Source organism: Morus notabilis, unplaced genomic scaffold (assembly GCF_000414095.1).
Source record: "Morus notabilis unplaced genomic scaffold, ASM41409v2 Scaffold922, whole genome shotgun sequence".
Taxonomy (NCBI): domain Eukaryota; kingdom Viridiplantae; phylum Streptophyta; class Magnoliopsida; order Rosales; family Moraceae; genus Morus; species Morus notabilis.
Window position 1 is genome coordinate 109,059 of NW_010358078.1, and position 70,148 is coordinate 179,206.

The 70,148-nt window shown below is 33.6% G+C and overlaps 7 protein-coding genes across 11 annotated transcripts in view; all 7 read left to right on the forward strand.

Annotated features, from left to right (window-relative positions):
- LOC21391430 overlaps window positions 1-3,664 on the forward strand; it is a 6,293-nt gene extending 2,629 nt beyond the window's left edge. Inside the window, exons 3-4 of the mRNA XM_024161341.1 lie at window positions 1-615; window positions 2,469-3,664. The exon at window positions 1-615 is cut by the window's left edge and continues 56 nt beyond it. Of these exons, the coding sequence (XP_024017109.1) occupies window positions 1-615; window positions 2,469-3,490 (1,637 nt within the window). The 3' untranslated portion in view covers window positions 3,491-3,664. The remainder of the gene's footprint in view (window positions 616-2,468) is intronic.
- A 5,132-nt stretch (window positions 3,665-8,796) lies between these two features.
- On the forward strand, window positions 8,797-14,919 carry LOC21391431. Of its 3 annotated transcripts, none has more exons than XM_024161327.1 (15): window positions 8,797-8,834; window positions 9,680-9,876; window positions 10,012-10,123; window positions 10,202-10,312; window positions 11,017-11,121; window positions 11,681-11,764; window positions 11,859-11,974; window positions 12,125-12,226; window positions 12,308-12,421; window positions 12,522-12,578; window positions 13,025-13,091; window positions 13,361-13,414; window positions 13,603-13,677; window positions 14,426-14,461; window positions 14,585-14,919. In XM_024161327.1, exons 2-15 carry the CDS (start codon window positions 9,857-9,859, stop codon window positions 14,675-14,677), a joined length of 1,146 nt encoding a protein of 381 aa, XP_024017095.1. In that variant the 5' UTR covers window positions 8,797-8,834; window positions 9,680-9,856; the 3' UTR covers window positions 14,678-14,919. The 3 variants fall into 3 exon arrangements, with proteins under 3 accessions (XP_024017095.1, XP_024017096.1, XP_024017097.1); XM_024161328.1 differs by lacking the exon at window positions 8,797-8,834 and adding an exon at window positions 8,883-8,902; XM_024161329.1 differs by lacking the exon at window positions 8,797-8,834 and adding an exon at window positions 9,544-9,556.
- A 3,248-nt stretch (window positions 14,920-18,167) lies between these two features.
- On the forward strand, window positions 18,168-21,369 carry LOC21391432 (UDP-xylose transporter 1). Its single transcript, XM_010091667.2, has 9 exons — window positions 18,168-18,208; window positions 18,306-18,348; window positions 18,494-18,626; window positions 19,099-19,283; window positions 19,602-19,669; window positions 19,753-19,885; window positions 20,043-20,204; window positions 20,582-20,851; window positions 21,165-21,369. Exons 3-9 carry the CDS (start codon window positions 18,500-18,502, stop codon window positions 21,267-21,269), a joined length of 1,050 nt encoding a protein of 349 aa, XP_010089969.1. The 5' UTR covers window positions 18,168-18,208; window positions 18,306-18,348; window positions 18,494-18,499; the 3' UTR covers window positions 21,270-21,369.
- Window positions 21,370-29,859: 8,490 nt separating this feature from the next.
- LOC21391433 (protein ENHANCED DISEASE RESISTANCE 2) lies at window positions 29,860-38,482 on the forward strand. Of its 2 annotated transcripts, XM_024161331.1 has the most exons (21): window positions 29,860-30,235; window positions 31,450-31,524; window positions 31,644-31,697; window positions 31,853-31,918; window positions 32,000-32,061; window positions 32,271-32,401; window positions 32,518-32,564; window positions 32,644-32,741; window positions 33,424-33,519; window positions 33,608-33,672; window positions 33,771-33,842; window positions 34,067-34,213; window positions 34,335-34,642; window positions 35,718-35,781; window positions 35,897-36,072; window positions 36,404-36,505; window positions 36,678-36,728; window positions 36,809-36,952; window positions 37,220-37,315; window positions 37,781-37,882; window positions 38,134-38,482. In XM_024161331.1, the coding sequence occupies exons 1-21, from the start codon at window positions 30,083-30,085 to the stop codon at window positions 38,224-38,226; spliced, it is 2,202 nt and encodes a 733-aa protein (XP_024017099.1). In that variant the 5' UTR covers window positions 29,860-30,082; the 3' UTR covers window positions 38,227-38,482. The 2 variants fall into 2 exon arrangements, with proteins under 2 accessions (XP_024017099.1, XP_024017100.1); XM_024161332.1 differs by lacking the exons at window positions 37,220-37,315; window positions 37,781-37,882; window positions 38,134-38,482 and having other exon boundaries at window positions 36,816-36,898.
- Window positions 38,483-39,659: 1,177 nt separating this feature from the next.
- On the forward strand, window positions 39,660-46,069 carry LOC21391434 (protein-tyrosine sulfotransferase). 2 transcript variants are annotated; one of them, XM_024161340.1, is made up of 13 exons: window positions 39,660-40,184; window positions 40,568-40,623; window positions 40,884-41,061; window positions 41,156-41,227; window positions 41,623-41,911; window positions 42,252-42,392; window positions 42,514-42,618; window positions 42,795-42,942; window positions 43,370-43,398; window positions 43,515-43,583; window positions 43,687-43,806; window positions 44,432-44,566; window positions 45,409-46,069. In XM_024161340.1, exons 2-13 carry the CDS (start codon window positions 40,575-40,577, stop codon window positions 45,547-45,549), a joined length of 1,476 nt encoding a protein of 491 aa, XP_024017108.1. In that variant the 5' UTR covers window positions 39,660-40,184; window positions 40,568-40,574; the 3' UTR covers window positions 45,550-46,069. The 2 variants fall into 2 exon arrangements, with proteins under 2 accessions (XP_024017108.1, XP_024017107.1); XM_024161339.1 differs by having other exon boundaries at window positions 39,662-40,184; window positions 43,349-43,398; window positions 45,409-46,068.
- A 2,303-nt stretch (window positions 46,070-48,372) lies between these two features.
- On the forward strand, window positions 48,373-51,555 carry LOC112090320 (GATA transcription factor 11-like). Its single transcript, XM_024161333.1, has 3 exons — window positions 48,373-48,649; window positions 49,437-49,667; window positions 50,674-51,555. The coding sequence occupies exons 2-3, from the start codon at window positions 49,452-49,454 to the stop codon at window positions 51,412-51,414; spliced, it is 957 nt and encodes a 318-aa protein (XP_024017101.1). The 5' UTR covers window positions 48,373-48,649; window positions 49,437-49,451; the 3' UTR covers window positions 51,415-51,555.
- A 17,218-nt stretch (window positions 51,556-68,773) lies between these two features.
- The window catches only part of LOC21391437 (auxin response factor 18), a 3,853-nt gene continuing 2,478 nt past the window's right edge, over window positions 68,774-70,148 (forward strand). The window contains exons 1-2 of the mRNA XM_024161330.1: window positions 68,774-69,103; window positions 69,209-70,148. The exon at window positions 69,209-70,148 is cut by the window's right edge and continues 315 nt beyond it. Coding sequence (XP_024017098.1) covers window positions 69,428-70,148 — 721 coding nt within the window. The 5' untranslated portion in view covers window positions 68,774-69,103; window positions 69,209-69,427. The remainder of the gene's footprint in view (window positions 69,104-69,208) is intronic.

The window sequence follows — 70,148 nt, forward strand, 5'->3', positions numbered from 1 at the left end:
ACGACAAGGAAACATGGGGTGACAGTGAACACAGGCTTGCATATGTTTCCGAAACGACGGTGATCTTCAAAGACGTTGTCCAAGTCCGGGACGACCAATGGTGGAAGGCGCTGTCCACCGGTTATATCACACAGTGGGCCGCAATGTACCCTCAGAAGATTGATGCGCTCTTCTATGCCCACTCAGTTGATGAAGTCAAGGCCCTCTCACCGCTTCTTGACAAGTTCCGAGCGACTGCCGGCAAGAAGGCCTACATCGCGGTCGCGGGGGGCAAGTTCTGCCCTTGTGAAGAGGCCGCAGCCGCTCTCAAGTGGCCTAAGGTGGTTTGCAAGGAGAGGAGGTTTAAGATATTTGATCTTGACGTGGGGGCTCTCTCGGGGATATCGAATTCTGAGGTTCCGGTTGTACAGGCAGTTTATGCGAGCGTGAAAGGTTTGATCAAGATTCACAACCCAAGTGTGGTGATTACTGTGGCTGACATCGATCCCAATGTGAAGAAAGCTCTGAAAATGGCTTCAGAGACTGACTCTAATGGTACTACATTGGTTCTTTTGCCACGGCCTTCTGTGTCAAAGGTACTTTGGATGGCCGACCTGCGATCCACAGCCTTGCCAAGTAAGAAAACTTTACATTTCTCTTGCTCAATTTTATTTAAGATGGGGTAACATAATTGTAGAGTATGGAAAACTCACTGATTGTCATCATCCAGAATTAGATATCGTTTATTTTACTGATTTAAGTTTATAATTCGAGTTTTACAATAGTAACAAATTTTAAAAAATAATCACATTTAATTTTTTTTATTATAATAAAAAATTCTCATATAAAATCACATTTTAATTCGAACTAAAATGGACCGTAAAATAATGTAAAATGCTTGTTTTGTGGTGGTTGGTTACTTGGTTCGGTATACTTTCATTTCAGCAGAGTCTGTAGTTTAGTCTATTCAGATACTAGGCAACCGTAGACGGAGTGACGTTGGGACCAGTGGGGGCACTGAGAAAGCAAAAAAAAAAAAAGAAAAAAAGAAAGAAAAAAACTCTCTTATAACTTCTATGATTATACTTAGTCCCGTTCACTTTATCGATTCGAGTTTAAAATTTAAGTTTTATTACAGTAAAAAATTCTCAAAAAAGTTACATCTAATTTTTTTACTACAGTAAAAAACTCTCACATAAAATTACATCTCAACTCAAATTACAAATTCGAATCAGGGAAGTGATCGCCTTTATTTTCGTATTTGTGCTCCATTGATATACTCATGACACTTTTTTTTTTTTAGAGAAAGAGGAAAATAAGTTAAGACTTAGGATGAATTAAAATTAATAGGTCAATAGTTTACATAAATTAATAAATAGGTCAAATTACTATTTTCGTCCATAACTTGTATGGTTATGAACCATAACTTGACAAGTTATTGTCCATAATTGTCCATAACTTGTCCGGCTATGAATCATAACTTGATAAATTTATCCATAACTTATCTGGTTATGAACCATAACTTGACAAGTTATGACCTATTAATTTTTATAACTAAAAATTGACCTATATACTTTCTTAAGCTTTTCATATTGGCCTATTTTATACTATTTTCTTTTTTTTTTTCTCTCTTTTTTCTGAAAGCCTGCTCTTTTACTTTTGGGCTTTCTTTGAATTTTTTTTTATTGGGCTCTAATTTTTCTTTTTGCTGGTTTTTTATTAGGCTCTAATTGATAATTTGCTTCCCAATTCACACGGTAGAATTACAAGCTGAAAATATATTTATAATATTAATGAAAGACATTTTTGATAACATTGATAATGAAGTTATAATGCAATCGTACTAAAAAATGAGAACTCGTGGAGAACAATTATAATGTGAACCTTACATAATAAAATTTTATTGTGAAAAAATATTAGAAAAACTATTTTATTTTTATGTTGTGTTAATTTATAAATTTTATGCTTATTTATGCTCCACTGAATTAAAAGTATGGCTACGTTCCTGTAGGTAACTCTTAGTGAGTAAACAAAAATATTTCAACCATTTTACGTGCGGATTTCTAATGCCAAAGTGTAGGAGTGGAATTGGTAAATCTGACAACGCAACAAGGTGTCAGATTTAGCAGATCCATAAGGCAAAATATCATGGGCTATATTCTATAATTGAGTGGTCCTTGTACTATGCTTAATATTGTTTATAAATGCATTAAGGGATTTTAAGTCAATTTCCTAATTCAGTGAACTTTTCAGGCCCCCTTATCTTTCATGGTGTTGATCTATTAAGGCTCCGTTTATTTCACTGATTTGAGTTTAAAATTTGAGTTTTGTTACAGTAAAAAACTCTCAGAAACAATCATATGTAATTTTTTTATTACAGTAAAAAATTCTCACGTAAAGTTATATTTTTAACTCGAATTAAAAACTCAAATTAGCGAACTAAACAAGTCCTTATAATTCATCTAATAAGCCAATTTGGTCACGTGCAGATTGGAGCCGCATGCGGGTTTCGGTCAACATCATTACTCAAAACCGAGCTGAGTCACTGACGAGACTTCTCAACTCTCTAAAGAACGCCTACTATGTTGGTGATGAGATTGGAATTAGCTTCAACATGGACAGCAAAGTGGATGAGGCAACTATTAGAGTAGTGAGCTCATTTGAGTGGCCTCATGGAGCCAAAACTCTGAGAAGGAGAATCGTCCAAGGAGGCCTAATTCGAGCGGTGAGTGAGAGTTGGTACCCCTCATCTGACGACGATTTCGGTCTCTTACTGGAGGATGATATCGAAGTCTCTCCTTATTACTATCTATGGATCAAATATGCCCTCTTAGCCTACCACTATGACCCCCAAGTTTCCCTCCCTGAGCTCTCATCAATCTCCCTTTACACGCCTAGAATCGTTGAAGTTGTCAAAGAGAGGCCTAAATGGAACCCAACCGAATTCTTCAAGAAAATCCACCCAAACACACCTTATCTCCACCAGTTACCCTGCAGTTGGGGGGCAGTTTTCTTCCCAAAACAGTGGAGAGAGTTCTATGTGTACATGAACATGAGGTTCACCGAAGACGCCAAGGCAAACCCGGTTCAGATTCCCAAGTCAAGAACGAATGGCTGGCAGGCCTCATGGAAAAAGTTCCTCATTGACATGATGTACCTCAGAGGCTATGTCAGCCTCTACCCCAACTTCCCAAGCCAGGCAAGCTTCTCAACCAACCACATGGAGCCGGGGGCTCATATCAGCGCGAAAGACAACGTTGTGAGGCACGACAAAGCTGATTTCGAGGTGCCGCTGTTGAAGGAGGACTTCAGAGCTTTTTTGCCAAATGGGAAATTGCCTCCGGCCTCAAGGCTTCCATCGTTGAACCTCTTTAACCAGCCACTTTCTCTTAAGGGAATCAAGGCTGCCGGGGCTAAATTGGGCCAGGATGTGCTTGGATGCAACAATGCCACTGAGATTGTGGCTGTTGATCACCAAACGGGCCTTCCAACAAACTGTGCCAGTTTCTGATCAGTTCCTCATGTTAATGTTTGTGTAATTCATTATATTCATTTCTTCTTTTAAAGGGAAAGAAAGGAAATTGTTTTTGTTTTATTGTTGTTATTATTCTTAGGAGGTTGGTGTTTAGGCTTGTTTTACATATATAGGCAGGTCAATGTGGGGATAAGTGGTCTGGGATGAGAGGAAAAGATTTGATTGGATTAAGATTAGAAAAGTTCAGTTATTATTATTATTATTATTTCAATGGTATCTCACTCACACTCATGGTTGAGTTGTAAAAGTGTATAATTCTCAGTTTTCTCACTTTATGACTTAAGGGTTCTCAGTTAAGAGAGATATTGGACTAAGTAGGCTCATTTCTTAATCCATAATCAATAGCTAAAAACTAATCAGACAACACTAATAACTCGACAGTACTATGCCGTATGACATGATCTCCACAACGAATAAGTTATTATATGCATATCTTTTTTTTTTTTTTTTTTCTCTTGTAAAAAACAGGATCAGCCATGCACATGACATACCCATCCCACTAAACAGAAAGTTCAGGTCTACCAACAGAACAAAAGGAATTTTAACTCAATTCTACTTTAAAAAAAAAGGGGAGGTTTAATTTCACTCATATCATCATGAGTCCGACGCCGCACAATTCGATCAGACATGACCGCTATCCAGTATGAGCTTGGGCGCATTTCTTAAACACGTGTTCTAAATTATATATGTACATGATGCAACGGCTATGCAGAACAAAACCAATCGTTTAACGGATTGCCTGCGTCTGGTTAACCGGACAGCAGAAACCATTTCCAAAGAAGATTTACTTTACAGCATTTGAAGTTTCCTTTTTGGTAGGCTCCGGGTTAGATATTATTATCTCAGAATGTTGAGATATGATTAGATTCTTTATTTTAAATTTCATCTTTTGATAGGGCAGTTTCTTTATTTTTAATTTTTGAATTGCTGAATTGTCTATTTAAACAAGCGCTTTTTCTGTGGTTGCTCACCATTTTTATGGGTGAAATTTCTCTCATCATGAAAGGTTAAAAAGATTAGCGTAACCGTTTAAATGATTAGCATAATTTTTTTGTATTAAGTCGTAACAGTTTTTATTTTGAAAACCAGAAGTCAGTTTTAAGCATACGGTAAATAAAACACTGTCATGTACTGCTCCAAACAAATATTCATGCATGACTGGAGATGTCTATCAAAAAAAGAACATGACAGATGTAATTTTTTACGACAATATTATTCAAGTTTAAAACAACAGTCGGTTATGATAAAATAACCGATATTAACAATAAAAACGACAGTCATTTATTGATATATTTTTTAATATTTTTCATATAATTATTCATGACAGATGTACATGACAATCGTTTATTGCTATATGTTTAAAAACAATTTATGATTTTTAAAATAGTAACTGTTACGACTCAATATAAGAGAATTACGTTAGGTTTTCGGCAGGTTACGATTGGCACATAGGCCCGTAACGATGGCACATAGGAGACTTATCCCCATTTACAAACTGGGGGAGTATTGACAATTCCTTAAACAAGAATATTGTTACTTTCAGGTTTGAAGATCAACAAAAAAATCTGAGAACTTACTCTCAATCACTTGTTTTTCGAATTTCTTTTGGATTTCAATTAACTAGCAGCAGCTTTTTTCCGGAGATCCGCCTCATTAATATAACTTCTAATTAGTAATCTTTAGCTTCTCAACAGATACACTTTGTATAAAATCAAGTATATATATAAACCATAATTGCCAGAATCTTATTATTGAGATCGAGATCGATATTTTGTAACTTGTAACATATCCGATTTATTTGTATTGGTCTATGAGAAAACATGGGACGTGTTTTTAGTCCCTCATGGATTGGAACAGAATCTGTGTTCTGCTTTTCCCAAAAGTGCAAGCTCGATTGAAACCTTCACATGTCCTCCAAAGTATAGGGTGCATTTAGAATTCATTCTAAAATGATTTTATTTTTTGTATGAAAATAAAAATGAAAATATTTTTAATCTCAGATTGAAATTATTTTTAAAAATACGTTTGGTAATTTTATCAATAAATTATTTTCGGTATAAAAAAATTCATTAATATCTCTCTCTCTCACTGCTCGAGAGAGGAGAAAACGGAAATAAAAAATGAAAAATGACTAAAAGTCGTTTTTCATTTCTCTCTCATTTTACACTAAACTAAAAAATTATTTTCATTTCTGTTTTTGTCTTTAATTATGTCAAACGGTGTTTATCTCTTGTTTTCATTTTGTTTTCTCAAAAAATGTAAAAAACAAAAATAATTTCAAACACAGAGTCCTTACCAAAATTTAAGCAACAAAAAGTCCATCAAGGCAGTTAAATATGATGCAACTTTTGAGCATATTCTATTATGGTTATACAGTTGGGCTGCCTGATGAATATGATAGTTTTTCATGTGATTGATTACCAATTAGCAACACAGAAAACGATTGATCACCAAAAACACCCATCTGAAAAAGTGTCAAAAATTAGGATTTCACTACTGAAAAAGTGGTAGGTAAAACACACATGTATAGATGGGACTTAGGAAAGCAAAATGTTCAGTTAGTTTTTTTTGTTGTTGTTGTTGTTGTTGTTGTTGTTTCTTTCAGAGATCCAAATTAACCCAGTGACCCTCAAAATTGTTCTAGGAAAAACTGTTTCACCAATTTGTTTGCATTAGCTAAGATCTTTTGTACTTCAAAAGCGTTTCTGGTAGGTGTAGCTAAAACTAAAAAGATGTTGATTTATTAGTGAGCTTGACTTTGAAGAATGTGGGTTCTAAAGCCGCTTTCTTGGGGGTCGCACTTGCATTTGCGAAACAACAGACTAATGATTTTAAGTTGAAGTACTGCAAGTATTGCATTATAATGCACTAATAAGTAATGGGTTTTTAGTATAATTGTCTCTGAACTTATTTAAATTATCCCTTAAATTTTTAATTTTGACAATCAATTCTTGAACTTGTAAAATCATTTCAATGTGTCCAATTTTATTAAATTTGCTCAAATTTTTTATTAAATTTAGGGAACTAAAAGTTAAGGAATTGCAATAATCATCGTTAAAATTTGGATGTCGATAATTTTTCATCGAACATGTTTTTCGATATTAATTTAACACAAACACCATTAAAATGAGATGTATTGCAATAATTTTATAAATTAAGAGGACAACTTGTCAAAATTTATGAGGCAAATTACTAAAGCCATATAAGTTTAAAGAACAAATTACTAAAGTTATACAAGTTCAGAGGATAAATGGTAATCATACACAAACTACCATGGGATTGGGACATAAGATAATTATTAGTTAGTCATAGATTAATTACCAATTTTTCCTAATAAAAAAGATTAATATTACTGAGTATGTGTTAACGAATAGCTGTACATGACGATGTGGATAGTAGATACATATCTCTATGAGGAAAATTTATTAATTAGGAAATAAAAACCAATAACTTGCTTATTAAATTCCTTTTGAAAAATTTTAATCGAATCTAAAAACTAAAGATTCCTTAATATTAATTTGGATTGACAAGTTATTGGATATGTGAGTGTGTGTGTTCACCAAGATTCAAATCCTGATAATTTCATTTCTTGAAGTCCGAATGTCGTATTAAAAAAAATAATAAAATAATTGGGTTGACAAGTTTAAAAGGAAAAGGTTCAAACAACGCATTTAAGGATATATATTTTTCCCAGAAAAATGGAGAAATTTGTATTCACTCAAAAAGTAAGAAAAGGGAAAAAATATAATAAAATCCTCATCTTTCAGTTTTCACCCGTTTCTTTTGCGTATTGCAAGAGTCAAAATATTTCTTTTCTGTTTTGGTTTATGCTTTGTTTTAAGACCAATAATGTTGATACTTGGTGGTGTTTTATATAATTTTGGTGCTATACTTCTCTATTGATCATATTTTTCCATTTCGATTATGGAGGTTTTGCTAAGTAGGTATATGTATTTGAACATTGGTAAGGGCTCGTTCGTTTCGCTGATTCGAGTTTAGAATTTGAGTTGATATTTGATTTTATATGAGAGTTTTTTACTGTAACAAAAAAGTTAGATGTGACTGTTTGTGAGAGCTTTTTACTGTAGCAAAACTCAAATTCTAAACTCGAATCAGCGAAATGAACGATGCCTTAGTTGTCCAATTTTAGAATCTAGTATACATTTATTTATTCTCCTTAAACTTTATTGGTGGAACAGATTGTCATTTTTCTATAGTTAGAGACCATACAAGTTGATATTAGAATATATTCCCATTTTAAAAGAAAATATATAGCGTGTTTAGTTTGTTGATTTGAATTTTTAATTCGAGTTGAAATGTAATTTTATGTGAGAGCTTTTTACTGTAGCAAAAAAGTTAAATGTGACTGTTTACGAGAGTTTTTTACTGTAATAAAATTCAAATCAGTGAAATAAACGAGATCATAGTGTAAACAAAAAAAATTAAGAGAGTTCAAATATCAAATGAAAAAAAAGAACCGAAAAATTGGTAAGTAAATCAAATCTCTATTTGTTGTTTTGATAGAAAATCAAATCTCATATCGTTTAATTCGCTTATTCGAGTTGAAATGTGACTTTATGTGAGAGTTTCTTAGGTCTCGTTTACTTTACAGATTCGAGTTTTCAATTCGAACTGAGATGTGACATTTTATGAGAGCTTTTCATTGTAGTAAAAAAAGTTAGATGTGACATTTTCTGAGAGCTTTTTACTGTAGAAACTTAAAATTGAAAACTTGAATCGGTGAAATGAATGAGGCCTTACTGTAGTAAAAGAGTTAGAAGTGACTATTTATGAAAGTTTTTATTGTAACAAAACTCAAATTCTAAACTCAAATCGGTGAAATAAACGGGACAAAAAAGAGTTTTGTGTAATTTTCATTTGTAGAATTTGGAATTCAACTTTTTTTTTATTTAATACGGAAGCGGCAAGCGGCAGTTTCGTCAAAAAGATCAGAACGTGGCTTCCGATGAGTGGCAGCTTCAATAGGGTACCCAATGAGAGGAAACCTCAAAAAACGACCGGCATAAAAGTACAAACACTTGCAAACTGGTACGATGTCGATTTCACGTTGCAACCGTCTGATGCCATGCCACCTCACCAAATGTAAACACCCTCAAAAAAAAAAAAAAAAAAAAAAAAAAGAGTTAAAAAGCACTCTCGACACGTGTCACTCCATACTACGTTTAAACGGCCGAAATTCAAAACCAAAAGGCAGGGCAATTTGGTCAACCTAAGAAATTACACCCCCAAAGCACCTACTTATTTTCACCACCTGAATCAGGCCCTTCCTCTCTTCATCTCCGTTGATGGTAAAATCCAGGTCTGTTATTCTCTCTCTACCTACATTCTCTTCCTTTCTCTCTCTATCCGATACGATCGGAAAAGCGCGTAAGCTCCGAACCCGAACTGTTCCTTATGATTTTGTTTTACGTAATTTATTTGTATCGTGTTTTTCGCTCCAAATTTTCTGGTTTAGAGTCTAGAAGAACAGTTTTTTTTTTTTTTTTTTTGTGGGATTTCATCGGATACTCGTGAGAAAATAGCGTGATTTTGTCTCTTCTGAATTCAATTGTGACTGTCATTGTTTTGCATTCCGTGTATATGGTGGGAATTTCGACTCTTCGAGGTGCTCGCTTTGTTTTTATTTATTCAATTGGTTAAATGCTTGATTTTGCATTTGTTTTGTCGCCATTGTAATGGGCTGATTGGGATCGTACTTTTTTTTGGTCGTTTTCTTATTGCTAGTTTTTTGCTTTGGTTAACTGGTCGAGAATGTTGTGTGATTTTGAAAATTGAAACTGTGTTTTTTTAATTTCGTTTTTTTTTTTGGTTTGTCAATTTTACAAGCAAAGGACTCTTCTTGCATAGGACATTGTTGAGCTTGAGGGTAATTAATATGATATCGGGCGGTGCACGTTTGGAGGAGAGGTTTTCAGCGTTTGTTTCCTGATCAATTATCAGGAAAAGACTAAATTAAAGCTTGTTGGTATATGAATTTTTGAGCAACTAATTGGGGTCTTAGAGTTGGTTGGAGTTATGTTGGTAATCCTGACTAAAGTTCCTGCAAACTGGGTTATGGTTAATCATGATTATGTTGATATTTGGTGTGCATTACTGTGGACCATTTACTGGGGATAAATGGATTTGGTTTTCGATTTATTTCAGGCTGTTCATCCCAATTTTCTATTGAAGGATAACGCCTAGTACTCTGCCAGAGATCACATTTGCATTTTTGGAGCCGGAGAATGCAATATTTTGTTTCAGAAGTTGTTCAATGAGTTGAGGTTTTGCTGGGAGTGTCACCTTTTGGGTTGATTTCGGAGATAACACAACTGTACTATAATGGGGAGCTTACACCGCAGGTACGAGTCAGTTCTATACCTTTTATTGTTTTTGTTGATAGGGTGTCTTCTCTCAAAGGCCAAAACCTTTACAGTTTGCTACTATATTTTGCGGCTAAGTTTACGAAGTGTCCCAATAATTTTTTTCTACGGCAGTGGACCGGGTAAAAAATCAAGTGATGGTGCCAGACTTGTGATCACTACTATTTTGGGAGTTGTCTTTGGATTTTTTGTTGGCATGTCATTTCCATCTGTTTCTTTAACTAAGGTATGTCAGCCTCCCTTATTAGGAATTTTCATCCAAATTGAACCCTTATATGTATTTGATTTGTTTTAAATTTCGCAGATTAACTTACCTTCAAGCCTTATATCATCTCTTGATGTAGCCATCACTGACATACATAAAACCACCACAAGTAAAAGCGTTGAAGATCATGGACCAAGCAATGTTCCTAAGGTAACTTTTATCATTATTCTGTAATATGTTGTAATCAAAATATCTTTGATTTTGTCTTTGCAGAAAATATGAACCTTTAAGAACTAGTACCCTTGAATTCACGGAAAATATAAAACTTTGAGGACTACTACCCTTTACATCTTTTACCCGTTGAAGATGTAGATTTAAATTATATTAGTGAAGTGTTCATAGATTTTCACTAACTTACTGAACCAGTACAACTAAAGTCTGTTGGGAACAAACATTTATCACTCCATTCTGCAACATGGCAATTTAGAATTAAGGAACTTTTTTCTATCGTTATTATTGTTGTTGTTGTTATTATGTGTCTCCTTGCTCCTGTTTTTGTAGTCATGTATTCATTTTGCAACCAATTAGCCTTTCTATTTGTAATAGATTGTTAGTTCCAATGCAGATTGGATTAGTTAAGATATTATGTTTTGACATAAAGACAGTGAATAGATGATTTCTAGAATTCCGTTAGCATATTTGATTTGTGAATGAATTTCCTGTTTGGATGAGTTTTCAGCTCTAATTGTAAGCAGTTGTCTGTGCATTTTCATGTATTCTTTTTCAAATTTTTTAAGTCGTTTTTGCATCCCCTAGTGTTTCTGCCACTGCTTATATTCAGTGAATTAAGTGGTAGCTTATCATGATACTATGATGCTAACAAGTATTATGTGGTTTTGTTTTTTTGCTACAAGATATATGTTCCAACAAATCCTCGCGGTGCGGAATTACTACCTCCAGGGATTGTTGTGTCAGAATCTGATTTATACCTGCGCAGATTGTGGGGTGAACCGAGTGAGGTATGATATAAATTGTCTTTGGCAAAAACCGCAGAAGTAGTGAGCTTCAAAATATTTTGTTTAATTTTTTCAATATTCAAAATGTAGCACTAGCGAGAATCTTTAGGAGTTAATGTGTCCATGAGCTTGGGCTAAGTCAGGCCAGAGCATGTCTAACCTCAGCCAGAAGTCCTTTATTTGCTCTGAAGGTGCCACTTACTGGGCCAACAATTTTGCTGCCACTTTAACCTCATAATGGATGTTTTGTGGTATTGATCTCAGTATTTCTACTGGATCCACTGATGAATCATTTGGTTGAATGAAAATGCCGTCAATATTTCAAAAAAAGAAAAAAGTATGTGTAAACGAATGGCTGTAATAGGTTTGGCTCAACAGTGGTCTCCGAATTGTGGACATCTTGCAGCAGCTTGAGCTTTAGCAAAAGTCTAGGGTAGTGAAAATCGATAGGGTTGGAACCTGTTATAAAAATTTGATCCTTTGGCAATGACGTGAATCTATTGCTTTAAAGCTAACTGGTAGGAGCTTTACCTTCAAGCTAATGACAATTTGAAACGTGCAGGATCTCAAGAAAAAGCCAAAGTATTTGGTAACATTTACTGTTGGTCTTGACCAGAAAAACAACATTGATGCTTCGGTTAAAAAGGTAGGCATTCAATCAGTTCAGTTATTTGTTATAACTAGTGTTATCTGATTCTAACAGTCAAGGATACTGATAAAGGCTCTTATTCTTGTAATAGTTTTCTGAGGATTTTATGATTATGCTTTTTCACTATGATGGCCGGGTCAGTGAATGGGATCAATTTGAGTGGTCAAAGAATGCGATCCATGTTAGTGTTAAGAAACAAACGAAATGGTAAGCATTTATGGTTATTTTTGTACATTTAACTCTCACCCAAAACTAGATGCTATAAGCATACATGATTTTGTTGAGTTCTTGCATAATTTTTGCTATATTAAACTTCTTCAAGCTTCTCTGATGGTGATACTTTTTTGTGTGTTGCAGGTGGTATGCAAAAAGGTTTCTGCATCCTGATATTGTAGCATCTTATGAATATATTTTCATATGGGACGAGGATCTGGGAGTAGAGCACTTCAACGGAAACAAGTTTGTTTCCTTGACATAGTTCATGTTTTCTCGTCGCATATCTTCTTTAATGTTTCTCCTGACGGTCCTTCATCTTACCAGGTACATCGAGTTAGTTAAGAAACATGGTTTAGAGATCTCGCAACCTGGTCTTGAGCCCAATAATGGACTGACATGGCAGATGACGAAGAGGAGAGGTGACAGAGAAGTTCACAAGTGAGTCTGTTACAACTATTTTGTTTACTTGTATTGTATGTCATCAGATATTTTTATGCCATGAATTGAGAAGTGATTCTAGATTTTCTTTTTATGTCAGGGATACAGAAGAGAAACCAGGCTGGTGTAGTGACCCCCATCTGCCGCCTTGTGCAGCGTACCCCAACTTTCTCTCTTTCTCCTTTTCTCTGTGCATGCTGTTGACTAGGACTACTAGGTTTACTTAAGCATGTATGATTTTTGAGGTGTGCATGTGTATGTCCTAGAATAGTCCAGGCAGCTACGTAGTCTTCACAGTTAATTAAAAATCTGCACTGGTAGTCTGCTACTATAGTAACCATTACCAAATATGACTTAACACTACCCAACTTTTTTTTACGTTTTGCGAATTGTCTATTCTATATTTTTATTAAATTGTTCTGATTTGTTGCGATGATCCTGTGGAATTTCTTGGGAAAACAGTCTTGGTAAATCATGAGCTTTAGTCAGCATTAAGCTGACAAACACCAATTGTCTATTCTATATTCCTGAGCTTTAGTGTTTATAATGGTTATTTTTAAGAGTGTTTATATTGCTTAACAGTACCTTTTGTACATCTTTCAGGTTTGTGGAAATTATGGCCCCCGTCTTTTCTCGGGAAGCTTGGCGTTGTGTGTGGCACTTGATTCAGGTATGGCATGTTTGTAAAGTTGTTTAGCTAGATTACCCAAAGTCTACATTAAAATCCATACGGCAAGAAAACTTCAAAATCAGTACAATTTTTACATTGCGCAAAAAAATGGCCTTTCTCCTATGAATATGAAAATTTTGTACGTTTGTTTTTTCTTCTTCCTCTGTTTTTTCTAGGAAATAATACGTAAATATACTGTCTTTCTCTGAGTGCCTTTTTTTTTTACTGGATTTCCTATATCGCCAATTCAATGTTTTGGATTATTGCAGAATGATTTGGTGCATGGATGGGGATTGGATTTCGCTCTTAGACGATGTGTAGAGGTAAGAAGTTTTATTCCCCCCGAGCCCTGTTTGCTTTTCCCGTTCTCTCACAGTTGCGTCATTAGTGCCTAGCTGGTTATTAGTGGTGCAAACAAGATGAGCTGCTTGTGAAACTTTACTGAATGCATAGTTAAAGAAATACCCTTTTTAGGTTCCCTTTTTCTGATTTTCTTTTTCTCTCTTGCTAGCCTGCACATGAAAAAATTGGTGTGGTTGATTCACAGTGGATAATTCATCAAGTAATACCTTCTCTTGGGAACCAGGCAAGTCACGTCATCTACTTGTGTTTTTGTTTTTGCGGACAAATAGCAAATACATCTGTGTGTCTGCATATACATGTACATTAAATTAGTGACACTGCAAATGTAACTGCACCTGCACTAAAACTCAAAATTTTTATTGAAGTAGCAAATTTGTTAAGGTATGAAATAAAGCCTGTAAGACTTGATAGGAGGTAATTTATTGCTTATTGTGAATAAAACATGTAACACAAAATCAGGTTTTTCTCCTGAAGGTTAGGGATTTTGTGTAGATTTTGGATTGTTCTTCCAATATATGCAACGTGAAACCCGGATCTAATTTACTTTGGAAAGCTATCATAGTCTATTCATCCAATATAAGTTTGAAGTTTTGGAGTTTTCTTCCATGGGTTCTATTGTTTAAGAGTTGCACTTGGAATTCTGTGGATGGCTTGGAGCTTTCTGCATTGTCTTGCACAAATATAATCTGTCTTCCTTAAAAACATGGGAATAATTCTTGAATGTAGTTATCCTTGGAATGTGAATGAGCTCTATGAAAAAAAAAGGTAGGACAACCACAAGCAAGTTGGAACAATTTGGTTTCTAGAAGTTAGGCGTAGTATCATATCATGATTGTAATTTTTTATATAATTAGTCATGTCAATTTGATTCATTCATTTCCTTTGCCTTGATTATATTCGACTCTTCACCTTTTTGCTTTTATTCTCCTTTCCCAATCATACTCGTCTCTACATCACATGTCAATTTTCAGGGCCAGTCCGAGGACGGCAAAGCTCCTTGGGAAGGGGTATGCCAATTTTCCATCAATCTGAGTTCAAATTTGTCATTAATTTGTCTCCAAAAATAGAAACAAAGAAAAGTGACAAAATGGTTCTGATTTTTTTTTCCCCTTGATTTGTTCCTCATTCAGGTTAGAGCAAGATGCCGAAGAGAGTGGGCCGAGTTCCAATCTCGCCTCAACGATGCTGACAAGGCGTACCTTGATCGCAATGGAAAGGAGTAATTTTAATATATCATCCGACTTTTCCCCTCGTTGTACATGTTTGCTTTGGCCCTGAGGGGTTTCTTCAAAACTCCAATTCAATTTCTTCTTTGTTAGTTGAGCCTCTGCTCGAGGTTTTAAGTTTATTTTCTGAGCTTTTTTTTTTTCCTTGTGTATCTCACATATGTTAGTTATATACAAGAGAAATTTTGCATTTGTCAAATGTCATGGGTGTCTTATTGCAGCATTTTTATGCTGTTTGTGGGAGCAGTTAGGGTGGCTTTTCCATAAAGACTTTAATATTCCAACTTTGCATTCGAACTTGGAAACCACGTCCTTTGATTATGTCTGAGAACGCAGAGACTGGTCAGTGACCGGGTTTGCAATTCGTGTCACGTGTCGAGTTCCCCGTTGTCACGCTTCCTCACTAGTAGTCACGCTTTCCCTGTTGTCTAACACTAGACAGAACCTAAGTTACAACTTATAACTGAAAAGGAACAATAAGAAAGTGGCAATTTTTTATCTGAATTTTGTCCATGTCGGTGGTTTTTCTTCTTTTCAAAGTGTGTGTGTGTGTGTTTATGCTTCTTTTCAGGTTTATGAATGCATTTGACTGTTTTCATCAGTTATGTATGTAAATCTAACTGGCGTTAAGTTGGCCATAAAGTGCTGTGTATGAAACGTGATTCGTGTAGTTCTGCGGAAGTTTCACAAGCTACAAAATTAAGTTTCACAATTGGCGTATACGTGAGCGCTCAGACAGGATAAAAAAATTTGTACTTTTCCTTTATATGAGTGGAATGGCCCCATTGCACTTGCGTATTTTACCAACTCATATAAAAAAAAGTTTAAAGCACACAATTCTTTGTACCTTGACCCACATAATTGAGCGAACAGAATAACCATGAAACTAACAAAATATAATTATTGTCGTAGACTAGAGAGGACTGGATCAAGTAAAGTGCCTGCAAAGTAGTCATACGCTACAATGAAAGAACCTTCAAAACAATATTTTAGTATACAGTAACAGCATAACTTTTCATGTCACTCGAATGAGATCAAACATCTGGCAAATCAACTGTTGGTAATTTGGTAGGATACTGCTCATTCTTCCATCTGGCAAATCAACTATTGGTAATTTGGTAGGATACTGCTCATTCTTCTTTACAAGATTTTGAGTTTGAATTTGTCCCACCGCAATAACCGTTACGTTCTGTTTTCATAGCTCTTTTAATTTGGTAAAACTATTTGGCATATCATGGTCTATCCTAACACATGCCTAATTCTATGCCTTGCCATTAGAAATGAGATAAGTGTATTTGCATAATACGTCAAAAAGAAAGACTATCAATACTTTTAAGGGTCAAAAAGAAAAGGAAAATAGTAGAAAATAGGCCAATATGAAAAGCTTATAAAAGTATATAGGCCAATTTTTAGTTATAGAAATTAATAGGTCATAACTTGTCAAGTTATGGTTCATAACCAGATAAGTTATGGACAAACTTGTCAAGTTATGGTTCATAGCCAGACAAGTTATGGATAAAAACCGTGAATTATGGACAATAACTTGTCAAGTTATAGTTCATAACCAGACAAGTTATGGACGAAAACAGTAATTTAGCCTATTTATTAACTTATGTAAACTATTAGCCTATTAATTTTAATTCATCTCAAGTTTTATCTTATTTTCCTCTTTCTCCTAAAAGGAAATTGAACGTGTACACGGGCCAAATATATCAACCTTTTTAGTTCTGTTCAAAGTTTAAGTACTTCGTGTATTTAACTTGATCTCCACGTCCTGTTTGTATCATTCACAAGAGGATTGTTGGAGCTAAAATGACACTTGAGAAAAACGCTAAATTTTGAGAATTTGTTATACACATGCTTCACAGAACCAGGAAAGCCGTTTTCAGAAACATTTTACACATTTCTTATAAAATTTTCCTTCCCTAGACAAAGAACATGAAAAGATTTGATGTTCTTTTCATTCTTCCATTTCTTTTCTTTATTTGGACTGCCCTTTAGGTAATTGAAAATAACTTTAGAATTTGTTGCGTCATATTTGATGTTTTAGCTAATATATATTATTTCTCCACAAAAAGTGAGTGAATCCTAACAAGTTTGATGCCCCCATTTTCACCTGCTTATGATTAATTAGGCCAGGAAATCAACTTTTTTCCAAGTCCAACCATTAATTCCTGGTGGGTAATGCTAAAAAGGAGTCAAAAGACATTAAATTAAGAAAGAAACAAAAATTTGGAGTGAAATTGAAGTTTTCTTCATCACCAAACACCAATTGAGTTTGAGGATGGCAAGCTTTTATTTGCTTGCTTTGGCAGATATCTCTACTCAGCTCACTCACATTTAAGAAAACCCTTATCTCACCTTCCTGCCTTGTTTGATAAGACTAGTTTCTAATATATATATATATATATATATATATATAACGGCGAAATTAAATTAAATTAAAAAAATTAATTAAGAGGATCAAATTGGACTAAAATGCCCTTTCCTACCACCCAAACGTGAAGAATTTGATGTGCATCGAGGAATATACTGGAATCCATCTCTATTTTGGGGGGTGACATGTTTTCGACCACAAAATTGTAATGTTATTCCTTCCCAAAAGCTCAGATAATTCTTTCTTAAAAAAAAAAAAAAATCCTCATTATAAAAAGATTAGAAATAATAGATTTTCATGATAGTGTATGAGAAAGAAAGAAAAAAAAAATATCAATACGATATAGTTCTAAACTGTTAAATTACAAGAACGTCATATAAGATTAAAAAAAATGATAATTCAAAACAATGTCTTCTTCTTAAAAATAATTTTTCACATATCTTCGTTAATAATCAGTAGATAATTTTTTTAGACACATAAAAATGAACGGTACCTTATTTGTTGAACTAAAATGTATTATAGTTTTTCTTTTGCGGTTATTAGTTCAGAGTAATCTGGTGTTAGGTTCTTAGTTGAGAGCAATCTAATCAAAACATCTCCAGTGTCATATTCAGCTTCTTTTTGGGTCAATAATCAACAAATCAAACTCAAGATCACTTACGAATAAGCCCAACGCAATGATAAAGACGCAAAACGAAATCCCAATGAAAAACACAACAAGGGTACTTCCGTCCTTTCAAACAAGTCCTGCCACCTTAACTAACCGTCATTTGAATTTAACTGTCTTGCTTGTATTGGCCGTTAACTTTCCTAAAGGAAAGAGAGACGCGTGGGAAACGAAAACGGAAAACCAGAGCGACCCGCTCTAAATCTACTAACGGCCGTTAGTGTTTGGCACCAACCGCATAAAAGCCTCCAAAAATAAAATGGGCGCAAAACCTTCATTCTCATTCAAGCCAACCCTTCTCTCTCTCTCTCTCTCTCTCTCTGAGCTCTGAAGTCTAGTTCTCTCTGAATCTCTTTCGATTCCTGAACCGGCCATTATTCCGAGAAGCTTGCCGGTGAACCGCCGCTGAATTTCCCGGAGTTTTAGGAGCCCTCCTACGCATCAACTTGTACAATATCCACCGATATTTACATTTTGATCAAAGGTTGATCTGCTACCAAAATTTAGTTTTTGTCTTATCAGGATTTTTATTCAGGTTTACCAGCATATAAGTACTAGAGTTTTGTTGTGAACTATTTCAGGGCTCCTACCACTCCAGGAATTTCTTCAAACTTTCTGCTCAAGGTACATATCATAGTGATCGAAGGTTTTTTTTTTTTTTTTTTTAATGTAAATTAGAAAGCCAAACAACGGTTTTTTTTTTTTTTCTTTTTTTTCCTTTTTTTTGTTTGTTTGTTTTGCATATTGTTTGTTGCTTTGTGTTGAATAGCAATTAATGAAGATGGGAGAGATGTCGGGGTTCCAATTGGGCGTTGTGGGAGCACTTTTTCTTTCGGTGGCTTCTTCCGTTTCTATTGTCATCTGCAATAAAGCTTTGATGAGCAATCTTGGCTTCCCATTCGGTAATTTTCCCTTTTAACCTTTTTTTTTTTCTTTTTTAAATTCAAAGAGTGGGGAATTCAAACTCTAAGAGTGCGTTTAGTAAATGAATTCTGAATTATGATTCTGAATTTTAGTTCAGAATTATTTACAGTGATTTTGAATCATGATTCAGAATCAGTGTTTATTTTGATGATTCTGAATTATGATTCAGAATTTGATGTGATGTGATGTTAAACTAGCTCAAATCATGATTCTAAAATCACTCCCCCCCTCTTGATTCAAGATGATTCAAATTCCTGATTCTGAATCATGGTTTCAGAATTATAATTTGAATCTAAAATCATAAATCATGATTAGAATCATCATGATTTAAATCATCGTACCAAACGAACCATAAACTTTAAATATTTAAAGTACGGATAGTCAACCACATAATTTTCACTAGTTACCGATTTACCCCTTATTTTCTTTGGTTTCTTTTGGGGAATTAAGCCACAACGCTCACTAGTTGGCATCTGATGGTGACGTATTGCACACTTTTTGTGGCACAACGGTTGAATCTGTTTGAGAACAAGTCGATTGAGATGAAGACTGTGGTGCTTTTTGGCCTTCTCAATGGTGTCTCCATTGGTCTTCTCAACTTGAGCTTGGGTTTCAACTCCGTTGGCTTCTACCAGGTTCACTTTGCCCCCCTTCTTCATTTTTCATAATTAGATATAATGCACGACAATCGAATTAATCGAATTATTATACATGTCTTATTTTTATGCACAACGTACTAGTATGACACAGTTTTAAACCATCAGACGGCATCAAAACTATATTATAATGAAAAGGTATTCAAAATTAACGAATCCTCGTGAGTCGTAAAGATCTGATCATGTCCGGACAAAAGCAATGCAACGCCCTAACAAAGAATTTTTCTTTTTCTTTTTTGTTTTTGGTTTGATGTAATTACTTCTTAATACACATTGAGGGTTCTACTCATTTTGCAGATGACCAAGCTTGCCATTATACCATTTACCGTATTACTAGAAACAATTTTTCTGAAAAAGCAATTCAGGTAATACATGCCTACAAAACGTTATATATACATATACATACATGATTAGGTAATATAATTTGCTATTTTATGATTCTTTGCAGCCAAAAGATAAAGTGTTCTCTCTTCCTTTTACTGGTTGGAGTTGCCATTGCCTCTGTAACCGACCTTCAACTCAATTTTGTTGGAACAGTCTTATCTCTTCTAGCCATTGTAACAACCTGCGTTGGACAAATTGTATCCTCCTCTTTTTTTTATTAATTTTCTTTTCTAGATTCTGTTAATTAGCTTTTTGATGAACATTAATTTAATTTACTCACAACATTTAAAAAATAAAAATAAAAATAAAAAATAAGACGAGTTTTGTCCTTAACTAAGTACCGTTGAATTTCAGCTGACAAACACAATACAAAAGAAGCTCAATGTGTCTTCTACGCAGTTGTTATATCAGTCATCGCCATTCCAAGCTGCTATTCTGTTTTTGTCAGGCCCTTTTGTTGATGAGTACCTTACCTCCAAACATGTCTTTGCGCACAAATATGATCCAATAGTTGTGGTATTCTTCTCTACATTCTTTTTTTTCATTCCACTTTTCAAGAGCTCAATAAATAATATTTTGGCATGTCATAAAAATCTGTGTCATAAGTGACCGTTCATTAGTTTAGTAAATATTAGAAGGGAATTGGATTATTTTTCATCGAACCATCTAGCTAATAAATGATTAATAAACACTAGAAACGGAATCAATAGACCTCATTCTTATTATTTTACTTTCATTTCTAATCTCATTACATCCTTTTTACAATTTAGTAAACGTGTTCTGAGATTGTCCTGTTATAATAAAAACTTACAAATAACGTTCCCATTCGGTAAAAAAAAATTCTCATAAATTTCATATTATACCCTGTTGAAAAATATTTTCTGTTGGTGCAGGGCTTCATCATCCTATCGTGCATAATTGCGGTGTCTGTGAACTTTAGTACGTTTTTGGTGATTGGAAAGACATCTCCAGTGACATACCAAGTGTTGGGACATCTCAAGACTTGCCTTGTTCTTGGCTTTGGCTACACATTACTCCATGACCCTTTCACTGAGAGGAATATAATTGGAATATTTATTGCTGTTTGTGGGATGGGACTGTACTCCTATTTCTGCACACAGGAGACCAAAAGGAAACAATCCGGAGACCTCTTAGGCTCTCAGGTAATTTTCTTTTTCTTTCTCTTTCTCATTCTTTAGCAACCCCCCCTTTTTTTTTTTTTTTGGTAGATTGTTTCATTTTATTGCAACATATCAAAAGAAGGGAATGCCAAAAACAAAAAAAGGGTACCTTCGAATTTATGTCACAGAGATTGGAGCTTTGGATTTGTTTCATTCAAATGGCCAATATCAACAAAATGTGGCATAAATTTAAACCACAAAAAAAATTGAGAATTAAATCTGAAGAAGTACAATAATTATGACATGTGCCAATAATTGATTTTTTTTTTTTTTTTTTCATTTTTACCCCCCTCAGATTAAGGATAAGGATGGTGCTCCACTTTTGGGAGTGAAGAGCATGGTTCACCAGGATAAAGATAGTCATGAGGTTAAGAAGTCACCCAAGGACTCTCTTGTTTGAATGATTTATATATGTGCAATGTCTAGCTAGGCTTTGAATTAAAAGAGGTTTCTATAAACTTTCTTTTATTATACTCCTGTGTTTTTCATTCTTAAAGACATGCTAGCTACTGATGGGTGTAAATGAGTTTTGATTCTTTGAAATAAATTAAAATGCAATACCTGCAAATTTTTCCATGAAAAAAAAAAAAAAAAATCCTTTTTGTATTATGTACTTTTCGCGTGGCATTCAAGCGAACATATAAGATATCGTAAATGCTTTTGCACGCATAAATGATAAATCTCGTTTATCAACCAAAAAAAAAAAAAAAAGAATAGCGATCAAAGTATGGCAATTAAAAACGACAGCCAACAGAAATACGTAGAATGTAGACAATGATAACAAAAAAAAAAAACAAAAAGACCAATATATATATATATATATATATATATAACAAACCAACGACAAACGACATCTTTCAAAAAAACTGAAAAACGACATCCAAAATGAAACGACGACAAAATACCACGTTCACCAATCACCAGCCACCTATCTTACTTTTGTTTGTTTCAAAACCATTTTGGCGGGGCGTGGGAGAAAAGGACGTGAAAGTAAAAACACGACAATAGTTTGGAAAACGACGACCAAACTTATTATGTCCAAGACTGTAGACTCGGTCAATGTCAAAGAGCGCCGCAAGTGGCTATAGATACAAAACTACAATCTCGTTCGTTTTGCGGATTCGAGTTTTTAATTTGAGTTGAGATGTGACATTTTTTTAGAGTTTTTAACTGTAGAGAAAAAGTTAAATATGACATTTTTTTAGAGTTTTTTACTGTAAAAACTTAAAACTGAAAACTCAAATCGGTGAAATGAACGAGGCCGACGTACTCTTTTAGGATAAGTTATACGATTTGCCCCGAGCCACAGGATTTATCACAAAATCCTAAACTTGAAATTTAACTTTTTTTCTCTTAAATTTTAATAATTCTTATAAAATTTATCCTTTATTGAAATTTTTTATTACTTTTATTATTGCTATTGGCCTCATTTATGAACCCTAAAGGTCGTTAAGTCAAGTAAATTAAGGAGAAAGTTAGATGTAGTTAAAAAAATAATTACCCACTTTTATATGACTAGGTGAGGAGAAATTAAGTAATTGTTTATTAAATTATTCAAACGACGCTTATTAATTATGTAATACGTATTATTTATGTTAAAAATAATAATAAATAGAGTTTTTTTTGTTGATTTTTACATTTTTCATCAAAAATTTAATAGAAAGAGAAATTTTGTAAGAAGTACTATAGGAGAGAAAAAAAAAGTTAAAAATTAAAATATAGAAACATTTTATAATAAGACTTATAATTTAAGAGACAACCCTCTAATTTATCCTACTATTTATCATCGCCTTTAGTCAAAGCACTAAAAAAACAAGCCCAATCCTTTTCATTTGATATTAGTTTTATTCTTTTAGAGGAAAAAAAAGTGAACATTGAATTCAAATTGTACTGCTATAAAGCGTTCTGACATTGGGAAATGGGAATTGATTTTGGTTTGGCAGAAATTGTTGTTTTCCTAGAGTTCCAATATCCTATAACTTATAGCTATAGGGTGTCATCCCTGTCAAATGGTCGTATGACTTTCAAAACTTGAGAAATTAATATAAAATTGAAGACTTAATATGCAAGCAACTTGCTAATATATATTTAGCAAAAGGAAATTAATGATTGTTTGTCCAATTTATGCCAGCTAATACAAACGGACTAAAGAAGATTGGCAATTTCACGTGATCAGAATATGTATATATAGAGCTTTATTGGTTGCCCAGTAGCAATGGTAGGTAAGACTAAGCTAACTCAATTATGAACAGATTTAAATGAAGAATATCCCTTAATCATAGCTGATAGCTCAATTGATATTTACACAAATTAAAAAAAAAAAAAGACATGACGTATTGGTTCATGGATTGAGAATCATGATTCATAATCATTCTCGTTTTACGTATATTTTTTATGAGAGAAAACACTATAAAGAATCATAAATCATGATTCAAAATCAAGAACGAATATAGAAAATAAACGTATCGGCAGTAAGAAGAAATGTTGTTGGGTATTGTTTCTCTTTTAGCTAAAGCAAAAAGGCGTGATTGACGACAAACCAGTAAAAATCACTAAAAAGCATCGCTAAATTGCTGATTTTACTTTTGGGTCAAAAAGAGGTATAAAATTTATCTTTAGGGTAAAATGAATTCTTTCTCTAAGCTTGTAATTAGTAATTGCCTTCTAAGCTTGTAATTAGTAATGTCATGTGCATGAGGAGAGCCGCGCAAATGTGGATGTTGCTTTAATTATTCAAGGTAGCTCCTTTTTTAACGGGCAAATGGAAAACGAAAAGGAAAAAGAGACAAAGGACTCGTGCATGGTTATATAGGATGCTTACAAATGGTTGACAAACGAGATAATATATAGAGGAAAAAAAATCATTTTGATATGTGTTACAACGAAATATATTTTTGGTATCCTATGGTTTTTTTTTTTTATAAGAAATCTTTACGATGGAAAAAGTTATTTTTCTCCACCGGTGAGGACAATTATTTTTGACTTTGGATTAGTTTAACGGTTAGGATCTATGTAGATATGTATTAAAAATTTACAGTATGCCACACACAACTACTCCTGCTGCAGATTTAACTGTTGAAAAATTAAGGATTAATTTCAAAAATTCCACTTTGGCCCCTAAATTTTAAAACATAACATCCGTTCTCCTTAAATTTTATTCAGTTAACAAGTTTTCCCCTTCTGTTGCAATGAGTGACGTAATTGCCACGTCTCACTTATTTAGTGAGAATTGAAAACGCAATTACGCTTAGACCATCCTAATCAGATAATTTCCCATTTTATTGAAAAAATTCACCATCTTCGTTTTTCATTTTTCTTCTTTTTTTTTCCTCATTTTGTTCCCCAAGTTTTCCTCACTCCCTCTCTTTCACTTCCACATCTCTCTCCCTCTCTTCCCTCAAACCTTGTTTCATCGAAGAAAACGATGGCCTGGCCTCCCTGGCCAACATGGAGGCTGGATTCTCCGGCAGCCACCACCACGACCAGAACCACGCGTTTTAATCCCGGCCTCTGTATTACTCGTGGCGGAGCAGCTTCAGGAGCCTTCCGATGACGTTTTATTCTTCATTCTCTTCTTCTCCATCATTGTTTTCGCCCAAATCTAGCTACGCGAGGTTCTACGACGCCAGGTTTGAAGAGCACTAGTCCCATTTTCTCGAGGCTTGCTTCCTTTGCAAGAAGCCTCTCACTGATAACAAGGATATTTTCATGTACATGTTGGATTTCTTTCCAAGTTTTGTTCTTTTCGTGTTTGATTTTGAATCTTTAGGGAGAGACGAGTTAGAGAGAGAAAGTTTGTTGGAGAGAGGCATAGAGATGATTAATGGTGATGAAGAAAACCATGAATGTTATTTGTAGGCTCTGTATCTGGGTTTGATTGTGAGCAGTTTGTGGTGCAAGTTAATTTACGATAATACCCTCTTCAGATGGGTCATGTGCCGGACACGTAGCGAATTTCGTCACTGATTGTAACATAAAGGGAAAACTTGTTAATAGAACAAAGTTCGGGGGGGATGGATGTTACATTTTAAAATTTGAGGGGTAAAGTGTTATAAGGGTCATAGTTTGGGATGAATTGTTGAAATTAATCTAAAAATTAATCCAACATAAAAATATAGTCCTCACCGGTGGAGCGAATTAGCTTACTCCACCATAAAATACTCCCTTTTTATAATATTAAAATGGTACCTTAACATGTTATAAAACTTTTTTTTTGGTATCCTAAACTCCTTTTTGTACATAAAATGACAAATTTACTCTTATTAATATTTTTTTATTTGGCTTATTCAAATTTCTTTTTAATAGATAATAACAAACAATGATATCTTGTTGCCAGAACTGTTATTCATTTAATAAATGGAACTTTGACTGAGAAAATATTTTTAAAAATTTAAATAAAAATTAATTTTTTTAAAACGTTATAGCTAAATGTTTAAATTGTGATTCCAAACAGAAACCTAACGGACCATAAGTAACAAAATCTGACAATTCTTTATGTATTAGATTAGAAAATAGCTAGGGAGGGAAAAACAAATTAACTAAAGTTGCATGTCTATGCATGCATGCACGTTTCATTAAGATATATATATATATATATATGTATATATATATATATGCATAGCATTTTGTGGAGCGTGGCATAGCGACACAATATTCAATTGATCACCTAAAAGATGCTAAGTGGTCCTAGGTCGTATGTATTTGAATACTTTCGAGGAAAACAAGAGAGTCAGTAAGTGGAAACTTGTGGTGGTAATTGATGTGTGCAATTGCATGCCTTTCTTGGTGTTTCCTTTTACACAAACACCTTTTTGTGACCAAAAAGAAACAAAAAATAATAATAAAGCTTATATTATATAGTTATGGTTCTGGACGGTGACTTTGATTGTACATGCATGCCGAACAACAATTCGCATTGGTTTTTATCGTATACAAAAACATGTGAAATTATACGTTACAATTCATGTGCTTTCCGAATCCCTATGTGAAAGAACACCTGTTCTATACTGACATATACACAGGCCTCGTTCATTTCACCAATTCGAGTTTTCAGTTTTAAGTTTTTACAGTTAATTAAAAGCTCTTAAAAAATGTCACATATAACTTTTTCTACTACAGTTAAAAGCTATAAAAAAATGTCACATCTCAGCTCAAATTGAAAACTCGAATCCACGAAACGAACGAGGTCATAATGTGCACTACATATATATATATGATATTTGCATAGTGTCCCAATACATTGATACATACACATACGTTGATAATCCGGCACATGTTACACTTTTTATTTACCTGTATAATATCATTTGTGCGTTCGTGTAATACTCATTTTATCTAAGTATAATACTCAATAATAGATTATCTATCACCGTATTATTAGATGTGAGATGCTAACGTATGACATCGAATTTAAGACCATGTCTATATATACATATATTGTGCACCTAAAATTATGAGAAATTAATACACACTTTCTATTGGAAGTGCCGGCTAATGAATGTGGTGGCATCGAGTTTAAGGATCTCAGATTACTTTGAATATAATAATTAGTGGTAGCATTTTTTTTTTTCTGAATAATTGTTAATTATAGCATGGGTTGATAACTAAGAAAAGTTGACGGAGTTTAGGAAATTTCATTAACTGAGGGAATGCTTAGTTAGAGGATTCAAATTATGATTTGAATCATGGTTCATAATTCACTATAGTGTTTTATCTCACAAAAAATACACGTAAATAAAAAATGATTATAATCACATGATTTTAATTCATAAATTAAACGTCTTCTGAATGTTGAACTTGAAGAAGAGCCACCTCGGCCCCTTGAATGCTTAAGAGCCAGATGTTTTCTTTTCCCTTCTGTTCCTGATCAGAAAAGCCAAAAGTTTAATTTATTTTACAACTAATTCATTAATTTATTTCACAACTAATTCATTCGCACGTGACAACATCTCATAAAAGAACATAGTAACTTATTAAATTAAGGATATTCAAACAACCACTCCACCAGAATGACAGAAACAAATAAATAAACGGACATGTTTTTTTTTATTTCTTCCTTTTTTAGGTGCTAAATAAGGTGATTATAAAAATACCATAATCTATAATAGGATATAGTAGGATATAGAAAGAAAGAAAGTAAAAAAATAAACGTTTGTTTCCTATATTCGTCCCTGATTCTGAATCATGATTCAGGATTTTCTCCAGTGTTTTCTCTCACAAAAAATACACGTAAAACGAGAATAGTTTTGAATCATAATTCTGAATACATAAACCAAACATATATAATCAATTTTGTAAAATATGATAATGATCACATTCCAAAAATATAGTAAAAAGCTCCCAAATTCCCAATGAGTAACCTAATAGAGAGTGAAAAAGATTTGTAGAATTCTTACTATATAATAATGATCCAATTCAATGATCTTCTGTTTATGAGGTTCCTTTTTTCCAAAAAAAAAAAAAAAAAAAAAAAGTTTGCTTCTTACTTACGTCACCGTATCAACTGTTCAAGATGAACAAACCGCTTCTTCATAGTGGGCTCACGCCATTGCTCTAACACCAAGAGAAACAAACTTAAATAAAAAAAATAAAAAAAAAAGAAGAAAATCAAGAAAATCAAGAAAATCTAAATTCTCTTAACTTTTTTTTTTAATCATTCTAAAAAAAAAGAAGAAAATCAAGAAAATCTAAATTCTCTTAACTTTTTTTTTTAATCATTCTCTTAGAATTTCATTAAGTTGATATGTGATAGAAGAAAGTGGCAGCATATTTATTTTGGAGTAAATTATATTATTGCACCTCAAATTTTTTCGCATAGTGAATTATGAACTTTCAATTTTGATAAGACACATCTTGAACATTAAAACATAATCAAATTACAAGTTTATTTTAAGTTTATTTACAATAATAAACGTATCACTTTTTTTTTTAATCTGCAATAAACATATCACTTAATTCATCCATTTGTTAATAGAACACAGAGGATTGTTTTTAACGTGCACAGGGAGAAGAGAACCTTATCTTATAATAAGAAAGCATAAATCCATTTACTCTCATGATAAAAAGTCATTCTTCTATATTCTCTAAGAAAATACCTATAAAGGAACACATTCTTTTTTATTTAAAAAATATTTTACATATAAATATATGGAGCTTTTTTAATAGGATTAAAAAAAATGAACCGTTGATAATTTTTTATTTTTAAATATATATTAAAAATTACTCATTTTATTTATTTTTTAATTTAATGTGATTCTGATATGATATAACAATTATAAATTGATACTTTTAATGAGATCAATCCATAAAAAAAACTCCCCCGAAAGTACCATTTATGCCCATTAATACTTCGAGAAAAAAAAAAGTGTATATGTTTTTTGTTTTAAACTTTTTTCATACGGCGCAAAATATTCGCATAGTTCTTCTTTTTTATATTTTAAATCTCGTGATAACAACTGCACTGACTAAAAAATCTCCGGTGTCTTGTATAAATCACTAGTGTTTCTCACTAGTCGTTTCTAGAGTTTAGTTTCCCCGAAATACCCTCGGCTACTGCAAGCACTAATTCCACGTAAATTTTGTAACAAACTTTTAAATAAAATAAATATTTAAAGGCTTTTCAAAAAAAGAAAAGAAAAGTAAAGGGTACTTTTGAGAATTGAGTTAAGAGGGACGTAGAGGACAAGATTTTGATGCTACTGTGTCTGTTTCTTGTGACATACTTTAGGAAAAATTCTAAATACGAGATAGTCATTAATCATATTGCAAATCTTGGATTGATAACATATTTGTTAATTTTTTCTATTGAACATATTTATTAATTGTTATAGGTTGTGATAAATGGAAATATTCCTAACGTGTTTAGGTAATTACATCTTAGCAATCATATAAGTCTCCGACGACTTTATAAAGAAGAAAAAAAGTTTCCGACGACTAATGTTATTTATATACCCACCTTCTTTCTTTCTTTCTCATTTTCCAAAGTTAATAAAAGTTTATAAAAATGAATTAATGTGTCATTAACTTTAATAATAAAAAAAAGAAGACGACGCATTTATGAAAAAACACTTCAACAACTTAACATTAATGTGTAGGTCATGGTTTCCTTAGAAAATAATTATAGGTCATAGAACATTGAAGGATAAATAATACTTGCAATAATAAATAAACAAAAAAAAATGTTTCTTCAATGAACATAAAGTGCGTGTTTAGAACCGTTTTTAAAAAAGATTTTCACGTATTTTGAGAAGTGAAAAATAAAAATAAAAATAAAATGACGTTTATTTAGTAAATATTTTAAAAATAAAAAATGAAAACGAAAACAGTGAGAATGATTTTTGTGAAGGAATTAGAAAATAATTAAAAGTTGTTTTCATTTATGTTTTTATTTTTTAGTACTTATCAATAATATTATAATATATTAATTAATAAACACGATTTTACTTTTTTATTATACTCAAAACAATCTCTTAAAAAACCAACCAAACGTAATTTTAAAATCAGTCATAGAATGATTCTCAAAACAATTATTTTGAAACTAATTATACACGCACCTAAAAACTTTTCCTCAAAGAATAATAAATTTGAAAAAAAAAACTGGCTCATATTACATTTTTAATCAATAATCTGAGGCCACAAAACGAAACCATTACCATCAGTTTCTTAAGCAGATAAGTAATTTAGGTGGGATAAAACCTTCCTAGGAAAAACTAATGAGTTCGAATAAGTTAACTGTACATTAAAAAATACACAAAAGACAAGAAAACAATAAATAAGTGAAAAATACTAATAAAAAAATATGAAAATGAACCAACAAATAAATGAAAGGCAATCAGAGAATTTGTCCGCCATGGAAAAAAAGAAAAGAAAAAAGTGTTACACTAGCAAAGCAGGGACAATAAAGTAATTGGAGTTGAATAATTTGCCTGGCAATCTTTGTCTCTTATAAAGCACCAGTTCGGTTTCTTTTCTTTAACAGAGAGAAACGTAGAGAGAGAGAGTTTTCTACAATTCCAAGGATGAAAGCAGTGATTCTCTGTATTCCTTAGCTGGATTCAGAGAATCACCATCTTCGTCTTCATCTCCATCTTCGTCGGAAATCCGAGCAATTCACACGGAGAGGATCAGAATCCCGCTTCTTTTGCATGAATTTTGAGATTCTTTGAGAATTAATCGGCGGTTTTTTTTTTTTTTGGTTGTTCGAGATTGTTCGAAATGGAAACTTCTCAGACCGATGGAAGAATGGAGGGATGGCTGTACCTCATTCGCTCCAATCGGATTGGGCTTCAGTACTCGAGGAAGAGGTACTTCGTTCTCGAAGCTCACCATCTCAGAAGCTTCAAGTCTGTTCCCGCTTCAAACGATGAGGTTCGTCGCTTTTTCTTTCTTTTTCTTCTCCATTTCTTATTGCTTCTGTGTTCGAATTTAAATTCCGGTTCGTATTAGACTGCTAATGCCTTTTCAATTCTGTGAACTTTTTTTTTTTTTTTTTTTTTTTTTTTTTTTTTTTTTTTTTGATTTGCTTTTGGGGGTTTAAAGTGGAGTATTTTGTTCAAGTGCCGATTATCAATCTATTCAGTTGAGATTGCTTTTTTTTTTTTTCTTTATAGTCTGCGTATCGTCGAAAACTGTGTTTGGAACTGAGCTGTGATCAAGTTTCGATTTAATATATTTTGTTTCTGTATTTGCGTGTATATAACTTAGTATGCATAAAGGAAGTTTCTTGTTTTAACGGCATAATGCGGAAGAGTTATGAGTCAATAGTCATCTACTATTTGAAGATGTTTGGAGGTATTGAACACTGATAATGCACTTATTTTCTAGTAGAGGAAAAATTTTCCAACTGACTGGCGAATTTTTTATTATTAGGAATTTCTTAGGGTGGTACATTTTTTAGTGGTAATGATCTCCTGTAAGATATCGACAATGCTACTATTTATATTCAATCAAATTGCGAAGAGTTTCTCGATATTCATATGCAAATTTGGATGCCTTCGGAGAGGGTTAATGAGGGTAAGGGAAATACTTTCAGCTTCGAGTACTTTTTTTCTTTTCTTTAAGTTCGACCTGGTCTGAATGTTGAAAATCTGAAAATAAGAGAGCGGCATTAAAGCTTCAAGGGTTACTTTTAGCCAGCTTTTACCTTTTCTTTTCTTTTTCTCTTTCTTGTAATTCTTCTTTCAACATAAATGTCGTGCAGATTTTGGTGATGACTTTAATTAAATTTTGGTTGAATGGTACTTCTATAAGATTTTGGCTGAAAATTTTGTACTTTTGATTTCCTGTGATCTTCATATTAAAAACTTTTTTTTTTTTTTTTTTTTTTTTTACTTTTCTTTCTTTGTCATGGACGTTGCCTTAAAAAACAATTTATAATAACCATTTTTGCACCATCAACTATTGAATTAGTAATATTATATTATTATGCCACAGAGAGGAGCAGGAACCTCAAATTATGATTTGGTTTATATGGACTTTGAATGGAAATGTGGCCCTTATATTTTTTCCTTTCTGCTTTTTCATCAGACTTTGTTTTGGTAGAAAAATGACATAGATGGCTTATCAATGTTTTGTAATTTCAGGAACCGGTTAAAAGTGCTATTATAGATTCTTGCATTCGTGTTATGGACAATGGTCGGGAGAGCATTCATAGAAAAGTATGGACTTCATACAATGTAGCTCTTATAGTATTAATGTATCTGTTTTTCATGGTTCCTGATTTCATTAGTATTGGCAATGCGTTTATAAAAACCAATTATTTTTTTTGCAATGTCAGGTCTTCTTCATATTCACTCTCTATAACACTTCCAATCACAACGATCAGCTTAAGGTGCCGTAATCTTTCTGTCCGAAGTGTGTTGTTTTTCTATATTTGCGTCGATATTCTCATTAGTATTACTCTGTAACTTTCTTTCATTATTGTGAATTTTTTGTTTGGTCGTAATAGTTAGTAATTTTTATTTTTTATTTTTTTTTATTTCTTAGTTGGGGGCAAGCAGTCCTGAAGAAGCAGCAAGGTGGATTCATTCCTTTCAAGAAGCAGCTTTACAGGTTTGTTAAAGATCATTTTGTTAGCCTGCAGGAAAGCTAATTATACTTGGTACTCATCCCAGTGTTTATGAATATATGCAGGGTGGTCCAGATATAGGAGACAATATTATAAATTGTTCAAAGAGAAGATGGCAATCATTTAGGTGCAATAGCTTATTACCAACTATTCTTGTTTAACACGTGTAACTAACCGTTTCCTTGTTCACCAAATGTTGTAGTTTTCCACTTTGACTTGATGTGACTTCCAAGTAAATTTCTTACGGACATTTATCTTTATGTACTTTGTGTATTATATTATTTTATTTTCTGTCAGGATGTCATATCGTTTTACTCATATCTTTTTTGCATGTAGATTGGGTGGACCTAGCCGGTCAAGTCGTATTAATTCCATAGACTGGACTATATGTCCTTCTACGCAAGCAGATCCAATGACATCCGATGTTATTGCTCCTTCGCCGTGGACGATATTTGGATGTCAAAATGGTAAGAAGTAAAAAGTTATAGGCTGTTGGAGGTAGCTAAAGTTCTTTTCTCAAAATCATGGGTGTTATGCAGGTCTATGATCTTTCTCCTCTGTTTTTTTAATTATTTTTTGTTAGGTCTACGGTTATTTAAAGAAGCAAAAGATAGGGACTCTCATGGAAAGGTTGGTACTTGACCGGTGCTTTGTTTGCCATTTTTTGGTTCTAACAGACATTTTACTAACATGTTCCTATCTTGAGCAGTGGGATGATCATCCTGCTATAATGGCAGTGGGTGTGGTTGATGGAACTTCAGAAGCAATCTTCCAAACACTTATGTCTCTTGGTCCCTCAAGATCACAGTAAGTTTTTTGAGCAAACCTTGATGATATCCTGAGATATCAAAGTTGAAGTTGTAACGTACTTGTCTGATGAAATTTGAGTTAGGTTACGTAGCACCACTAAAACATTGTAGCCGTAGCTTTCCTTTTCCTTTGAAAATTTTATTACAGATAAAAAAAAAATCCTAGTCATGGGACACAAATGTGGTTAACGACTGCTTCATGCCTCAAAGAAGGTAAATTTGTATGTGTTGCTAAGTTAGCAACAAAATAACAAGGGAAACACAAATCACTTGCTGCCAATTCCCAAGCTAGATATTTAACTGTTGCTTTTCATTGTAATGCTACCAGATAGCCTCGGACCTAGTCTCGTGCAGGAAAATATAGATAGAGATAAAAGCAAGTCTAGTATGAATCTTTCTATAAACTACAACGTCAATTAATTCTACTAGATTATATCCCTGCTAGTCTGTAAGGAGTATGCTTCTATCTTTATGTCCAGAAAATTCTATTGATAAAACTGAAAATAATTGTACACATGAACAAATATACTTATGTTACCATGTTCAGCCTAAACGTATTGGCTGTTGTATTAGCTTTTGGGACCGATTTCTGGCTTATTCCCTGTTTGGTTCAAGCTTATTCGAAAATTGGCAGCCAAGTTTTGTTGTTGCTGAAGTTAACTTTACTAATTGGCTTGTAGGTGGGACTTTTGTTTCTACGAGGGCAGTGTGGTTGAGCACCTTGATGGTCATACTGATATTATTCACAAGCAGTTATACAGTGATTGGTTACCATGGTCAGTCTCACAGTCCACTGGTTGTGATTTAATTTCTGAGGCATTTGATCTATGGTTTAATGTCTAATTGCTTTCTCATATTTTGCAGGGGAATGCAACGAAGAGATCTATTGTTGCGACGCTATTGGAGAAGAGAAGACGATGGGACATATGGTAATAAGTCTTCTGAGGAAGTATTTTCCAAGTATTTTTTTAACAGACCTAAGCTCCTTCGATTAGAAATTGACTTCTTTACGTTTATTTTGTTGCAGTTATTCTCTATCACTCAGTCTCTCACAAGAAGTGTCCCCCTCAAAAAGGCTATGTCCGTGCTTGCCTTAAAAGTAATGTATGCTTAGAAATTGAACTATACTGGACATTTTTTGTTTCTCATGCTGCATGTTTTCTCGTTAAAAATGATATGTTACATAATAATGTTGGTTTTTTTTTACCGGCAATTAATAAGATTGAATATATCCTACCGGCTACCTCAATATTCTTGTACAGAATTTTTTATTTTTATGCTTGTATTCACATCAAGTCAAATGCAATATTGCATTCTTTGCAGGTGGAGGATATGTTATTTCACCAGTGAACCAAGGGAAGCAATCAGTTGTGAAGCACATGCTTGCTATTGATTGGAAATTCTGGAAATCTTATCTAAGGACTTCTTCGGCTAGGGCTATAACCATCCGAATGCTTGGAAGAGTTGCTGGTAAACTTCAAGTATTTGAAGAATTTAAAACGTATTGCAATAATCACGTATCTCATGAAATTTATTCATTTAATTAAAGTTTTGTTTTTTTTCCTCCATTTTTTTTTTTTGGGAATCACAGCATTACGGGAGTTATTTAGAGCAAAACAAGGTTATCATTCGTCTGAGTATTCATCTGGTGAGTTGACAAGAAATATTGGGGCGAATCAAAATGAGGTGGACGACATGTTTGATGTTCGAACAGTGACTGGGGATGGAAGCAGTATGGGAAATATAGCAGAAGAAGTAGATAAAACACCTTCAGAACATGCGAGCCTTGTCAGCCTGAATGATGCAGCTGACGAATTCTTTGATGTTCCCGAACCCCCAGATTATGATCAATCAGAAGCTGATTGGGTTCCTGAATTTGTTCCAGAACAAAATTTACAGGTAAAAGCAGTTGATAGATAGTTTTGTACTTCCCGCAATAGAAACGAGTTAGATTTGGGATTGAAGGATCTTCTGGAATAACCATACTAGGTGTCTGTGAGCAAGTAGAGGCGAGGAGGAAAAACTACATGCATTACTTCTTAGAATTATTCTGAATAGGTTACGACAATCTTTAGACAAGTGTAACCTTAAAACAAAAGGAGAGAAATGCAACAAGGAAATAGTACAATTCTGCTTCTAAGAGAATAGGAAAATTACAGGAAAAAGAAACAAGAAATACAATCAGATCAAATAAAAAATAAATAAAAAAGTAGCGAAAGAAACAGCTAAGCAAACTCTGCAAAATAGAGAGAGTGAAATTGGAAGTTAACTGTTCCGAATGTTGATTTTTCAGAATTGACTAGTGCACAGATAAGTAAACTTGCCTGCAATTGTAAAATGATATGTTTCAGCCAAAGTCATTGGAGAAGTGCAGTTAGAATGCTTTCCGACTAATAGAATCATTCTATCTTAACAAATAAAATTCTTCGTATAGTTTTTTGGTTTTTTTTTTTTTTTTAAATGATCATAATCAGCAAATGAATGGTTTAGTACATGGTTGAGCTTGGTTTAAACATTTGATTCCTCCTTGCTCCACGGGCTTCAACATGCACAGTAATTGTCTATAAGCTGTAAACATTTGACCCAAGATGCACTGTGGTTTTAACGTAAATTTTGAACTTGGTTTCTCTTCCAATTTTGAACTTGGTTTTAACGTAAAATTGACCCAAGATGCACTTCTTATGGTTCCAAAATCCTATGAGAGGCCACTAAAGCCACTAGTGTTTTTTTTTTCCTTCTTTTTTTCTTTCCCTATGCTTCTTTGCACTGCAAAAATAAATAAATAAAAATAAGAAATTACTGCTTCCATCCTTTTCATTTTTGTTCTTCATGGCTTAGACCTATTTTATTTTACTCTTTTTAATTTTTGTTCTTCGTAGCTTAAACCTATTTTATTTTTACCCTGATTTGAGCAATCGCATAAACACATGTTTCTTGTCTGTTTTTCTAACTTGGTTTCTACTGTTTGTTGCAGGACGTACGCCACCCAAAGTTGTCAACTGCTGCTGGTTTTGTGAAAAAATTGCATGATCTTGCAAGTCAGTTTCTCAACAATTATGCTTACTTTTCTTTTAATGGCTTATGTTACTCTTCCTTAATAGTGTGCTTTCTATCACATAAAATATTAATGGAGCTAGAGGTCACTTGTTACAGTTCAGAAGAGGGGCTATGTAGACTTACAAGAGATGGCCATGGAAGACAGCGTATCATGCTGTTACGGGTCAACTCTTCCAAAGGATCCAACTTGTGCTTTGCCTTGCAGTTGGACAACAACAGATCCCTCTACTTTCCTTATTCGTGGAAAGAGTTATTTGGAGGACCGTCTGAAGGTATCGGCTTTTTTCCTTAATTCTGTTTCTCATGCCAACAAATGTAGGATTTTTTTCCTGCCCTGGAAAAGATCATGTTAGGCTTATATTCAACGGTTGACCTATGTTTTTTCTTTTTTGCTCAAGTACAAACACCAAACATGCCGCTAAAGAGAACCAAATGTAGTAACCTGTTATTACCTGCCCCAGTCTAGATGAGACAATAATTATATTTTGTAATTGGTTACTCACGTGTAGATACCATTTATGCTGCTAAAGAATCTTCTCTCGCCATACTGATTCATACTATAGGTCATATTTCTTTCTCATGTATGATTTTTTTCCTTTCTAGGTTAAGGCAAAGGGCACCTTAATGCAAATGGTCGGTGCTGATTGGCTAAGATCTGACAAGCGGGAAGATGATCTTGCTGGCCGTCCTGGAAGCATTGTTCAGGCAGGGTTCCTCTTGCTCCCCATTATTTTCTTTGCACTTTCTCTCTATATTTCCCTTTCTATAATTGCAAGTTAATTTTGTTGTTTTTGAATTCCCAGCCACTCATTAAACTTCATACACTCTTGGTTGTTGAGCTTTATTGTTCTACAGTTTAAAAGTTTTTCTTCTGCAGAAATATGCAGTACAAGGAGGGCCGGAGTTTTTCTTTATTGTGAACATTCAGGTAAATGACAGCAGTTTGTGATGGAATTACTCTTATTGCCTTCATTCTAGAAATACTCAATTCATGTACTATGTCCTCAGGTCCCAGGTTCAATGACTTATAGTCTAGCACTGTACTATATGATGAATACTCGATTAGAAGATGCGCCCTTGCTAGAGAGTTTTGTCAAGGGGGATGATGCATTTAGAAATTCAAGGTTTAAGCTCATACCATACATATCTAAGGTTGGTACAAGTAATACATATCCAGCAAATTATACTTTAAGAGCGGAGCTGCATGAAATTACTACGTTTAAGAGGAGTTGGTGGTTGTTTGTGCTCAATTCCTGTTAAAATATGCCCAGCACAAGCATACAATATGAGTGATAGTTGTCACCATTTGGTTTTCTCTGTACTTTAATTCCATAAATTGACGACATTATCTATGTTTCACATACTCCATCTCTTGTAATGTATGGTCCATGGGTCTTAAATCAACACTTGATTCCCCAGGGTTCATGGATTGTTAAGCAAAGCGTGGGGAAGAAAGCATGCCTCATTGGTCAAGCGCTTGAAATAAATTATTTCCATGGGAAAAACTACTTGGAGGTAAATTTTCTCAAGTAACAGCTCTTTTACTGTGAATATACATATGTTAACTTGTGGTTTTTATAATGTTCTATTCGTCTTCATGTTATTTGATTACTTTTGACTTTTTGGACGATGGTCTACAATGTCTATAGGAGGGAAATTGCTTTTTTCTTAACTGTGCATATTTCACTTTGATCCACGAGTTTTGAGATAGTTTGAACTATTACTTTTTTCGTACTAAACGGGTGGTAGTGTGCCATATAGATGGATGTAGAAAAAACCATTGAAAGCAACTCATAAAATTGTAGGAATATAAGGGGACTTGGTTTGGAGTGTTGTGCTGTGATGTGATGATTAAGACACTTTAGACACATCGGCAGCCGACTTCTAAATCTAAAATCACAGAAAAATTATATATACTGTACTTCACTATTGAGCATTGTTCTGTTACTGTGATTGATGCTAATTCTGAACTATACTCAGCTTGGTGTCAATATTGGGTCATCAACGGTTGCAAGGGGTGTGGTTAGTCTTGTTCTGGGGTACCTTAGCAATCTGGTTATCGAGATGGCATTTCTGGTACAGGTAGAGCAACCTTCTATTTTCAACCGTATGAGACGGTTCTTCATTTGTTTCATTTATACCATATTTTATTCTTTTTCTAATTTAAAAGTCACAAACATATATTAATCTGCTATACCTCATAAATATTAATTTATTAAGCTTTACAGTTTCTAATTTAGCACCGTTTAGTTTATGAAACCTGAGTTTCCTTAAAACAATTTAAAGTTACAAACAAGTATTAATCTCATAACTCTTCTCTTCTTCTTGCTCAGGCAAACACACCGGAAGAGCTCCCGGAGTATCTTCTCGGAACCTGCCGCCTTAATCATCTTGACGCATCAAAGTCAGTTCTAGTGAGGGACTGATTATATCCCCAACTCAAGCAAAAACATGATTATACCCCAATTTTATACCCATTGGAAGAATGACTATCTCCCCAATTCATGATTAACCCAGAACCGGGAGGTCATATATAGACTTAAAAGGTATATCTGAGATCTTTGTGATCTGCAACCATATTTGCAGAACTCATTCTTTGATTCAAAATTGAAATTGGCTGGAATTCATGTTGCTGTAGATATCATTAGGATGGATAATTTAATCAACCTTGTAAAGATGCCATTCTCCACTAGTGTTATATTTTCAAAGTTAGATTTGTGGTTTGTTTACCTTTTCTATGATGTACTGTTTGTTTCCGTTAAGTTTCCATTCCATGATCATATAATATCAGAAACAGAAAAGTGGCCTTTTGTGTGCATGTTTGCTGCCAATTATGAAATGGCACAAATAATCAAAGCCATGGAATTGGAAAATACAAAACCAGTCAGTGGGTGGTCAGTGGGTGGGGTCTACCTGTTGGACAAACAAAATTTATTGGAGATAGTGGTGGATCTCAGAGCATGTTAAAGCATTGAATATTTTACTGCCTTAATTCAGTATGTATATGAATATATGAATTTATATTCTCACTGAGAATAAAATAAAAATTCAAGAGTAGAAAAATCTGCAGACCACCTTGTGCAATGCACATAGGGGACACCTTGTGGCTTGTGACCTGTGTCGCACTGCAACAATTAAAAAAAGAAAAAATAACAGACCGAAGGGCATACTATTTTGGGGGTATTATGGTAATTGTGTTACACACATAATTTCAACGTCACGTTGACCCATGCTATTTAACCATTGAAAATTGCAAGCTGAACCTGGACCCTCTTTTCCACATTCTTTGTGCATTTCAAAATCACGAATTTCCCGATAGCACACATTATTGAATTGAGGGTCATTATATGACAGGATCATGTTTAATACCGACTCACGCTTTGTTTGATAAGAGGAAAAGAAGAGAGAATGAAAAAGAAAACACAGAGAAAGAAAATGTAAAGAAAATGAAAGAAGTTGATTTTTTTTGGTATTGTTTGGTATGATGGGAGCAAAAAAAAATTGCAATAGGCTAAAAAGCAAGGAAATTAATTATTGCTCCATGCTACTTAAATTTTAGATAAAATTATTTTGATAGATTTTGTTATAGCGAAATATCTTATTAGACAGATGAAATTATTTTGATATTCTGAAAAATCTTATTGGACAGCGTAAATAGTACAGAGCAATAAAAAATTTTGCTTTTTTTTTGGCTCTGAATAAAAAATTTTGCTTAGTTTAACGTGTTGTTAGACAGAAAATGGCTTTGGTTGAGGCAAAAAAGTAGCTTTGTAAATGCAAAACCGATCCCAAATTCCCAGTTTTTACGTCCGCGAGAACAAGCAAAGCCAATTCTATTACCATTTTGCCACCTTCAAAGTTTTTTCCGCTAGTCAACCCGCTGCGAAGTTAGGCCAATGCAATAACGGATTACGACACAAATCGACAACAACATTCAACTTCCACGCGCCACTTTCAGTACCTTCGCTTCGTCGTCGTTTTGAAAGTCAAACTCCGACACTCAAAAAAATAAGTAAAAAAACAAAAAAAAAGTCTCCGACTCTCCAATGAAAGGCCGAAAAATGAAAAATCCCCTGCACAACAGGGACAAGAATATCTAGGAAAGAAGATTGTCGTTTCCCGGGAAAATCCAACCCACAACATCCTTTTCCACGAGAGTAAAAAGAGGGCGCTGTTTGGTCGGCGAGAAAATTTTGAAAAAAAGGTGGGAGAGTGAGCGAGCGGGCGGGCGGGCGGGCCGGCGAGCGGAGGACACTCAGTTCCTTCGGGATCTCTGGAAGGTTCTGGAAAAGAGTGGGACCTCATTGATCGCGAGGCCTGTCTGCTTTTCCCCAGGCACCGATTTGGCGGAATTTATGAGCACCAAATCCTCCTAACATAACTGGTAGGCCTAATCGAATTTCCTTCCTTTCCTTTTTGTTTTCGGCTCTTTTGATCGGACCTGTGTTTTGAGCTTTTTTTATTATTTATTTTTCAACTTTAAAGTTTCGTTGTTGTTTGTGGTATTTCGCGGATTCTCATTTCAGGTTGGTCATTTGCGTTGTTTAAGGTTTTGGTGTTTTATTGATATTGAGAATTGAAAAGATTAGCAAAAGTTTCTGGCATTTCAATCGCGTGACGTTTTCCTTGCTCATAATTGCTTCCGATCAATTAACACTCCCATAGAGGAATTGTCTTTGAAATTTTCCCTCGTAATCCTAACATCCGTTTTGAATTGCGTTACTTTTTTATGTCGTTTGACAATATATATTCGTTGCTTCTTGACAGTGCTTCTATGGATCCTGCTAAAAAATTTTCTTTGCTGCTGTTGTTTCTGGGATTTGGTATGTATTAGCTGAATTTAATTGACATATGGCTTTTTTTTTTCTTTTTCTTTTATAAGTTTCACTTTTCAATCAGTGTTTTTGGACTCCTAAAAGATTATATTTTTGTATAATGTCTAAAAAATATATGTATATATTTTATTTCTAAACTACTGGATTATTCTTTGTTCTGCATTCTTTTTCGTTATGTTTATCTCCCATTAGGATTAAGTTATTGGTTATTTTTTATTCCTTTTTTTTCTCCCCCAACACTTCGACAGTTTCCGTATGGGTGAATGCCTCTACTTTTAGTGATGATTATGGGCATTGTGAGAGAATTGTCCAGAAATGGGCATTTTCTTCACTTGAAGAAGAAGCCAAAGAAGACAAACACACATTAAGGGATTTGCTGTTTTTTCTCCATGTCCCCAGAACAGGCGGGCGAACATATTTTCACTGGTAATTTCATACATGCATGGTACAGTTAACTAAATACTGACACTATACATATGAAGTTATAAATTTATGCTTCTGGCTGTTTTTTACAATGCAGTTTCTTGAGAAAGTTGTACCCTAACTCTCTGGAATGCCCTCGATCTTATGATAAGCTGCGATTCGATCCAAGGTAATATTTGTTTGTTTTCTCTCTCTGATAGTATTTATGCTAGACGTTTTCTAAATTTTATAATCATTTGAATATCTAGTAGATTTCAAATAATAAATTTTCTTTTGAATAGCAAACGCTCGCTGCTTCTTGGGGTAATTGGATAGCTGACCCATTTCTGTCTAAATGAGTATTGAGTTATACATGGAGGTAGTTCCAGTAAATGTCAGTTGTTTGTAGGCTAGAGTTTCTTGGGAGTTGAAGCGAAGACGCTCCATTGGAGGACAGTTTGACTTATATATTACAGAAAAAGCTTGAGAAAATTTTCTTTCTTATTAACTTATTTGACTCTATCCTTTTGCAAACTCTGCTTCTGCCTGGAATTGTAGTTTATACTGATTTTGTATCCTATGCAGAAAACAAAAATGCAGGCTGTTGGTTACTCATGATGACTATAGTATGATGTCTAAACTTCCGAAGCAGAGAACTTCAGTAGTGACAATACTTAGGGATCCGGTGGATCGTGTCTTCAGTACTTATGAATTTTCAGTAGAAGTAGCAGCTAGGTTTTTGGTGCATCCTAACTTAACTTCTGCAACACAAATGGCTGCACGATTGCGTGCTAAAACTACTGGTGTAAGCACACTGGATATCTGGCCGTGGAAATATTTGGTTCCATGGATGAGGGAAGACCTTTTCGCTCGTGTATGTTTCATATTCTATTGCTTGATGTATCTCCTTTATATGTGAGGATGCACAAATGTGTTCCTGTTTTTTGTGTTGCTCTTTATTATTTTTCTCTCGTCACATAAGCACCCACATGTAATCCTTCCATATCTCTTAAATCACTTTGGGCGTTAGTTTATATTTTTCCACTATAACTGATAACATTGAAAGATATTATCATTATGTCAGACTATGAAAATGGATCCTAGTTGAACGTCTACCAACGAATCCGTCTTTCCTTCTTTGATTCACTTTTTGAATATACCTGTAAGAGCTTTGCTGAGGACTCGCCTGGTTTTATTCTTATTGTTATGCGCAGAGAGATGCTAGAAAGCACAGGGGCTTGAATGAAATTATGAGCAATGACCCATATGACATGTTGGAGATGGTTATGCCACTACAAGAATATATTGAGGATCCTATTGCTCATGAGATCATTCACAATGGGGCAACTTTTCAGGTAGCATGGTGGAGCAGGTCCTTAGGCCATAGTTCACTGCATTTGTGTAGTTCTAATCTTATTTGTGGCTCAATCTATCCGACAACCGTTGAGCTTAATACCTGACTTCTTAGCTTTAAAGGTTGCAGGATTGACAAACAACTCCTATACTCCCGAGTCACATGAAGTTCGCCAATGTGTGCAAAAGCACACAGTTCTCGGTGATCTAGTGCTTCAAGTGGCAAAGGTAATACAATAAAGGTCCTTTTACGGGCCTTGTGCTTGTGAAGTAGCCTCTATCTAGTGTTTAAAGCTGAGGTGTTCAGTGCAATGTTTTGAATGGTATTGTGTCAATGTCCATTTTTCTCTCATCATCCTTTTTTCGCCAAATGACCATGATAGAGATTTGCTAAAATCCTGCAGAAGCGGTTAGATGATATGTTGTATGTTGGTCTCACTGAAGAACACAGAGAATCTGCGACCATGTTTGCAAATGTAGTGGGTTCACAAGTGATTTCTCAGCTCAGGACGTCAAGCTCAAGCACAGAGAGCACCGCTGACAACAAATCAGGTTAGTGGTGTGACAACTGTTTTTTTCTCTTTAGTTAACCTTCTGTATTTATCAAATGCAACATTTGAATTGGTTAGCCTTTGTTTGTTTTTAATTTGGGAGATGTTATCATTTTGGCATTTAGTATTTCTTATGTTAACTAGGCATAAATAACGGATGTGCAAAGAAAGTTACTCTTGTGGACTTTCTGAATAAAAATGGAATTGGAAACACCTATTTCTTTGAGCTGGTTTTTGTACAACACCCGGTTCAATTTTACATCTACTTTAGGTTGTTTGCTGCTTTAGTGCTTTTTTTCCCCCTTCTGGATATGTCAGTACTTAAAAATGTCAACACTCTTGTTCCAGTCAAGTATTAGACAGCATAGATTCATTGCACAGTGATTAATTCATTTACTTTTTTATAGCACGGAGTGCTTCGATTTCAGATTCCAGGCCCAATAACAATCACCATCAGGTAATCAAGAAAGTTTTTCTTTGCTTGTTCTTTCGAGAAAAAAAAAATCTTAAATGACTGGTTTGAATTGGACATTATCCTTATAACTTTTTCACTGCACTTTTCCTGCACAATAGAAGAGCACCTCGGACCAAAACACTACTGACATAGCTTCACCCGAAAATGATGAAGCACTAAAAGAAAATGTAAGCTACTTCATATGATGTGAAACTTCTATATATAAGCATGAGTTGTGATCTGTTCCTCTATTTTGACAAATGTTGCATTTTGATCCCAACTTTATATTAGATGACTGTGGGAGACCTTATGGATGCTTATGAAGTTTGCATCTCTAGTTTACGAAAGGCCCAAACACAACGGCGCACCTCTTCTTTGAACAGGATCTCACCAGTAAACTTCACCAAGGAGGTATATGTAAAATTTTAGTCTAATGAAGCAAACTGATTACGTCATGCGTTATTTTCCATGAGCTATTCTATCTCTGCACACGTTTTCTTTTATTTGTATTCTTGTGAATATGGCCGCAGTCCAATTCGGTCGTGGGGAAAGTTCTTTTTTGCTTTGTTGATATAATTATGTCTTAAGCTGATTTAAATTCAAGATTAGCATCCCTCATGGAGCTCTGAATTTCTGAATTTTCTGTGAGAAGATTTGCTATTTGCAAATGCATGAAGATGTTTCCCACTGTGTTTTGCTCTTATTTGCTGGGTGTTATGGTCTGATACCCCATATGATGTTAATTTATTTTGTTCTATTAAAAAGTTGCAGGTGCTGCTTTTCTTGTTTACACCTTTGTTTTCTATGTTTTGTGCTAGCTTTTTGTAAGAAAAAGCCTGGATATGGATATGGATATGCTTTTGTTGACTTATTACCTGAAACAATCTCAATGCCTTGGTTACTCGCACCTTGCAGATTACACTTCGAATGAGACTTCATTTGCAATATTGGCTTTTTTTTTATTATTATTATTTTACTTTAACTTGTTTTCTCCCCTTTGGTTTCTGCTAACATCCCAAAGCTTGAAATTCAACAGGCACGCCATCATGTCTCTAAAGCGGTCCTCGAACAAATAAGGTCACTTAACCACCTGGATTTGGAACTCTACAAATATGCCCAGGACATCTTTGCAAAACAACATAAACGTTCAATGCATAATTTTGTTGGCATAGTAAGTCTCTTTATCCAAAGATGCTTTTATTGTCCTTACAATTCTCTTTTTTCAGTGGCTATGTATATTTGTAAGATTGTATTGGCTTCTCTTCCAGCTCGTTAATTAGTTAGGTACAGCCCTCAAGTTATGATTTTATGATGAAGTTATGGCTTGGAAATTGGAAGAGATGAATTTAATATCATGAATTAGAAGGCTTTCATAGGCACTTTCTTTGGAACTGTTGAGATGATTATATGACCTAAGCCAATATATGCTTACTGTTTTAGCCATCAGCTGTTGCATCGTAATTGATGCCATTGTCCTTGTCAGAGTCTTATTCTGACCCTTTTTGGTTGTTTTATCCTAACTTCTGCACTTCCTGTATATGCCTCTCTTAGAGCGGCTAGGGTGCATGTGAGGATGTCTCTGTCTGTTTTTTTCCCTTTCTCTTCCTGTCTGAGATGTTAATCAGAACATAAAATTGAGGTTTATTTTTTTTCTTTTTTTTTTTTTTTGCATTTTAGGAGCTTAAATGATAATAAAAATAAAAAATAAAATAAGAAAAAAGTTATCACACTGTAGAAGCTGAGCTGTATTTGTGGTAACATGGCATATTTGAGGACAACTCCACTTCGTCATTTTAGCTTGTTTTCTACCATTGAATTTGTATATTCCAGTTATCATTCTCTGTAGTTATAATGTCTAAGATGGCACTGTAACTGTTAAATCTAAATTTATACCTCATGAGGGTAAATGCTTAAAAATATACTCGTCCTCTTTTCGACGCCATCTTGATTGCTCCAAACGAGCAGCACACTTATATTGTGGCTTAAATTCTTTTGCGTATATTTAACTTGCAGGAGAAGTTGGAGAGTATGTTCAACAATTCATACCGCAGGACATTTTGGAATTTCCTTTCAATAGGCATGACCCTTGTCTCACTCCTTATCTTCTTTGTATTTGTAAATGCACGAAGAAGAATGTTGAAAGTTAAGGTATGAATGCTTTTGATTGCCATTATATTCCTGGAACACAGGCTCAAAAAACGAGTTACAAAAAGGAATAAAGAAAAGTATCCACATTTTTGTACTCTATGCCAGTTTATAGATCTTAGCTTTGTTCTTTTGGTGGCTGTCCCATTAGTTGTCTCTTGTACTTGAAGCTAAGTTTTTGGTTTGCTTTCACACAGTATAAGCCTGCATTTTTAGTTAAAATTCCATTAGAAATGGCATAGTAAAGCGGCCTATTTTGGATCTTAGAAAGCAGAACCTGGTCTTTTGCATTTGGTTCAACGCCTATCGATATCATATGACATTGATAAGCTGCCATTAGAGCTAGGTCTTGCCAAATTGGTGATTCAGGGAAAGCTATGGCTATGTTGATGAAGCCCTTGTCGGGTAATAGAAACCAACACATGATATTTTTGAGACACTGAAAAGACTTCCAGAAGTTCAGTTTTGTTGCCATTCCTTCCACCATGTGCGAGAGGTCCCATCACAGAACATAATATATATGATACTATTTTTTGCTTCTGTTTATTGACCTTATTATATTATGTGGAGTAGGGAAATAGAATGAGAAAGGGTAAGTAGAATAATACGTCTCTTTTTATCCAAATGAATGAACAGTGTATCTCTTTTGTTTTCTTGTGACTCTAATGGTAGTGAATTATGTGTATATATTGTTATGGAATGAGAAGGTGGTAATGAACTTGGCCTGAAATGAGAAAACGTCAAAGGAATTTATACACAAAACAAATTTCCATAGGCTATGAGAATTGATACGTAACGAATTTCTTTTCTATCTATTTTTCTGACGAGAAGAAAACGTTTTTATCTGCATAATGCGTTTTTTTCTTGGCTTCAATGTTATTATATAATGTGGAGTAGGGAAATAGAATGAGAAAGGGTAAGTAGAATAATACGTCTCTTTTTATCCAAATGAATGAACAGTGTATCTCTTTTTGTTTTCTTGTGACTCTAATGGTAGTGAATTATGTGTATATATTGTTATGGAAAGAGAAGGTGGTAATGAACTTGGCCTGAAATGAGAAAACGTCAAAGGAATTTATACACAAAACAAATTTCCATAGGCTATGAGAATTGATACGTAACGAATTTCTTTTCTATCTATTTTTCTGACGAGAAGAAAACGTTTTTATCTGCATAATGCGTTTTTTTCTTGGCTTCAATGCAATTTCTGCTAAAGGCCAAGATCTGCTTTATTGCACGATCTACAGTAACGTGATTAAAGTCGCCATTCGCATCAAAGATGAAACATAATTATCGATTTTAAAAGGAGTTGGCCAGGTTGGCTTTTCTTTAACTTTCTTTAAGATTGCAAACTCTAGTTTTTTTTTTTTTTTTTTTTTGCTGGGACCAGTAATTTTTTTAATTAGAGGGAAAAAAAAGAAATTAAAAAGGTATTTTTTTTCCCTTAAAAGAAAGCCTCTTGTAACCGCGTCTCTTTTATTTATAACGAGAGTTAATTTTACGAATGGTCCCTAAGATTTAAGTTTAATTTCACTTTAGTATTTGATTTTTTAAACGTCGTACAGTTGGACCCATGGGTTTTATTATGTTTCAATTTCGATCATTCTATTAGCTTGGTGTTAAATATGTGACGAAAATTATAAAAATTATGAACTAAAATTGAAAACATATAAAATTAAAAGACAAACAATACAAAAATTAAAAGTAAATTTTCACAGATTGACCTAAAATTTTAGTTGTTCTAATTTACACAGATTTCATTAAATTTTAATACATAATTGATGGAATGATTGAAATTGAAACAAAATAAAACTTCAGAGACTATATGTGCGACGTTTAATTGTTATGAATTAAAGTGAGATTGAGTGTAAATCTAAGAAACTATTTGTGAAATTAACCCTTGTAATAATTATGGGTTCAAAAATAATTAAAACCAATCATATATATTTCTTGCATAGTTTTTCTGGTAGAAGAGTCCTACTAGTAATGTCAATTTATGATAGTTAAATATAATTAAAAGTACATCATATTAAAAAAGTATGCGGAACAAATAATTTTGATACACATATAACGATTGAAGTAAAAAACTACTAGTTATTTATTTTTTCTAATAGTAGTTACTTTTTAATATAATTATACTTTTTGATTTAACACGTTCATGGAAAATCCTCATATGTATACTTAAATATATAGAGAAGGTCTCAGAAATTTTACTCCATGAAAACTTCTAACGTTTTATTGTATTAATGAAATTACATAATTTAAAACATTAAATTACATCATAATAAAAAACGTACAAATAAAAACTTGCAGTCTAAATATATACAATACAACATAGTTTTTTTGTAACCATTAGTCCGTTCTTTTTGCTGAGTCGAGTTTAAAATTTAAATTTTGCTATAGTAAAAAATTCTAAAAAACAGTTATATCTAACTTTTTGCTACAGTAAAAAGTTCTCACACAACATCACATCTCAACTCGAATTAAAAACTCGAATTAGTGAACCGAAGAGACGTATGAGAACTAAAATTCACTAAATGAATAATAACAAACGAGCTTTTCCCCTTTCTAAAAATTAATAATTTGTCTAACCACAATTTTTAAATCATTTATGATTTGAATCTTCAACACTTCAATAACGTAAATAAATACCATTCGATCTAGTATCTAATTGTCGGTGATCTGTACATGTTATTTGTACCCAAAATAAAAAAATCAGACCCACACATCCTCTCACCGTTACCATAATAAATAAAAACACACCAAACGCCGACAATCCAAAACTACATCACAATCAAGTAAACAAAACATACGCTGATTAGAACACAAGAGCCGAGGGTCCACCGTAAAAGCTGTAAAGGTTATTGTACTACAATACGCGCACTGTCGAAAGAAAACCTAAAATTCCAATTTCCAGACATCAGAATCCCAATCTTCTCTCTTTGCTCGCACAAACTCGCTGTCTGTCTCTATCTGACACCCTAACGGTTCACCGGCGATCGATCTCTGCTTGTGAGATGTAATGGCGGAGCTGCAAATGCGCTTCTTCTTGTTCTTCATCTTCTGAACATCACTCCTCCATTGATTTTCTCCCAGCTCGGAGTTTTAGGTTAGCTGAGCTTCGTCTTTCTTCTCCCTTTCCTGTCTTTTACGCCATTTGGTTTACTTTTCGTGTTTGGTTTCCGAGAAAGTGAGGGGAAATGGTGGGAGTCTTTCCGTAAATGGGATTTGAAACGAGAAAAAAATGAAAGAAATGATTTCTTGGGAATAATGTGGGGAAAAACTGTAATTTTTTCTTTATATGCCCTTTTCAAGCAATTTCTCAGTTTATCAGTAAGCGTATTTGAGATTTTTTGTGAGGATTATTTCGTCATCCGTTCGTCGAGTGTCTGAAACAGAAGTGAATTTGGAAGAAAATTGAAAACGACGTCGTATATCCGTTTTCAAAAACCGGGATAAGTTCTCCTTTTGTAACCATTTTCCAAAATTTATTGTGATCCCGATATTGAATGAATTTAAGGATCCTCTAGAATATTCGAAGTCCTTTTCTATATATTTTCAGAAGTTGATTTTTTTTTTTTTTTTTTTACTTTTATCTGTACATAATTTTTGGTTGCTAATTACGGTGGTCTTTCTCTGATTCCATTTTCCCAATTGGGATATAATTAATCACACGTATAAACCCAAATCAACGAGATTACGTTGCCTTATTTTTTTTTTTTTTACTAATAATCACCTTTTTTTTTTGTAAGTTTTAACCAATAAAAATTTAATGCATGCATTTCTTTATAAAGGGTGTTTTTTTTTTTTATATCTATTTTTAAAAACTTTAGAGTGTATGTTAAATGGTACAGTACCTTTGAATTAACGTTGTCTTATTTTGTCACTTTTGTTAGACTGTACTAATTGACATGGTTGGTTCGTTGGACTTTGATGGAGTCTCCACGGATTTGCTTAACATTTTTGATTTCCCCCTGGAAGATGTGGAAGTCGGTGCTGAAAAAGATGACTGGAACGACATACAATTGCTTGATCTTCCATCTGATATTTCAATGGGGCTTTCATCTGTGTTTTGTAGTGGCTTACAGAAAGATAGTTCAAAAGAAATTAAAAATATCTCCTTTTCGGTGAGTTGTTATTTTTCCTCTTATGTAAATATATGTATGTATATATATATATATGTGTGTGTATATCTTATGTGTTTATATATTTATATGAATAAATTTGTTGACTTTGTCATCCACTAAACTGAAAGTCTTTGAGTTTTATGTCGTCAGCGTACGTGTATAATATGTACTATGTAGACTCTTATTTCTTGGTGTATGACTGATAAAGCGAATGACTGGTGATTCTAATCTGTCCTGGGGTTGAAGAAATGTGATTATTCGAACAAATTGGTAGCGGTAGCATACATTTTTATCAAAGTGTAGAGATGACTTGGCTATTTTCGACGGGAAAAAAATATATATATATTGTTAGGTGACGTTGACAGAGAAAATAAACCAGTAACAACTGGAAGGTAAAGGGAAAAAGACAATTATAGGCAAGAAAGTATGGCACACAGGTGGGATGCAGCAGTGTTCCTGCAGATGGATGAGAATCAAAGCTATGTCTCGTGTCAGGATTACACTTCCAGTCTTGTGAATTTTTCGATCCGGGAATAGAAAGGTCCAGAAAATATGATTTCTTCTAAATTAGTTGGATTTGTATGTATCTACTAATTTTTATATCCACTGAACTTGTCATGAGTCCTGACTGATTTGCTTCTCTGGAAATACATCGTGTTTTTTATTTATATTTTTCCATGTAGTATTTAATTCCTCATTTACATTATTAGTAATCAATTTCCTTGAAGAAGTTTCTATGTGAAAAGATTGTAAAGACTAAAAAGATACTACGTGTGAATAAGCAAATCAGTCTTTAGATGTTACGGTTATACAAGTCTCTTTTTCACAATTTAAGCTGATGATTTTGTATGTACGTTGCTGTCAAATTGGTTTGACGCTTTGTTTCCTTCTTGAATTTAGTTACTGTTGGGTGACAGATACATGTGTAATTCTAGTGTATATACGGGGACGTTACAACATATTTGATTACCCTGATATTTTGTCTGTCCTATATTCTACTTTTCAGTATGACAGAACTTGTCGACTAAACCGATCGCCAAGTGCTGCTGAAACGACTTCTAGTGGAGGGATTGTCCTAAGCGATGACTCTTCTTCTGATATCAAACATATCCACCTATTCAAGACCTCCAGTCCAGTGTCCATCCTTGAAAGCAATAGCTCCTGCTTTGCTGAAAATCCGAGAACTGCTGACCAAAAGTCCTCCGTCGTTCCAGTGAAGCGTCCACGAAGCAAGAAGCGTTCTCGCCCCTCAAACTTCGATCGGCTGTACACTTTACCTTTCATTGCAGCTTTGGAAAGGTTACGTCCTTCAGCAGCTTCTGAATCAGATTTAGGAGCTCCTCAGGTTGGCAAGATGTTCAAAACCGCCAAAAAAGCTATGAAGAAAAAAAGAGCTACGCCACACCCCATAGGTATAGAGGTTAGAAACGTCTCCTCGCAGCAATCGGGCGAGATCAAAAAATGCACGCACTGTCAGATGACAACTACCCCACAATGGAGGGAAGGGCCAATGGGCCCGAAGACCCTCTGCAATGCGTGCGGGGTTCGCTTTAGGTCTGGACGCCTCTTTCCAGAGTACCGTCCTGCAGCAAGTCCGACTTTTGTTCCATCGCTTCACTCCAACTCTCATAAGAAGGTTATAGAGATGAGAAACAAGGCTAGCCAGAGGGCCAACACCAGTAGAGCTGGTGTGGAACTTTATTTGCGTCCCCAGGCAGGAAATTCAGTTAGACAGTTAATTGTTTGATTATTATATATTTGATAGAACAGTCTTCTTGTTTAAGAGGTTCCTTGTCTGTTCTTGTTTCTTTTTTATAAATGAGGTTTATCGATCTTTATGTAGTACATTAATGGTAGCTAGGAGATTGCCTTAATTTCACCACTCTTATATTTCATTGTTAATTATCATGAAAACAAAAGACAATTTCAAAAGAATAGAGGGCGACCCTCAAATAAATTAAAACATAAGAACAGAGGTAGAAGCAACAAGACATTAAAAAAAAAAAATAATCAGAGAGAGAGAGTTCTACTTGCAGGAATATTTAAGCAACAGCACAAGTGTCGAACCACTACTTTGCCTTTAAACTCAAGGCAGAAATATTATATTGCAATACTCTACATGTGATTTATGCACATGTATATGGTGATCATGACCATTTACAGGAGGTATTTTTACACCAATAAATACGGCGGTTCATTTGACCATAGATTTAGAACTTAAATAAATACTTCTAATTTATATTGTTAAAAGAAATTTATTGAGTAAATCGAGTGTATTATGTCATCATGCTTACACGATACATCTAGTCAATAAAAAGTTGATATTTTAATAATGTGTTCAAGATAGTTTATTAAAAGTGAATTAGTTAAACTATAATTTAACACAACTTAATAAAAATATGGCATCCGAGAGTGGGACAATTTTTATGTTTAGGATTTTTAGGTCTCGTTCGCTTCGCGGATTTGAGTTTTCAATTCGAACTGAGATATTACATTTTTTAAGAGTTTTTAACTGTAACAGAAAAATTTAGATGTGACATTTTCTGAGAGCTTTTAATTATAAAAATTTTAAATTAAAAACTCGAATCGGTAAAATGAACGAGGCCTTAATGATTTTTGTTGCATTATTGTCAAAAATAATGTTTTTTTTTTGTCATTGTCAGAGGAATTTTTTTTTTTTATGTGCACTGAATTATTACAAGACTTAGTTAATCTCTTCATCGGATTTGAATGGTTGCATTAATCTTAGATTTATCTTTAAGCTAAATTTGATTTTTCGAGATTAACTTTAACTTTTATGAATGGTTTTTGAATTTATTTGTTAGATTATGATGAGATTTTATAGATCAATAGCTATGATTTATTTATTTATTTTATTTTTTTGAAGTTTTGAATGCAGGAAAAACAAGTTGTCTCAACAGTACAAGAGGACGAGCCTGCCTTTCAAGTGTAAACACAGTTACTACGATCAGAGCAAACTTGTAATCTGTTTTTGTCGATGTGTTCGACGGTTGAGATTTTTGTCACGTTAAATAATCATATAACAATCTTCTTACCTTTATTTTATTTTTTTTTTCTGCACTAGCAGTTGTTTGTAGAAACACGCTAACGATTTTTTTTACTAATTAATTTCACAGATTTGTTTTAGCTTTGAAGTGAACAATGAAAGGTTGTTGGAGTGGTTAGTTTCTTTCTAATTTCCGACCTTAATCCGCTCAAGTAAACTATCTCCAGGCTGTCACTTGTCCTATTTTGTTAAATCTCTGATCTTCTAAGAAAAACCATAAATTTAAAAAAGTCTTATGGTCAAGCAAATCAGATCTGATAAGTAAGTTGGAGTGGAGATGTAGCGAACGTGAATATTATTATTAGTAATTTAGTTTTTAGTCCCTCTAATAATATAACCCACATGCACTTAAAATACTGCAAATAATGGGTCATTCTTTTAGGATTGCATGTGCACATTACTACTGTCTGCCACTAGGTTCATCCCGCTAGACTTGGCATTGGACTTTTTATTTTAATTTTAGGCCCCGTTTATTTCACCGATTCGAGTTTCGAATTCGAGTTTTGCTACAGTAAAAAGCTCTAAAAAACAGTCACATCTAACTTTTTTACTACAGTAAAAAGTTCTCACATAAAATCACATCTCAACTCGAATTAAAAACTCAAATCGGTGAACTAAATGAGTCCTCGTACATACTTTTTTTTTGTTTCCTTGTTAGGATTATACACTACAATGTATATGCATTTTTACACTCGTCGTCTAGTCTCAGAAACCTGTCCAAGAAGAACAACTGGATACACAATGGCTTATGGATGAAAACGTGATTAACCCCCTTATTAATTACAATTTATGAATGGGTTTAAGGGTAAGGCAGCGTTTAATAAAACTTGAACTTTTCTAAAACTTTGATTTATCGCACTTTATTGCTCTCTACATTCTAATGTTCAAGTAACAATTGTGGTAAACTCTTTAAAAAAAAAAAAAAAAAAAAAAAAAGTCATCTGTTTTCACCAAATAGCTTGTTTTTATTGCTAAGAAAATACCTTTCTTTGTCCATTCACTACCATGTAATCTTATTATTGTTATCTTTTCATCTAACGCATGTTTTTTTATGGGAATAATTTTTAACATGAAAAATACATTTTCCTATAACTTCCGAATAACATATTTTGGAAACATATACTTGGGTGTCGAATTTTTCAGAGTTGTTTTTTGTTCTACGGGTAATATTAATGGCATAATTGTTTTATAGAAAAGAGAAATTTTTAATCATGCATGTTAAAAATATATATCTTTTTGTAGAAACGTTAAAATGGATTTAAATTCTAAAGTATCACGCTATGATTTTCCAATACACTATCTGATTTGTGCAAAAATTTGTTCTTAACGTGTCATTACCACTATAAATGCAGAAAGCCATTCCTCAATGACTATTGGTTGTGCCATTTGGTATTGGGCCAAGTAAAACTTAGTTAGATTTGGTTTGTGGGCTACAAGCCCAGATTTGGTGGGCTAAGCACAAAAAAACCTGGACTGGACCCACTAATAATGCCCATCTTCCTCCAAAGTATCTGCGGCCTCATTTCAATACATTGAGTTTAAGGCCTCATTCATTTTACCGATTCGAGTTTTTAATTTTAAATTTTTACAGTTAAAAACTCTCAAAAAATGTCACATTTAACTTTTTCTGCTACAGTTAAAAATCCTTAAAAAATATCACATCTTAGCTCGAATTAAAAACTCAAATCCGCGAAGCGAACGAGGCCTAAGTACCTAACCCGGCTATGATAAAAAAGAAATTGTTCTTCTATTTGGCACCAACAATGCTAAGCACTACGCACTAACAAAGGACGGGTCTCGCAGAGTGAGACTCACAGGTATAGTCCACACTCTATTAGTAATGGTGCTTCACACCAGTGAACCAAAGAGAAAAAAACAATCAAAGAGAATCAAACATTCCTCATTCCTCAAAGTGAACCAAAGAGAAAAAAAAGAATTACACAGACAGAAATTTATTCCAGGTAAATAGGAAAAAGGAATAAAGTGGAAAAGAGCTGGCTTTAGTTCATACATTCCTCAACGGAATGCCAACATTTTTCTCAAACTCGAAAATAAATCACAATTCAAATGCTGTTCAAAGAAGTTCAATGAAACAGTTTTTGCTTTGTAGTTCAACACAAAAGACAACAGCTCAAAAAAAAAAAAAAAAAAAAAAAAAAAAAAAAAACAAGCCCTAGGATCGGGCCCACAGCCCATAGCTACCTTTCTTTTTTTTTTTTTTTTTTTTCCTCTTTAAGATACATAGGCACCTAGTTGAGATGAAATGGAATCATACTTATTATTTAAGGATTGACCCTCTTTTCCCATTCCGTACTATATATGTTTTTACATTTTGTGCTAAAAACTGGTGTGACCATCCTTAAACTCTATTGCCCTCTCCCTATTTGGCATCTGGCTTTGCATCTTTAACGGTTCAAAGTACATTGTTCCATTGATTACACTTTTTTTGTTTGTTTTGTTTTGGTATTGTATTAGTAAATGAATTTCTACCAAAACCTAAACTAATGACAGTGAGAGCAAGTACCCCTACACACTAGTAACCCCACTTAACTATAGTTGTGTTTTGCAGAGGATATGAATTGGCATTTGGCAAGGGAATCTTCTTTCTATCATTGAAAATCTGTCGCTTTTACTCCTAAAACCTTATTATTACCTTTGAGCAAAGCTTAGCTCAGGATACCGGCAGGTTCCCAACTTAAAATTTCCTCGGGCCTGGGGTAAATTATAGTAGAAGAAACAAAGGCCTTGTTCCGCATACTCATTTTTGAGTGAAAAATTTAAAAAAAGACAACTCGAATTATAACTTTATTCGAGTTCATGTTCTTTTAAGTTTGAATTTGAGTTTGAACTCGAATTTGAAATTAAAACTCGAGTTTAAGTTTTCCCTTCAACACGAATTCAGAACCTCGAACTCAAGTTAATGAACAGTATTTTTTCTATTCTTAAAAATGCTATAATTTTTTCGTTTTAATTTTGATTGAGATGATTTTTTTCTATGCGTTGACAACTAAAACTAGACCCATATACCCTATTAAAATTTTTCATCAGCATTGAGTTTTTATTAAAATACTATCTAAATACAAATTCAAGTTTTGACTTACTCAAACACAAACTTAAAAAATATTCTTATCTCAAACCATAACTCAAATGTACACAACCAAACACAAACAAATTACAACTTCAACTCAAGTTATGACATAAACTCAACTCAAAATACCTAACTCAAAAACATCAAAAGAACAAGCCTAAAAATACCCACCACTTGTTAAAGATGAAAAAAACCAAATCCAAAAATTTAACTTACAACAGTATATACTCACCATGTCTTGTTGTAATCCCACTCTCGTTTTCTATTAACAAGCATAAGAAATACCGCGACCACATAAGTGTCTATAAGATTTAGCTGTTAAATTTAAAAATCGATACATATAATATATATACGAAAAATGCGTAGAAACACCATCGACACTAAGCGTCATCGTAAATAAAATGTGTATTCTACTTATGAATTTTACACTATAACACTCATATTCTATTAATAGACGGTGTTTAATATTACCGGTGTCTTATAATAATGTTCATACTTAATGTAGACACTCTCCTAGCTAGCCTTTTAGCCTGTCAAGAGTCAACAAAATTGCAAAACCCAAAAATTTTCAACTTTCAAAAGAGCATGAATATTCCAGTCGGAGCAAAAGAATTTTTAAAAAAAATGGAGGTTCATGAAGATGACCCACACCAAGGCACAATTAGGGCTTAGTGTTGGCCCGACATTCTTAGGTTCGAAGCAATTGATCAACAGACCCGAAATGCTACGTGTCACTCAAATGCTGGTCGATGGGCCGAACTTTGACGGAGAGTATCTTAATACTAAAGATCTAGACCGTCCACGTGTCGAACATCCAAGTGGCTCGATCAACATTCAAAAGAAACATATTAGAGTCAATAATGATGTGGAGAGAAGAAACACAACGACAGAGATTCCTGGGCTGTTCCATAAAGTGGGACCCGAACAGTCACTTCGTTACGTCCTGTCACGGGTGTATGTAATTAACTGACAGTCGATGGGCCATTGGGATAGCGACACGTCGGCAGAAACGGCAGTGCGAGTCACTCGCAGGTCAAGTCGTACCGACCACAAAGCTCATGGGTTGTCTCTAGCTGTTAAAGTTTTGCCACTCTGGCAGAGAGAGAAAAGAGTGTTAAATGCGCACTTAGGCGTAGGCTAGCATCGGCCCAGTAACAAAGGCAGGACAGGCTCTAATCCAAAGGAGCCTTGACTTTTTTTTCTTTTCAGTAATCTTACAAATACCTAAGTACATGAGTAGGGTTTGTTAAAATAAAATAAAAAATGTGAAGTTAAGTTATAATTTTATTTATATTTATATTTATTTGTATAATTTAAATTTGAATTTGAGTTTTAAATCGAGTTTTAATTTGAGTTTGAAGTTAAAATTTGAGTTTAAAGTTTCGTTCACTTCACGGATTTAAGTTTTCAATTCGAGCTGATATGTGACATTTTTTGAGAGCTTTTCACTGTAACAGAAAAAGTTAGATGTGACATTTTTTTAGAGCTTTTTACTGTAAAAACTTAAAACTGAAAACTCAAATCGGTGAAATAAACGAGACCTTAGTTTTTCCTTTAACTCAAGTTCTTAAAATCAAACTTAAGTTCTTAAACTCAAACTTAAGTTCTTAAACTCAAACATAAGTTCTTAAACTTAAACTCAAGTTAATGAACAATATTTTTTCTATTCTTAAAAATATCATAACTTTTTCGTTTTAATTCTGATTGAGATAATTTTTTTCTATGCATTCACAATGAAGAGATGAATAAAACCTCACCCATATACCATATTAAAATTTTTCATCATCATTGAGTTTTTATTAAAATATTATTTAAATAAAAATTTAAGTTTTGACTCATTCAAACACAAACTCAAATAGATTCTCAATTCAAATTATAACTCAAATGTGCACATCCAAACACAAACTCAGGCCCCGTTCATTTCACCGATTCGAATTTAGAATTCGAGTTTTGCTATAGTAAAAAGCTCTCAGAAACAATCACATCTAACTTTTTTACTACAGTAAAAAGCTCTTACATAAAATAACATCTCAACTCGAATTAAAAACTCGAATCAACGAACAAAACGGGCCTTCAGGTTACAACTTCAACTCAAATTATAACTCAAAATCTACATTCAAGTCGCTATACAACCGAACAAGCCCTATTTTTTACCTTTTATTTTTTATTCATAAATTTTTTAATTAGATAATTATATTAATAAAAAAATATAAAAAATAAAATGTAAAAATCAATTTTGTATTTCTTTTTGTTGGCAGTGACAGGCCCAATGTTGTCAGTTAGGTTGTCGTTTTTAGGGGCCCTTAGGTCTGATTTATTGCCGAGTTTTTAGAAACACATTGGTTTAACTTTTTTTTTTCTTTAAAAAAAATTCTTCCGTTTCTTTAGCGTATATTTTTAAAGAATTCAAGAGTAGATCAAAAATAGTTTTTTTTTTTAAAAAAAAAAAAAAACAGATTCAGTATCTTATCGTTAAATCTGATTAGTATTATATTAGATTAAAAAATATACAAAATGAACCGTACAAATCGCATAGTTGAAATGGTTTATATTTTTAAGACCTGGTGGAGAAGCTTTTTAAAAACTATTTACTTCTCTTTAATTTATCTAAAGATAAACTATTGTTAAGTCTTCTTATCTTAGTAGGGGAAGACTTCTCAGTAGTTACTATGGAGGCCCCTATTAGAACATTCTTAATTGAATATGAGACGATAAATTTATAAATGGACATTATAAGGACTAGAACATTGTTGCAACAATGTGGCACATAATCCATATAATAATATCTACGTTCATGAAGCAAATATATATATATATATATATATATATGCGTTCACTTCTTGTATTGAAGCTTGTGTGTGCGTATATGGTGTTAGAGTTTGCCTACTAGCTGGGAGGACTTTTTTTTTTATAAGAGAAAAAAATTGAAAGAGAAATAAGGACAAGAATGTAAGAAAATAGATTCTAAGACTTATTGTTATTTAGTAACAAGGATTAGCAAAAGAGAATTGATTAATTGAGCGGTTAGAATCCAACCCGAGACTCCAATTTTGACACATCTAAAATAGAAAAGATTGAAAGAGAGAATGCATATCAAATACAGTGAAAAGGAAACTATTTATGTAAAATTAATAACTAGGCTCGTTTAGTTCGTTGATTTAAGTTTTTAATTCGAGTTAAGATGTGACTTTATGTGAAAGTTTTTAACTATAGTAAAAAAGTACTTAGATGTGACTGTTTTTTAAAGTTTTTTACTGTAATTAAACTCAAATCGGTAAAATGAACGAGGCTTAGAGAAAAGTCATTCCTTTTATCCTCTATTTTCCTTAGTACCTAAGTTATATATTTTTCCTTATTTCCCACTTTTTTTCCATCTTAGCGAACACAACCTAAACTTATATCGCGTTGGTATGACCAATTCTAAAGTAAATTGTGCACAAGGTTAGGCCAAAAAGTACTTTCCACAAAAGCCTTAAATTGACATGCGTATCATATATGCTAAAGAATTACTGAATTATAATATATATTTACGGATACAATAATATGACTCTTGGTTACAAGGTTGGCCGGGCCTTTAACTATATTACAGTATATAACCAAAAGTAAGCGACAAACACATGTGACAAGTGCACACATCCAAAGTGACGAAAATTCCAATCTTTACATTCTAATTTCACATCATAATGTAAATATTTTTATAAGCCGGACATGCCCTACTATTGCTAAATTTTGAAAGAACCAAAATGCCTGTAGAAATATATATATATATATATGTGTGTGTGTGTGTGTGTGTGTGTGTGTGTGTGTACATATATATATTGTTTTCTATCCAAAAGTATAAAAAGGGATCAGTTCTTGTTGAGGAACCCACCAAATTAAGATTACTAGAGCAAAGACAACCAAACAAACAAATCCACATGTGACACCTTAGTGACTCATATATTGTTACGTCCATATTATATCCACCAGCTTGTTGGTTGGCCATGGCTAAATGGGGACGGCAACTTTAATTTTTATTAAGGCAGCTAGTTAATTTGGAGATTAGACTAATCCATCTAAATTAATGATGGATGTTGGACGGTGAATTTTAATTACAACGTTAATTATTGTACGTAGTTTAGGTTTTTTTTTGTTGTCAAGTGTTAATTCTTAGCCAACCAATCGGTATCCATCTTTTTCCTAGCCTAGCTAATTAATAGGCTTTGGTTTTGTAGTGTGCAACAGTATTTGCAGACAGCCATGTTTCTCTTTCATATATGGACGTAGGAAATATTACAAATTAAGTTAATTTCTCTTAATAATTAAGCACTTTTGTCTAATGGGCAATGACTATTAGAGTTTTAAGAAGGTGAGAAGAAAAGTGAAGGAAAATAGTTGCACGGTATTGGATTTTCATTTTAAAATGTTAACATGTTTAAGTGAGGTGATTCAATATAATAGTGTTTCGTTAGGAGTCACCAATCTTATATTTTTTAAGGAGAAAGAGGAAAATAAGCCAAGACTTGAGATGAATTAAAATTAATAGGTCAATAGTTTATATAAGTTAATAAATAGGTTAAATTACTATTTTCGTCCATAACTTGTCTGGTTATGAACCATAACTTGACAAGTTATTGTCTATAATTGTCCATAATTTGTCTGGCTATGAACCATAACTTGACAAGTTTGTCCATAACTTATTTAGTTATGAACCATAACTTGACAAGTTATAACCTATTAATTTCTATAACTAAAAATTGGTCTATATACTTTCTTAAGCTTTTTATATTGGCTTATTTTCTATTATTTTTCTATTTTTTATGGATTAACCCAGCCCGTTTAAACAATGGGCTCTGATAGCATATTAGAGTTTTAAGAAGATGAGAAAAAAAAGTGAATGAAAAGAATTGCACTTTATAAAGTATTAGACTTCCATATTAAAAAATTAATATGTTTAAGTGGGATGGCTCAATATCTTTATATAAGGATTCGGGTATTTTATCTTTAACAATGACTTGATGTTATATGTCTGTATCGATGTAGTTACTTTACCAACTTGAGACAACAGTTACTTTGCCATCTTAAAAGCTCTCTCTCTAGTATCATCTCATCAAGCTTCACCTCTTCTTTCTCTCCAGTATATCTCAGCACGCTTCACCTCTTCTTCGAGAAGCTTCTTGACAAAGGCTGTTTTAGGGGCCTCTTTTTAGTGTTTTCTTACTCGATAATAATAGATATAGAAAAACGTTACGTAATCCTATCCCAAAAGTCAGTTTATAACATGTGAGACCCGCCCATTATGATAAAGTAATCCGGTTTAACCCGTCAAGTTAAATAAGGGTGGCGTTCAAAAATATATTATTGATTGTGTAATGACAGAATTCTGTATCATACATGAAATTCTTTAATGTATATCTAATTTATATTTAGACAACATAGAAAACTTGTATAATAGACAGGTTTTCCAATTTGTTACGGTTGTTGAAGCTTAGTTAGGACCAAAATTTCCACTCAAACGAAGTTCTTCTAGATTTAGGGAGGATTTCATATATATCAAAGTCTTTAGCCTAAGGGAAAAATATTCAAGGTGCATTTTTATACATTGTAAGAAACATATTACACCCCTTTTTCCTTCTTATAAATGCAAGAAACTCTCCATTAAAGATGTATGTATATATATATATATACATGTATATATACACATATATATATATATATTGAAAAGCCTCTACTATTAAGCTTAGAGTTAGAATTACCCTCCTCTAAGTTTAAAAAAAAATAAAAATAAAAAATAACATATCTCAAGGCTTCTAAATAAGCCTCAAAGACTCGGCAGCTAAATTAATGCAACTTAGTTCACCTAGCTAGTTTATGAACAATAAAATTAGTACTAATCTAGCTGGCTAGTTCAACTTGCAAGAAGAAGTTAAATATATGCCATAATAATAATAATAAAGTTAAGTATACTTTAGTACTTCCCCTACCAAGGCTCAACGAAGTCCACTTCACTAATGAATTAGCTAATATGTAAATTGTAGAGAAACTTATTAAGGTCCGTTCATTTTACCGATTCGAGTTTAAAATTCGGGTTTTGTTATAGTAAAAAGCTCTAAAAATAGTCACATTTAACTTTTTGGCTACAGTAAAAAACTCTTATATAAAGTCATATCTTAACTCAAATTAAAAACTCGAATCAGTGAACTAAACGGATCCTAAAAATTTGTAGACCTTAAAACCATTAGTCTTCTCTTTGGCCCTTTAGAGAAGTAGGTTAAATATCCGTGGGCTGTAATTTAATGGGAGAAAGAGGAAAATAGGCCAAGATTTGAGATGAATTAAAATTAATAGGCCAATAGTTTACATAAGTTAATAAATAGGCCAAATTACTATTTTCGTCCATAACTTATCTGGTTATGAACCATAACTTGACAAGTTATGGCCTATTAATTTCTATAACTAAAAATTTGCCTATATACTTTCTTAAGCTTTTCATATTAGCCTATTTTATACTATTTCTCTAATTTAATGGTGACAAACGACGTGAAAATCAGGCTCTCCATTGGTTATCGGCCATATCATGAAAACGTGGATGGGTCCAATTGTTGTGTGGAAAAATGTGGATGACGCATGGAAAAATAACAGTGTGACACGTGGGCTTGCTTTACCTCAAAAGGCAACAACCCTCGACGTTGGGGACTCTTTTTCCTTCTGCTGTAAAGGAAGCCCAACTTAGGATGCCGACTCCTCATGAGGATGACAGGTCGTACCGTCGACCTTACGACAGGAATCCTTCGGGAGAAAATCAATTGCCAAGAAAGACAACTAGGCTAAGCAAATAGAGACGGCGAAAGGAATGCCCCAAAAGGGGAAAGCCTGACATCGCAAGTTGCGTGCATAAATGAGGGATGACTGCAGTACAGGCATTAATTGTAAACCCTTAAACCGCCCTACGGGGGACAGAAAAGGGTTACAGGTACGCACAGAGCCGTAATGAAAGACTAATTGGCTGAGTGAACAGTTCACAAAAGTGATTAGTGGGCTACGGTCTGGACCTAGAAAGGCAGACCACTTGAGTGCTTCTGCCTACGAAGGAAATCCACCCAACGAAGGAAGCTCGGCTATAAAAGGGGCGAAGCCCCATGCAGGAAAAAAGAGGGGTTTTTGGCTTCCTGAGAGAGCAATTGTTGATGTAAATTGTAACAATCTCAAAATGAATATAAAACTACAGTGGATGTAGCTCTTTATTTATAAGAGTGAACCACTATAAATTTTGTGTGTTCTTCTACTTCAAGTATTTCTTCTCATATTGATCACCATTTTGAAAATACAACAAACACTTCATTACATGTATTGAGTATACAGTCAATATCAGGCCGGTAATCCAACATGATACCTAAAAGTAATCCGGCCTATTTCTGTCGACGAGTTTTCACCGTCAACACCAATATTAATTAATTTCCTTAATTATGTTGTCCACAATTAAATAGGCAAACCGAATTTATGTATTACTTTTCTTTGCTCTCATTTTTTCCGCTTGCGGCTTGTCTCCCTCCTCGTATCTTTTCTATCTTAAGTGGGAGCCTCTTATTTTGTCCTTTTTTTATGTTTTATTTTTTTTCTTTTTTTTGCTAGTCTATTTTTTTTTCGTACTCTCTTATACATAGTTATCGCAGAATCTACTATGTAAATGGACAGACCAGAAAAATAGAGAAAAATACCATGATGAGGATATTTATATATATAAAAAAATATTCTTATACATGTATATTAACTATATGATGAACATTAAATAATGATGCACATTTAAACACCTTAACAATTCATTGGTAGGGAATGACAACCAAAGCCTTGTTCATTTCACCGATTCGAGTTTTCAATTTTAAGTTTTTACAGTAAAAAGCTCTAAAAAAATATCATATCTCAACTCGAATTTACAAAGCGAACGAAGTGCAAATGGTTTATCATTACCTTTTTGTTTTTTTTTTCCTATCACAAACTAGGTTTAGGCCTCAAAGTACAACGATGTACTACACTTGTTGCTAGCTTGCTGATGAAACTTTCAACTCCACTTTCGAACATGTTACTTGTACTAAAAAGTAATACATAACCTTATCAACTAGATAACACTACAGGGGTAATTTTTTGAGTATATTCTAGGTGACAGTTGATACACTCATAAAACATATATATATATATATATATACACACACATATATATAACAGTTGATATACCTTAACGTACTAGCAAATTATCCAATTAGGTTTTAACCAAGCGTGATTGGTGATATAACAGCCAGTACAAGTACTCATATTCTTTAGGCATTGTTGTTGCAGCAGTGACATTCTTATTATAGGCAATATGGCCACCGCTAACATAAAGGAGGGCTAGCTAGCTCCAGCCTACAGCCTACAGCCTAGTCCCTAACCCATGAAATGCTTTGCAGTTTGCATTATTGGCTCAGACAGATTTTTCTTTTTCTTTTTCTTTTTCTTTTCGTTTTCTTTTCTTGCTTTAAGATAAAGCTCCAAAGCCCATAAACATGGCGGATAAAATTTTTAAAAATTGTCGGGTAGTTACCCTTAACCCCCAAAAGAGAAAAGGTCCATGTGCCTGTGAAAGTCAGGGCATTTTGCATTACAATATTTTGGGTTTATAAAAAAAGGTAATATATTTGTTTTGAACCGCATCAAGTATATAAACAGGACATTTAAACTATGTAACAAATTCATGTTCTATAACAATCAGTGTTTAATTTTAACTATGTTAATGATAAAATGTTATTAGAGATAAATAAATTAAATATAAAAAATTTTAAAAAAAATCGACAATGAGGTCTTGTTCGCTTTACGGATTCAAGCTGAGATGTGATATTTTCTTAGAGTTTTTAACTGTAGCAGAAAAAGTTAGATGTAACATTTTTTGAGAGTTTTTAACTGTAAAAACTTAAAACTAAAAACTCGAATCGGTGAAAAGAACAAGGCTTGAATAATTGAGATTTTTTTTGTTTTTAAATTTTTTATTTTATTTTATTTTTATCTCAAGGATGGTTTGACACAAGGCCCATACACAAACCACTTTGTAAAAATTACAATATGTGACCCTTTTTTAAGAGTTGAATTAAAATGTGGCTTACTTTTTCAAATATCATATATATGGTATTTTTTTTAAATTGTATTTTTTGACACCCCAAAATGCCCTTCTATTTATTTTACTGAGCATTTTTTGTTTAAAACTAACTGCCATATTTTTCTCTTCCAGCAAAAAAAAAAAAAAAAAAAACAATTCATTTAGATCTGAAAATTTAAATTATTACCGCCTATTTCATCTAGCTTTTAACGTTTTTTAATTACTTTGGCTCCCTGCAATAGTTTTTGGGAGGTTATTGAGTTTTGAGAGCCGTGTAAGATTTTTTTCTTTTCCCCTTTAATTTGTGTTTACATATATTACTACTCTTGTTATTATTTCATAGATATATTGTCATATCTTTTTATTATTTTGTATATATAATGATATGTGATTTCACTGATATTGTTTTTTTTTTTTTAATATAGACTTTTGACGTTTTAACTGATGGAATTGGCAACCAATAGTACTGAAGTTGACGATGTAATAATGGCAGAATTTTTAGACGATGTTGATGACATGAATGTTTGTGAGATGCAAATGAATAATGATGATTTTGTTATTGATCATGTCGATGTAACAAACATGCCAGATACTTACGATGTAAATGATAATGCAGCTTTCAAATCCAAGTTTAAATTGCAAAAGGCGTTGCGTATGATCGCGTAGAAGAACAATTTCGAATTCAAAACAAAGAAATCAAATGGCACAACATTAGTCGTTCATTGCAATATTGAGAACAAGTGTGATTAGTACTTCAGGGTTTCCAGGTTGAGAGGAGGGCACTTGTGAAAAGTCCATAAATATGCATTCTTGTACATCAGAGATTGTTCAATCGGATCATCATCAAGTAAGTATGATCGCTGCCCTCGAGGTTGCCAGCCATTAAAGAGTTTAATTGTAGTTGTTGGACAACTGATCGCATTGGAAAGTATTTATTCTTCAACGTCGATACCTGTTGAGTAGATGTATAAGGGTTCGTTTAATTCGTTAATTTAAGTTGAGATGTGACAAATAACGGCGAGTTAATGCCCGCTAATTTTGGTTTAGCTATAGGGGCTTGAACGCTCAAAACCGCATAAGAAGTATCCCTAACAATAGAGCCAACCATCGGACTAATTGGGCGAGGGAAATTGACGATGTTTTTTTTTTTCTTTTCATAATGATAATTGACTGTCAACTTTGTTATGATTAGATATCACATAAATTGTGAAAAAAAGTAAGGTCCCGTTCATTTCGCTGATTCGAGTTTAGAATTCGAATTTTGCTACAGTAAAAAGCTCTCAGAAACAGTCACATCTAACTTTTTTGCTACAGTAAAAAGCTATAACATAACATCACATCTCAACTCGAATTAGCGAACTGAACGGGCCCTACAATATCTAGATTACGTAAAAAAAAAAAAAAAAAGTAATATATCATTATAAGGTAATAATGTAATTACATAATACTTTATTCAAATATCATAAAATAATTAGGCCATGTATGAGATATCTAAACCGTATTTCAATTCTAGAGTTGTAATACAGGTATATGTCTACGGACTCCTTCATTTCATCAATTCGGGTTTTCAATTTCAGTTTTGTTATAGTTAAAATTTCTCATAAAAAGTCATATGTAATTTTTTATGTTATAGTGAAAGTTTTCATATAAACGCCATGTTCATTTCACCGATTCGAGTTTAAAATTTAAGTTTTACTACAGTAAAAGGTTTTAAAAAATAGTCACATCTAACTTTTTTACTACAGTAAAAAACTCTAACGTAAAGTCACATCTCAACTCAAATTAAAAACTAAAATCAGTTAACTAAACGGGTCTTTAAAATCACATCTCAACTTAAATTAAAAACTTAAATCTGTAAACTAAATGAGACCAATCTTTTAAATCTCATTTATTTCACTGATTTAAATTTTCATTTCTAATTTTACTATTTTTAACTTAAATTTTTTTTTACATAAAATCACGTATAAACCACTTTATTCTTCCTTCCTTTTTCATTTTTTGTTCGCTGCTACTTGAGTAGACCCACAGGGTCCACACCTACATTCATCCTCACTTGTCTGACTTCACCACAGAGTAGCTGACCCCACCTACTTCCCCTCACGTTCCACCCACGACTCTTTTAGCGCGTGCAACTCACGCAGAAACAATTTTGGCCGACGAGAGCACACCGAAGTTGTGTCGTGGACGTACTTTATCAGTGTCCTTTGTCCGGAAGACCCGTTTAGTATACTGATTTGAGTTTTTAATTTGAGTTAAAATATAATTTTATATAAAAATTTTTTATTATAACAAAAAAATTAAATGTGATTATTTTTAAATTTTTTTTATTATAACAAAACTCGAATTATAAACTCAAATTAGTAAAATAAACGAGATTACTCGTCACTTTTACATGCTAGCATCATATTTTTTAATTTTTTCTATTTTTCATTAATTATTTGACTATTTTATTTTTTATTTAAATAATAATATATTATAATAATAACGTTAACGTGTTAAACGATAAATATATAAATTAATAAAAAAAATAATACTAACATTTTTCTTTTTTATTGAGTAAATTAATGCTTTATTAGAAAGCGTAAATTGGCGATTGTTGTTAGAGCAATTTTCTGATTTAGCTCTAAATTAACTATAGAAGACTTATTTTTTTAATTCAAATACTCTCAAAGATTTTAAATTTTAAAAAAGAAACAAAACACAATAAATATGGAGTTTGCTCTCTCAAGAATTAATTTAATAGAATCTCATTTTCTTCGTCCTTCCTTCTATTTATAGGCAAGGGTTCTAATGGAAACTCCTCTTAAGTCAAGCTAAATCATCAATTTTTTTAGATTATTTAATCAATCTATCATATTAATTTTTAGTTCGGTTCTATTGATTCACGTATTCACCGATTCTAGTTTTGTTACAGTAAAAAGATATCAGAAACAGTCACATTTAATTTTTTTATTATAGTAAAAAGTTCTCACATAAAGTCGCATCTTAACTTAAATTAAAAACTTAAATCAACAAACTAAACTGGCCCTTAATATCCCAGACCTTTATCTTTAGAACTTTCTTTACAATCTTCTATTATTTCGTTCTTCTTCCTTTTACTACCACAACATTGTCTTGTCTATTTTTTTTAATTCTAACGTTGTCGTTTATGACCGATCAAAACATCATTGTTTCAGTTGGTACAATTCTCACTCCAACGATCATGTTAAGAATAAAATGTCAATTTACTTGAGTTTATCAACGAACTAACAAATAAAAATTAACTTAAGGTTCCGTTTATTTTACCGATTTGAATTTGAAATTCGAGTTTTGTTACAGTAAAAAGCTTTCAGAAATATTCACATTTAATTTTTTTACTACAATAAAAAACTTTCATATAAAATCACATATCAACTCAAATTAAAAATTCAAATTTACGAACTAAACGGGTCTTAAAAAAATCTACTATAAAATTGAGCACAAAATTTGATCAGTTGGGCAAATACTATTCAAGAAAAAAAAAACTTCAAATAAAAAAATCGTGGGCACGTGTGGAACACCGCGCCTTTGTCGTGGACGGATTGTTTGACAAAAGAGAGGTTTTTTTTTTTAACCAAAGGGTTAAGTTTGTCTCTTTCCAGTCATTGACTGCCCTGATTTCAGAGCAGTCCAAAATAGTATTTATTTCTGGAAAAAGTCCAAAAAGGTACTGATCTCTATATCAATAGTAAAAACCAGTACTGATCTCTCGCGAGTACGCCCTATCTTCTCGCGATACGATATTTTCAATAAATAATCACTCCAATTATCAAAGAGGAAGAAGAAACAGAACTTCCCCCAATTTATATTCAGATCTGAAAGAGAAATTTAAAAAAAAAAAAAAAAGATAAGAACAAATATTCAGGTAAGAGAGAGAAAGAGAAGGACCTGATAATGAAAGTGAGTGAAAGCTGGTTGTTTTTAAGCTTTGGAGCTTTAGTAATGGAGAAAACGCCATTTTCTACTCTCTGATCATCAAAGAAGAAAAAAGAAAGAGCAAAAGCGCCTCTTTTCTTCCATTTCTCTCTTGCATGGAAAGCTCGACAATACTCTCGGACTCTGCAGAATTCGCGAGATTTGACCGAATTGAATCTTTGGCGGTTTTGGATTAATCTGTGATTGAGGAAGGAATCGCCCGAGATTTTTTGATTTGGAAGGTAAGATTTTCTTGGGAATCTGGAAAAAGGAGTCAGTTTTTGTTCTCTCTCTTGTTAGTTACATTCTTTTGAATTCAATCTTTGATTTTGTGTCTGTTTGCACAGATTTAATGCTTGCGGTTTTGTTTATTAAACCTGTGGATCGTGTCCTTTGGTTGTTTGTTCTCTCCAGCATTTACTCGGCGAATCGAAATTAATCCTCAAAACCTTGATTTTGATCAGTTATGGAGTGGTAGATAGCAAAAGTAAAGGTTTTTGTATTATTGCTTTGGAAGAACGAAGAGAAGCAGAAGAAACTGAAAGAAAATCGAAAATTAAGGCCTAATGAGGGAGGTAGTTGAGAAAAGCTTGGATCCCCAACTATGGCAGGCCTGCGCGGGAGGGATGGTGAACATCCCTCCGATGAACTCTAAAGTTTTCTACTTCCCGCAAGGTCACGCCGAGCACGCCCAGGCCCACGTCGATTTCCCCGCTTCCATGAGGATCCCGTCCTTCGTTCTCTGCCGAGTGGCTTCCCTCAAGTTCATGGCCGACCCTGAGACCGACGAGGTTTTCGCCAAGATGAGGCTTTTGCCTTTGGGGAACAATGAACTTGATTCCGACGACGATAAGGTTTTGGGGTCCGCCGATGGGTCTGAGAACCCGGAGAAGCCGGCTTCGTTTGCGAAGACGCTCACTCAATCGGACGCCAACAATGGTGGGGGCTTTTCGGTTCCGAGGTACTGCGCGGAGACGATCTTTCCGCGGTTGGATTACTCGGCGGATCCGCCGGTTCAGACGGTGGTGGCCAAGGATGTCCACGGCGGGCTTTGGAAGTTTAGGCATATATATAGAGGGACGCCGAGACGCCATTTGCTGACCACTGGGTGGAGCAATTTTGTTAACCAGAAGAAGCTGGTTGCTGGAGACTCAATTGTGTTCCTGAGGACGGAAACTGGGGATATTTGTGTGGGGATTAGGCGAGCCAAGAGAGGGATTGGTGGCGGACCCGAACCGCCTTCTGGGTGGAACAATGGCTATGGCGGGTTCTCGGTGTTCTTGAGGG

What these genes read in the sequence shown, in the direction of transcription:
- LOC21391433 (XM_024161331.1), top strand. Translation starts at nt 30,083, where the DNA reads ATGGAAACTTCTCAGACCGATGGAAGAATGGAGGGATGGCTGTACCTC. An exon ending in TTCCAGAACAAAATTTACAG is followed by an intron (nt 34,643 to 35,717) that starts GTAAAAGCAGTT and finishes TGTTTGTTGCAG; the next exon opens with GACGTACGCCACCCAAAGTT. An exon ending in GTCCTGGAAGCATTGTTCAG is followed by an intron (nt 36,506 to 36,677) that starts GCAGGGTTCCTC and finishes TTTCTTCTGCAG; the next exon opens with AAATATGCAGTACAAGGAGG.
- LOC112090320 (XM_024161333.1), top strand. Translation starts at nt 49,452, where the DNA reads ATGGTTGGTTCGTTGGACTTTGATGGAGTCTCCACGGATTTGCTTAAC. An exon ending in TTAAAAATATCTCCTTTTCG is followed by an intron (nt 49,668 to 50,673) that starts GTGAGTTGTTAT and finishes TCTACTTTTCAG; the next exon opens with TATGACAGAACTTGTCGACT.
- LOC21391432 (XM_010091667.2), top strand. Translation starts at nt 18,500, where the DNA reads ATGAAGATGGGAGAGATGTCGGGGTTCCAATTGGGCGTTGTGGGAGCA. An exon ending in ACTCCGTTGGCTTCTACCAG is followed by an intron (nt 19,284 to 19,601) that starts GTTCACTTTGCC and finishes CTCATTTTGCAG; the next exon opens with ATGACCAAGCTTGCCATTAT. An exon ending in GAGACCTCTTAGGCTCTCAG is followed by an intron (nt 20,852 to 21,164) that starts GTAATTTTCTTT and finishes TACCCCCCTCAG; the next exon opens with ATTAAGGATAAGGATGGTGC.
- LOC21391434 (XM_024161339.1), top strand. Translation starts at nt 40,575, where the DNA reads ATGGATCCTGCTAAAAAATTTTCTTTGCTGCTGTTGTTTCTGGGATTT. An exon ending in CAGTAAACTTCACCAAGGAG is followed by an intron (nt 43,807 to 44,431) that starts GTATATGTAAAA and finishes GAAATTCAACAG; the next exon opens with GCACGCCATCATGTCTCTAA. An exon ending in TGCATAATTTTGTTGGCATA is followed by an intron (nt 44,567 to 45,408) that starts GTAAGTCTCTTT and finishes TTTAACTTGCAG; the next exon opens with GAGAAGTTGGAGAGTATGTT.
- LOC21391431 (XM_024161327.1), top strand. Translation starts at nt 9,857, where the DNA reads ATGGGGAGCTTACACCGCAG. An exon ending in ATGGGGAGCTTACACCGCAG is followed by an intron (nt 9,877 to 10,011) that starts GTACGAGTCAGT and finishes TTTCTACGGCAG; the next exon opens with TGGACCGGGTAAAAAATCAA. An exon ending in GGTGACAGAGAAGTTCACAA is followed by an intron (nt 12,422 to 12,521) that starts GTGAGTCTGTTA and finishes TTTTTATGTCAG; the next exon opens with GGATACAGAAGAGAAACCAG.